General features: G+C 40.2%; 1 protein-coding gene across 1 annotated transcript; it reads right to left on the bottom strand.

The window, feature by feature from the left end:
• Positions 1 to 26,653: 26,653 nt before the first annotated feature.
• LRRC63 (leucine rich repeat containing 63) lies at positions 26,654 to 68,737 on the bottom strand. The gene is made up of 9 exons (XM_021697872.1): positions 68,653 to 68,737; positions 59,569 to 60,252; positions 59,027 to 59,095; positions 55,895 to 56,055; positions 40,749 to 40,847; positions 40,370 to 40,506; positions 37,533 to 37,616; positions 31,718 to 31,957; positions 26,654 to 26,897 (listed from the first exon to the last, which is right to left on the bottom strand). Exons 1-9 carry the CDS (start codon positions 68,735 to 68,737, stop codon positions 26,654 to 26,656), a joined length of 1,803 nt encoding a protein of 600 aa, XP_021553547.1.
• Positions 68,738 to 72,089: the final 3,352 nt, after the last annotated feature.

The raw sequence follows: 72,089 nt of genomic DNA, 5'->3' as shown, positions 1-72,089 counted from the left end.
GCTTGTGAAGAACTGCCGAAATGATGCCCTTTTACCTCCAAGCATTGAAGTGGGTAGTTTCAAAAAAAATAAAGACATTCTCTTACATAATCAGAGGTCAGTGATGAAAATCAGAAAATGAATATTGATATAATGGTGTTCTCTTCTCAAAAACCTATAAACCCTATTCAAAATTTGCCACTGGTATTCTACTCCAGAGTCATGAACTGCATTTATTTGTCACACCCCTTCATCTCCTTTAATCTGGGTCAGTTCCTCCGTTGACCTTGACAGTCTACTTATTCTGTAGAATGTTCTTCCATCTGGGTTTGTTTTCTCTCAACCCCCATGTTCTCTGTTTGCGGCGGGAATATCACAGAAGTGAGGGTGTGTCCTGCTCAGTCAGGGAGACACACACTCTCCTTTCTCAGCTGCAGGGAAAATGCAGCCTCGCACTTCCCAGCCGAGTGCCCAGTGCTCTGGGAAAAGCTGGGTTTCCTGGAAGAATTGGCCCTTGAAATAAGTTTTGAAGAATAAGAAAAAGCTTTGAGATAAAGACTGAGGGGAAGTAATTCTGGAGGGAGGAAACAGCTCACTTGCTTGGGGGTGAGAAAGTGTATTGCGTTGGGGAGCCATCTTGTGTGGCCTCTGCAGAAGCCTGCACACAGCACCATCTCTCACCTCTGGGCTCTACCCTCTCCCTGCAGTCCAGGCCACCACCCCTGCCACCACAGGGCCTCCCAGCCATCCGGCCGACGCCCAGGAGAGTCCCTGCCACCTCCAGAGGGAGGCTGGCCAATGCCACCGTTGCCAGGCTCGAGGAGCGGTGAGCTCCCTTGGCTGCTTCCTTCTGGGGCTCCCCCAACATTCTACCACCCCAAAGCTTTCCACTGGGCCTCTGCAAGGACCTAAGCCCATGAGGGCAGGGACGGTGTCAATCCCAGGACCTGGCAGATACGGCTGCTCAATAAATATTTTTTGAAAGATTAAAAAAAAGAAAAAGAAGAGACCTGCACACAGCATGGTCTCTCACCTCTGGGCTCTGCTCACCTGTGCTCTCCTCTGCCTGCTACCACTTCCCCACCTCTTCCCTGGAAAATTCCCACTCAGCCTTCAGAACCCAGTATGTCCCTTCTCTGGCTGCCAGAGAGTGGTAAAGAGCATAGGTTTGGAGTCCAGTGGGCCTGGGTTCAAATCCTGCCTCTATCATTTTAGCAAGTGAATAATCTTGGGCAAATATTTAACCTCTCTGAGACCCAGGTCCCTCCTTGGACAAACGAGAGGTTGTAGCCGTCACAGGTGTGGCTACTCCGGACACGCTTCTCACTTCCAGGATCGACAGCTGGGCAAGTCCTTCTGGTGATTTCTGAAAGTTGCTGGGCCTTGGTTCTCCTGCTTTTCCCTTCTTGTAAATTTCCACACCTGTGTGTGCTGCCATTTGGCCTTGTGTTAAATCCAGCCATACGGCTCACCTCCTTCACCATTTTCAATCAGGAATTCAACATACTCACCACTTTTGAGCTTAGTAAGGTCACTGCAGATTTGAGGGGCTGTGGGGAGATGCCATGTGGCCCAAGGACCGGCCTTCTGCCCTCTTGGGGCCAGTGAGCCAGCCCCCTTGAACTCTGCCCGCTCCCAAAGCCCAGGCATGCTGCCACTTTGGCTTAGTCGTCTAGCCAAACTTCCACCTTCCCACAGAAGATTAGGAGGAAAAGTTGGATCTCAAGGTGGCTGATTTGGAGATGGCAGGACAGGTGGCCCCATCGTGGCCCACATGGCTGCCAGGCAAGCAGCTTGTAAGATTCGTCCAGGCCCTGTGTCCCAGCAGATGACCCACCCTGCCCTTTACTTTCTCAACCCTCTTGACTACCCACTCTTAAAATCCTATGACACTGTCATCACTAGTAATAGTGTCACCTCCGAAATATTTTTTTAAAGATTTATTTATTTATTTGAGAGAGAGAGGGAGTGTGTGCATGTGTGGGGGGAGGAGGGGGCAGAGGGAGAGAGAATCCCAAGCAGACTCCAAACTGAGTGCAGAGCCCATTCCAGCACTCGATCTCACGACCCTGAAATCATGACCTGAGCCAAAACCAAGAGTTGAACGCCAAAATGACTGGGCCACCCAGGCTGTTCTCACCTCTGAGATCTTAACTTCAAGCCTCCTGTTGTCTGAGCACCATCTTTTGACCCCCAGACCACTTACTCCACTGTAATGCTTAATTTTATGTGACTAGATCAAGAGATGCCCAGCTATCTGGTTAAACATTATTTTGGAGGGTGTCTGTGAGGGTGTTTCCAGATAAGATTAGCATTTGAATTGGTTGACTCAGTATGTTATGGAACCTGGGCTGGATCGCCGACGGAAGAACCAAGCAGCACCCGGAGATCTTGGAGGACAGGAGGTTTATTTAATGCCGGTGGGCTCAAAGGAGCATGGTCTCCAAAAGCCTGAGCCCCGAGCACAAAGGGGGCAATTTATACACTTCTAGTTCCGCACACTCGGCACTTCTGGCGCGTGCGCGAAGCGGGGCAGGGAGAAGAACCCAGATTGGTGCGCGCAGGAAGCAGAGCAGGGAGAAGAACCCGGAAGAGCCCCGGGGCAAGGACTGGGACTCTCTCGCCGGCTCGGTTGGCCATCTTAGGATACAGATTTCCCTTATCATTCCTCCCCCCTTTGATGCCCCTCCAAATACCTACTTTCGAGGGCACCATCTTCATCTTCTAAGGGACGATATAGTGAGTAAGGAGTAACTGGGGTCTGATTTTAGCAATTTGAGCAGTGATAAACCTAGTAAGGGCATTAAGAATACAAGGACCAAATGCCACTATGAGGAGAAGCGATAGGAGGGGGCCGACGAGGGAGGCGAACCAAGGGAACCAGTGTGAGAGGGAATCCCACCAAGTTGTCCGCTGGAGTGTTTCCCACTGGCGATGTGCTCGTTCCTGTAATTGGGCCGGAGTTTCTTGGACCACCCCCGACTCATTAGCATGGAAACAACATTCCTCCTGTAAGGAGAGGCAGAAGCCCCCTTGCGTGGCCGTGAGCAAGTCGAGCCTGCGCCTGTTTTGGAGGACCACTGAGGCCAGTGAATCGAGTTGGTGCTGCAGGACCAGGGCCGGCTGAGTGAGGGCCGAAAAATCCGCCATGAGTTGTTGAGTTAGCCCCTGGTACTGAACCTGAGACATCCTGACGCCAGTGGTGCCGAGGGCAACACCTGATGTGGCCAGCAGCCTCACGATAGGAGGGACGGCCGCAGGGGAGCGTCGAAGGTAGCTAGGAGGCCCCCATATGAGTGGGGCATTGCTCCCAGAGGACTGAAAGATCAGGTAAGAGACTGACAAGCGTGCATGATTGATCGCGCGGGCTGAGGCAGATGTATACACCTTGATCACAAGCCAGAGAAGTGTTGTTTGGTGCACAGACCCAACTGTGGCCCGTGATGGGAGAGGAAGAGTTGCCATACAGTGGTACCGGAGCCAGAAAGGGATAATCTGAGGCCCCTGCTGCTGAGGTGGGAGGTGACATGGTAGATTGGTTGAGGATGACACCTAGGTATTGGACAGGACCGGGCTTTATGCAGATCCAGCAGTCAGACGCTAGGGGTGGATTCGAGGGGTTAAGCGCTTGGTGGGAGGCATTAATCCTACCTAACAGTTGTGCTATAGATGCTTGCTGCATGTGGATGGGGGACCCAGGGATGCACCAGGGTGAGTTATTTTCTGTCTGACTCTGGGGGTTGACTGTAAGGCTTGGAGTGAACATAGACTTAATCATAAATTTGGCCATGGGGTCGGTCCCCATAGGGTGATATTGGCCCAACAGGAGAATGATTCCTGTAGCCCATGATGTGGCATTGGGTTCTAAGACTGAGAGGGTGAGCGGTATACAGTGATTGTTAGGGCAAGAGGATGGGGTGGCATTGCGTGACAAGGAAATCCGGATGTCACTGTGCTGTTTGAGGTGCCACCAGGTGGACCATCGTTCCATTCCTGGCCAAGTCGCCACCCAAGACTCACATCCCCAGGCTTGCGAGCAGAACTGAGGGCAGGTTTTTGGCTGTTGAGGCATAGGGCCCCCACAGATGTAGATATCTACCAGCTGGTAACCTGAGTGAGGGCCATGGTAGGAACACTGTCTATGAGGTTCCCAGAAGGAATCAAGAAGCTGGCATCCATCAAAATGGAAGTTAACCTTCGGTGTGTGCCCATCCCAGGTGGAAGAAGTCAGTGGGGGCGCTGGTGCAGGATTGAGGGGGATAAGCTGGAAAGTCCATTTGCCAGTAATGGTGATACGAGAGTTTGCCCCCCTTCCCTGGCCAGGCAAGCTAGAGGCAGTATGGAGGAACAGCACACCAGGGAACAGAAGACTGGGACTGACTGGGGCCAGAAAAACAGAAAACCATGGTGAAATGTGCTCAGGAGTAGACAGCAGAGGGCCAGTACAAGTGGGGTCTATGACCTTAGTTAGAGGGAGTCATCATGGCTAACCTGACAGCAAATGAAACCTGTGGACAAGTAAGTGTAGTAATACACCCTAGGGTCACCCAATAAGCAATGACAATAATAAGCCTCTGGGGGAAAGTCCAGTCAGGAGGGGCAACAGTGTAGAGTCCGACTCCCAAGATGAGGGAAACCGCGCCGATGAGAGCCAGGGACCGCAGTGAGCAGGTATCCATCAGTTGGTGGGGTCTCGTCGAAGGTGAAGCTGGAGCAGGTTTGTGAGGTCTGGCTGGACTCTCCACTGGTGTGGCTCCTCATCCAAATGATGAGCTTTCTTCACTCTCGAGTGGTGGACCCACGGGGTGACACCTGAGACCTTGAGGACAGTAGGGGTGGTTAGAATAACAGTGTAGGGCCCTGTCCACTGCAGTTTGAGGGGGCCTTTCTTCCAATCTTTGACCCAAACTGAGTCCCCTGTCTGAAAGGAGTGTAAATGAGACCCTAAGGAGATTGAGACCCTCTCAGTGGTGTACTTTTGTAATTTATTTAAGGTGGCCCCCAGGGCCTGAAGCTGCTCCTTTATCCTTTGATCTCCAACCTGATGTAATTTTCCTGGAAGGCTCTCCAGGCACGGGGGAGGCTGTCCATATATTAATTCGAATGGGGAGAAACCTAATGTCTCAGGAATGCAGCGAGCATGCAGGAGAGCTAGGGGTAGCAGATCCGGCCATGGGAGGTTAGTCTCCAGGCAAAACTTTGCTAAGGTTCCCTTGAGGGTGTGAGTCATTCACTCTACTTTCCCTGAACTTTGGGGCCGGTAAGCGGTGTGGAATCTCCAGGTGATGTTGAGAGATTTGGTCAAGACCTGTACAATGTCTGCCACAAATGCGGGTCCACTGTCACTATGGATTGTTAATGGCAGGCTGAACCGGGGCATGATCTCCTGCAAGAGGACTTTAGCTACTTCCTGGCTTTGCTCTGTCCTGGTCAGGAAGGCTTCGACCCACCCAGAGTATGTGCATACTATTACTAGGAAACATCTGAACCCCCTGCTCGGCTGCACATCTGTGAAGTCTACCTCTAGATCTTCGAAGGGGGTTGCTCCCATCCTCTGGACACCTGGCGGGGGCCGTGGTGCAGACTGAGCATTATTTTTAGCACATGTTATGCATCGTTCACTCGTTGTTCGGCATAGTGCTGGCAGCTGACTGACATAGTAGTCCTTCTTGAGAAGGGCCTCTAATGCAGTTTTTCCCAGCTAAGTGAGTCGGTGGTATTCCTTGACTAGATGCCCTCCAGTTGCTGTTGGAACAAAGATGCGCCCATCTGGCATCATCCACCATCCCTTTTCAGTCTGGGTGGCCCCCTCAGCCATGGCCCATTCCTTTTCCTTTTTAGTGTAACTGGGCGGAGGGACTTCTTCTGGGGCTGTTAGGGCCATAATGAGGGAAGGGGCTCTGTCCATGTCCTCACTGGCTGCAGTCTTGGCTGCCTCATCTGCCAGATGACTTCCCCATGCTATGGGGCCATCTCCTTTCTGGTGTCCCTTACAGTGCAGGATTGCTACTTCCTTTGGAAGCCAGACAGCTTTGAGGAGTCTCAGCATCTCCTCTTTGTTCTTGATAGCTTTTCCTGCTGCGGTTAGGAGGCCCCTTTCCTTGTAGATGGCTCCATGTATATGTACAGTAGCGAAGGCATACCGAGAGTCAGTATAGATGTTGACTTGCTTACCTTCACCGAGGGTGAGGGCTTGGACTAAGGCATATAATTCAGCCCATTGAGCTGACCATCCAGCTGGTAATGCCTTAGCCTCCAGAACTTCAGTGGTTGTGGTTACTGCATAACCTGCTTTCCAGTCACCCTCCTGTAGGTAACTGCTGCCATCCCTGAACAGCGTGAGCTCTGGATTCTTTATGGCTTGATTCCACAGATCTGGATGGCTGGCATAGACTTCATCAGTCACCTCAGAGCAGTCATGGTCTGGTTCCCCCTCTTCCATGGGGAGCAAGTTTGCTGGATTTAATGTCCTTACTGTTTCGAGGGTGACCTGTGGGTTTTCGCAGAGGAGCCCTTGGTATTGTGCTAGCCAAGAGCTGGAAAGGAAGCAGTGTCCCTGTGTGTTCGCGAGGGACACAACTGTGTGAGCGACCTTGACGTTAAGTTCTTGCCCCAGGGAAAGTCTGTCTGCCTCCTTGATGAGTGGGACTGTGGCTGCCAGTGCCCTGAAGTATGGTGGCCATCCTGCTGCCACAGGGTCCAGCTTCTTTGACAGGTAAGCAACTGGCCGTTGCCAGGGTCCAACAGTCTGGGTGAGTACTCCGAGTGCTATTTTTTCCTTTTCATGCACAAAGAAATTGAACGGTTTTTCTACATCTGGTAGGCCCAGGGCTGGAGCCTGCCCCAGGGTGGTCTTTATCTCTCTGAAAGTGGCTTCTGCTTCCTCAGTCCAGGCAGGGGGCTCTCGATTTGGTCTCCCTAAGAGATCATAAAGTGGTCTTGCTATTGCCCAGAACCCAGGGATCCAGATGTGGCAGAATCCTGCAGCCCCCAGGAATTCTCATAGGCCCCTTTTTGTCTGGGGCTGTGTCAGAGAGATGATGACCCTTTTCCTCTACAGCCCTAGTTCTCTTTTCCCTGGGGTGAGGAGGAACCCAAGATATCAGACCTGTTGTTGCCAGATTTGTGCCTTCTTCCATGACGCTCAGTATCCTGAGTCTGACAGGAGCTGTAGGAGGGCCTTTGTGCCTTTTGTGCAGTCTTCTTGTGTGTCACTGGCGAGGAGGAGGTCATCCACATACTGGAGGAGGGTGCATCATGTGGCCTCTCTTGGGAAGCTGGCGAGGTCCACAGCCAGCACTTCCCCAAAGAGAGTTGGTGAGTTTTTAAACCCCTGCGGGAGGCGCGTCCAAATCAGTTGCATCTGGCGCCCTGTATCAGGTTCAGTCCATTCAAAGGCAAATAGTGGCAGGCTCTGGGGAGCTAAGCAGAGGCAGAAGAAGGCATCCTTCAAATCTAGGCACGTGAACCATCTGGCAGACCCTGGGATTTGGCCAAGGAGGGTGTATGGATTTGGGACCACTGGGTGCAGAGAGATGGTCACCTTGTTGATGGCACATAGGTCTTGAACTGGTCTGTATCTCCCTCCTGGCTTCTTGACTGGCAGGGGTGGGGTATTCCAGGCCAACTGGCACTTGACTAGAATACCTGCTTCTTTGAGTTTGGTCAGATGTTCTTGGATGCTGATCTTAGCTTCTTGTGGAAGGGGGTATTGCCTTTGCCTCTGAGATTGGGCTCCTGGGATCAGTTCACCAATGATAGGGGCCCGATTCCGGGCTAGTCCAAGTGTGTTGTTTCATGTGAACCACTTCTTCATGATAAATTCCTTTTATATCCTATTGTCTCTGTTTCTCTGGAGAATGTTGACTAATACATCTCTATCCTCACTCCAGCAATTCTTCAACATTATTGAGTCCCTCACTATCTTGGCCCTAATACTTTCTCATCATCAATCACCCCACATATTTTAGTCCTCTGACCTCATCTTTCTCTACCTTGTCCCCAAGGGCTGTGCTTCAGCCACACTTGTTTCTCATATCCTGGAAAACATCTAGCTTTTTCCACTCTCAAGCCTTTGTGCTTGTTGTTTCCTCTGTCTACAATATCTCCCGGCTTCTTGTGTTTAACTAAAAGCAATTTTTGATGGATACAATACATATCATGTTTAAAGAAAAACAACATACCTTATATTCATCATCAGTCATTTACTGTCAACTCTGTGAGATCCTCATTGATCCCAGGCCTTCTTCTCCTCACTCTGAGATAAACTCTAGCCTGAATTTTGTATGGAGCATGCTCTTGCTTTTCTTTATGGTTTGTTTGCTTGTATCTCTAAACAATACAGTGTTTCGATTGCATGTTAACGAAATCATACTACTTCTGCCATTTGTTTTTTTTCACTCTGCTCTATGTTCCTGAGGTTCATCATGATGTTGAATGAGGCTGTAATGCATTCCTTTTTGCTGCTATATAGCATTTTATTACATTAAAATATCAAGATGCAATTATCGATTTTTATATCCTACCATTGGTGGACATTTGAGCCTATCCCACTTTTTGCTATTACAACAAAACTACAAACTTCCTCAGACATATCTCCTAATACACATGTGAAGCTTTCTCTACAGTATATACTCAGGTGTGGACTAGTAGTTTCTAGGATATAAGTATGTCAACATTTTCTAGGTAACACAATGTTGTTTTCAAAGTGGTTGTACCAATTTGTACTGTCTTCAGCAATGAATAAGAATTCCTGTTGCTCTATATCCTTGCCAATATCTGGTATCACCTAACTTCTAAATTTTTGCCAATCTGACAGGTGTAAAGTGACATCTCATTATGCTTTTAATTTACCTTTTGCTGATTACTTGCCCTGATCTCTGCAGGCTGGTTCCCTCTTGTCGCTCAAATTTGAGCTTAAACAACCACCACCTCGAGCCATCTTTGTCACTCAGCTACATCTTATTTTAATTCTTACTATCTGATATTTTCTTTTCCCTCTTTTTAAAAAATATGTTTTTTGGTCCTTTTTACTTCTTTTGACCCAGGGCTTGTACATTGTAGCTGCTTAATAGATTTATTGAATATTTGTTAAATGAATGAATGGGCTAATTTCAGTTCTGTTCAGACCAATATTTGCTGGTTAATGGTGCTGGCTTTCTTTGCGTTGGGTTCATGTCTCTCTTTCATATTGCTTTCAATCTCCTCTCATACCTTCTCCACTGTCTTTCTCTCCATTACTGTCTACTTTTCTCTTTGTTCTCCCTCTTGCTAAATTCTTTCTTCTTGGCCAAGTCTCTCTCTTGCTTCCACACTTGTTGCAGGTTTTCAACCTTCAGGAGACCTTACTCACATCTTTCAAAATACATAAGTCTGATCTGTACCCAGCTCCCTCCCACCTTATTTGGCATCCACTTGGGCAATGGTCAGTCAGAAGCAGTTTGGATTCTAGAAGACAAAGAAGATAAGAGTCACTTCAAGTCATCTGCAAAGAACCCAGAGAAGGAGCTCTGTGGGTCCATGTCTTTTGTTAGACGTGATTAACTCCAGAGGCAAAAGTTACATGCTGTCTGGAACTCATTTTGACTTTAGCCTTCTCTCATATATTCTGTCAAATTTCACAACATTGGTATTGCAACAGCAGGAAATGAGGATTAATGTACCTGGAAGATAAAGCCATATATCACCCAACAAAGTTTTAAAGACAAGTGAGGTGAAAAAAATTACTCTGAGTAGTAGAGGTAATCTCAATTTTTTGTGTGTGATACTTTTCTGAAATATACAACCATGTTACTTCTATATTTAAAATTCACTAGGACACAAATTCAGCTTTCATCATGTATTTCAAATGTGGTTCTAAAAAACAATTACTGAATGCTGCATAAGCATGGCAGATTAACAACATACTCCTTTCCCCTTCCCTCCCAGAATCCTATTAAAATGACTGTAAAGGAAGTAAGAAAATACATAAGTCCAAGAGGACAAAGTGAATTGGATACGAAACAGCATGAGATGAAAGAGACTTCAACAAAATTTTGGGTGCTGGAGGATTTGTAACTAATGTTGGTGGCTACTGAGAGGGAACATGATGGGAAGTCAGGGGTTCCTTTTTAGACCCTCAGAAAGGCTCTGCACAGGTGTGAGGTGCCATGAGGCAAAGGGCTGAGAACAAGGAATTACCTGGAAATCTGTCGGGAGCAGTTAGACACCCTCCCCTACCCTCGTGAAGTTAGGCAACTGCCTTCTCACTGGATTGAGAGACTGGAAGCTTGTTCTCATTGACTGGAGGCTTATTGTCTAAAGAAATTGAACTTAAGAAACTTGGGAGAATCACAGTGAAGGGGGTGGGGAGAGATGGGATGCAAGCTGAAGACAAGGGCATTAAGTGAACATCTGTCCATGGAATAGTAGGCTCTCCACTCCCTCCCCACACTCTGCTTTCAGGAAGTTGGCAGCCAGGCTTCCAGTCCTCCCCATCCCTGGGGAGAAGATCAGAGGATTCTGCACTGGAGCTTCCTAATGAACCTAGAGGAAAGATCCCAGGCACTGACACTGGAGGATCCTCCAATGAAAAAGCAGACTTGCCAATGATCTCACTGTGGTGAGGCCCCCAGATACCCACAGCTGGGCTTCATGCTCAACTATGAATGAATAGGCAATATTGCCAGACATTTGTAAGTAGCTTCCAAAACGAAAGAGATGAGAGAGAGAGAGAGAACACTGAGGAAACATATTATGCTGAAAATAGGAAAAAATAACTTTAAAAAATCAATATTCTATGGTGAAAGAGGAAGGATAAGGCTAAAAAGGGGTAGCACAAGGGGGATCTTAGTGGCAATGTATTTTATGTGATAAAATGACAGAGAATTATATACACACCTTGCACCAATGTCATTTCCTTGGTTTTGGTATTATATTACAGGTATGTAAGATGTAACCATTGGGAGAACTAGGCAAAGGGGAAAGGGGTGCTTGGGACCTCCGTGTATTTTCTTTGCAACTTCCTGCCAATTCTAGAATTATTTCAAAACAAAAAGTTAAAAAACTATCCCCAATGAGTTAAGAGAAGATACTGCATCCAAAACAAGAACGAGATACTATAAAAGTAAGCAAAGGAAGAAACATTTCTTTGAGGTTAAAAATGGTACTTTTCCAAAAAATTAAAGAGCTGCAATATAATATTGAGGAAATCTCACATAAAATAAAAGTGAAGTTACAGCAGTGGAAAATATGGGAGAAACATAAGGGAAATAGATCTGTCTAGAATGTCCAATATGACTTTCATACAGGAGAATAGACAGAACAGGAGGAGGGAGTAGTGAAATGAGATAAAGCAACACAATGAGATAAGCTCTTGGAACTGAAGGACTGGGCTCCAGGTGACAGAGTTCACAGACTGCCCAGCACAACAACTGAAGAAAGACTCATACCAAAGCTCGTCATTATGTAGTTCCACAACGCAAGAGATAAAGATTCTAAAAGCTTCTGGAGAGAGAGAGAGGAAAAAAAAAAAAAAAGGCAACAACAACAATCTGCAAAGGCTCATGAGTCAGACCAGCATCAGACACTGAACAGCCACACCAGAGGTAGTAGACAAGGCAAGGAGCCATGTTGAGGGATGGTGCTCTTCTACCCTGAATTCTATAAACTACACACATTGAAGTTAGAACAAAGGCATTCTCAAAGCCCTCAAAAGAACTGTCTTCCTTTTATACTTTCCTAGGAAACTACCAGAGTCTGTGGTCCAGCAAAACAAAGGAATAAACCAAGAAAGAGGAGGATGTTGGTCCAGAAAAGAGAAGATCGAACACAGGAGAATGGCAAACAGAAAGTCCTGACATGGCAGTGGACAAAAATGGCGGGATAAGACATGTGCCCCAAGCATGAGCAGGAGACAGGCCAACTTGGAGCAGGAGAACAGGGCTCCAGGGAAAAACACTAAAATTAGCTGATAGGTTTGAGTGCCTGGAAAATGTTACTGATGAGCCCATGACAATAATAAGGGGCATTTGGAACACTTAGACATGCATTTAGTGGACCTGTTCTGCAGCATAGTGGTTTCACCTGTACCATTACTCAGTCTTGGAATTTTAGAGCTGGAAGGTGTCTTGGACATCATACAGTCCAAATCTTTCATTTAACAGTTGAGGATCCCAAGAACCTGCAAGTTTTAGCACATTGCCCAGTTCTGCAGTGGTTGCAATGCCATATGAAGTGGAGGCAAATTGTCCCGACTCTTTGTCATGGCTAGTATTCCTTGAAATGCCTGAATGAAGATGAATTTTCTCTGAGGTTCCTGCTGAGGAATCTTTAGGCTCCATGTGGTGTAGGGATTCGGTAGAGGGGCCAGGCTGCCTCCTGGGGAGGAACATAGCATGGAGGATGAGCATGGGCTTTCAGAACAGATCTGGGTCATGTTCCAGCTCTATCTCTTTCTAGCGGAATGCCTTTGGAAAAAGTACAAACTGCTTAAATTCTCAAAGTTTCTTGGTAAACATTCTACCTTGAAGGTTGCTATGAGGATTAGAGACATATGACTGAGCTCTCTGGTGTTCTCTCTTGTGGTAGGCAGAATAATGCCCCTGCCCCAAAGATGTCGCCATTCAAATTCCTGGAACCGGTGACTACGTGATGTTATCTGGCAATGGGGCAATTAAGGTTTCAGAGGGAATTAAGGTTGCTAATCAGCTGATCTTGAGGAGATTATCCTGCATTATCTGGGTGGCCCAGTGTAATCACAAGGGTCCTTAGAAGAAGGACATAGAAGAGGAAGAATCAGAGAGACGGCAGTGTGAGGATTACTGAGCCTGCCACTGCTGGCTTTGAAGACGGCAGATGGGGCCATGAGCCAAGGAATGTAGGCAGCCTCTAGAAGCTGGAAAAGGCAAGAAAATGGACTTATCCCTAGAGTCTCCAGAAGGAACATACCTTTGCTGACACCTTGACATCAACCCAGTAAAACCCATTTTAGACTTCAGAACCCCAGAACACTAAGATAATTACAAGTGTGTTGTTTTAAGCTACTGATCCGTGATAATGTTACAGCTGCTATAGGAAATGAATAGACCTTTCATCTGAACGTTGTTCCTGCTCCCCCTGAGTGGTCTCTACATCATCATTTTTAGGAAGATGCAGCTTTTTGGAGGACATGCCTCATAGTGGTATTCTTTGGCAGAATGTTCTCAACACAAGCCAACCAAAACAGAAAGGCTGCTCCTTTGGACGGTGTAGCCTCTCTCTTGCTGCTTCTCATTTCCTTTTAGCTAGTTGGGGTAGAGCTGAACCAAAAGCAATGATTTGCATTTGGGACCCATCACACTCAGGAATGCAAATGTCCTCAAACATAGCTGGCAATCTGGTATTTTTTTCTCGTGCCTGATCATACATTCTAGTTAGAGCTGCAGTCTTTCCAGAAAATGCTGCTCTCTTGCAATGCGTCAGATGTTATTTGCCAGGAAAGGGTTGAGAGAGAGGCAACAGTGAGCTTCCGTGGTGACTGGTGGTGGTGGCAGACGGTTTGTGGTCTCTGCCCCTTGCAACACCCATCATCCTGTTTGACACAACCCTTTGATGCAGCGTGAAAGCCACTGCAGCAGGAGTGAGCGCCTCCGTTTGACCCACTTCCCCTATACCCAAGTACAGCTATTGGGATTTGCAGGTTTGACGAGCACGTGTTCATTAAGATCCATACAATTCTCAGCATGCGGAGACACCATGACATGACCATTGCCAGTGAGGAGTTTATGTGAGGAGAAAAAGCGGAGTGAGGCTCCACCTCTTTCCGTAGGTCCCTCCGGGCCCACAGGCTTCCGGTCACGTGGGTCAGCGCGCTCAGCTTCTCCAGCGCTGCTGGTGCTGATGCGGGCGCTGACGTGGGGTCTCGAGAAGGGGGACAGAGCAAACTTCCTCCTGGTTCCTCAGAGTGAACAAGCTGTTCCTACTTCTGGAACGAGCTGTGGAAACGTGGGTTGCTTTTAGCTTCTCCTTTTTCTAAATTGTTCCTTTCCTTTAAAAAATAAAATGGCTAAGGCTGGTTAAGGCTGGCTCCTGGTAGAAGAGGGAAGCATTTCATCATTTTTGTTGAGGAGTTCTGTCATGTTGGCTCTCCACAGAATTCAGAAGGATTACAAAATTAAACTATTAGAAAATAGGGAATTTCAAATAAAGACCATTGAAATAACCACAATAGGGTACCGTTTTCCTCTGTCGACTGATTAACTACTTCAAAAGACAATCCTCACTGTGTTGGTGAGTGTGTGGTGTGTACATAGGTGGGAGGTACAGATTTTCCAGAAAGCAAATTGGCTTCCTGTATCTGGAGCCCTAAACATGTTTATGTTTATAAGCCTGAAATGATACTGTTCAGAATCCATCACTTTAAAACTCAGGCTTTCAGCTTCCTCACCTGTAAAATCAAGCTATTAATAGAAACTATGGAGTGATGTGAGAAACAAAATAATGGAGAACTGGCACACAATGTGTACATGACAATCATTAGGCATCATAAGTGATGAAAAATAAGACTGTTTCCAGATAAAAATTACTGCAACATCGCGGCATAGTAATTTCAGGCATTGATCGAGCTGTGTGCTTGAGCAAAGTTAAAGCTTTGGTTCACCCACTTCCCATTCAGCTCTTGAAACAGATCACTTAAGATGTCTCAAAGTTATGTAAATTAGAGATCTTGATTTAATTCAGACATACTGTCATAAAAAAGGGTAAGGACTTCTTTGACATAAGAAAACTGCCCATATTATTTTTATGGGATACTTCTGCACCAACTTAGTGTTCTCTTGAGGGAACATTCTGGTGAGCTCCCTGTTCCTGGAATTACGCGTTTAGCATGGGCTTACCAACCTTTCTCAGCAGACACTGCTATAGAGCTAGGATATGGGTCTATTTGAAGGTTTTCAAAGAGCTTTGAAGACGGAACTTTCTGGGCCCCTAAGGAAAGGGAATCCAGATTGGCTTTGGCTGGGATTTGTGGGCTGTGGTTTAGATACGGAAATCACGTTCTCTTATGAAGGAAAAGGAGAATACAGCTGTTTGGGAAGGCAGTAAAGATGGTGTGCCCCAGGAACTCACAGAGAATAGAGAAGAGAGAGCTCTAGTGGTTATGGGATGGAGACCCAGGGACTTGGGCCCTGAGCAAGAGAGAGTGGTCAGAATGGGGAGGAGAGACTGTCAGGGGGGTGAGAGGAAGGTCCGGAGGTGTAGACTGGTAGGCCTGTGCCAGGGCCCTCGCATGTACCCAGAAGCCGCCTTGAATGGTGTCTTCATCCCTGACCACCCAGCCTTCGCCCGTATGGAGACCACTATCCCCTCCATCTCCGAGCTGCATGCAGGAGAAAGCTGGCTGCCCCTGCCCCTGTGCCTTGCCAGCTGCCGGACTAACAGGGGCGACCCCTAGCAGTGACACAGGCTTGCTTCTGTCCCTATGCAGACACCTCCCCACAACTTCCCAGGATACCTGGAAACCCAAAAGGAGCATCAGGGGAGCTCTCTATCCTGTGCTTGGGCAGGTGTCCTGCCAGACTGAGCAAGATCTAGACCCTCAGGCTGAGATAGTGCTTAATGGCATCCCTGTTACCTTTATAAAATAATATTATTTTCCTACTTCTTTTAAGCTTGTTTGTCTTTACACAGGAAATACTATACACTCAGTGTCCACTGAGAACTACTAACAGCTGTAATTCTACTTGCTCAGTCAAAGGCCGGGGGGGTGGTTGGTCAGGCAAGGAGCTAGATCTAATAGTCATGATAATAAACACCCTCTATTATCCTAATGGAATGAGTGCAGTTGGAATCCAAATACAGGGACATTTGAGGGCTCCTTGAGCTTCACCAAAAGGAATACAGTAGATCATTTTGGCATATTGCCAAATAGAAGGGGAAATGAAATTGGAAAGTTCCAGTTAAGGCAATTCTTTCTATGATGTATGATGTTACAAAGAAATGCCCTTGTTTTAAGGACTGTCTATTATGCTTTCTGGGCCAAGAGAATCCTCGGTTAAGGTCAATTGGAAATCTGGTGTCTGAGCAGATATTTCCCAATTAGATAATGACTTCTTGTAAACTGTCGCTGTATCTGTCCTAGGCTTTATGGAGACTATTGATCTGGTTGTTGAGCCAAATTTTGCATTACTATAAATGACTTGGGTAATCCTTACTTTTTAGTGCCTCACTTTTCAAATTGAAAGTGTATGACAGAGGCAAGAGTGACTCAGGGATCAAAAAATGCAATTACTGTGCATCTCTTTTTAGTACAAAAATGTATACAACCCCTAAGCTATGTGAAACTGAGCTAGAGAAAAGTAAAGGAAGAACATCAAGCTGTTATTTCTACAGTTCTAAGTAAGCCCATTGTTCTCACCAAACTTTAAAAAATTATGATAAGTGCCTGGCTGAGTTCCTGAGGAATATGCCCATTTCTCCCATAAAAAATCAACTTAAGAGAAATCTAGTCATAATCCTATTTTGCATATATCCATGGCTTCTGCAGAATTTGAAACATACTGAAAATGTTAACTGGTTCAGATTTTCCCAGTGATGGAACATATCCAGCAAGTTGCTGTGGAAAAGTTGAGGAGGGTCAGACATTTCAAACTTGATGTGACACTTTGAGGACGCTGACCCCTCTTCTTCTCATGCTCCAGGTGTCAGGAAACATCCATTCCAATTTTCAGGAGCAGCTAGGATAGAAATTCCCTCCAAAGGGACAGGTAGTTCCAGTGCCCTGGACGCGAGCATTGCCTGTGGCCACGAGGGGCGGAGGGGCCGGATGGTGAAGCTGGTGTGGCTGCTTTTCTAAGCAAGGAGACCCGGTGGCAGCTGGGGGCAGCATGGAGTAACTTGGCCCTTTCTTTCCCGGGCCCTTTATAACCTCTTCCAAGGACTGGTTCTTTCCTGCCTCTGCATGAAATCTCTGGTAGATGCTGGAAGTCCTTCCTGCCCTTTTGGGTCAGAAGAGCTTTGCCGCAGCAAAGCATCCAGTCCAGTGTGACAATCACACAGGAAGCTCTTAAGCAAGTGAGAATAGCATTGGCTCAGGCCTGAAACCCACAGTGGGGGAAGGTTCCGGTCAACTGGGCAGGTCACCCCCTGGCTGCCCTCCTCCAGCGTGCTCCCCCATCGCTTAGTGGCAATTTCTGACCCTTTCCAAAAGGGATCGGGAGAAGAGGACACACTCTTTGTCACTGGCACTGTCGTGATCAGGCATTGTGCCTTCTGGCCTTGGTGGATACTCAAAGCTGACTCTGTCTGGGGCAGTTTTGTGGCTTTCTCGGAGAGTCCCCCACCCAGTAGGGATCTGCCACTGCAGCTGGAACTAGCTGTCACAAATCTGGTTTTGATTTGTTTTTAAAGATTTTGCTTATTTATTTGACACAGAGAGAGAGAGAGCACAAGCAGCAGGGAGGGGCAGAGGGAGCGGGAAAAGCAGAGAAGCAGACTCCCCGCTCAACAGGGAGCCTGATGTAGGTTATGATCCCAGGACCCCGAGATCACCACCTGAGCCCAAGGCAGATGCTCAACCACTGAGCCACGCAGGCGCCCCAAAACTAGTTTTGTCCACCTTCTTTCCTAGCTCTTTGATTTGGAATGTTCTGTATGATACCTCAATTTGGAAACTTTTCATTTTATTTTGAGCATTTAAAAATGGAAACAGCAAGAGTCCCATATTAGCATCCTATTACAGTTACTAACCAGCACCAAACAAGAGCTTAGCAACCTAAGAAGAGGTGATATCAAACACATGCATAAGGTGCTAACATGTCAACAAAGAGAAGCTGTCTGGCAAATTATTTTAACAAGGATTCAGAGGCAGAAAAGGGTGAGAACATAAGGGTTTTGCTTAGTAAAGTCTGCAGTGAGCAGGGACTATGATGAGGTGGGGCTAGGCATTTTTATTCTAGTAGATGTTGGGCACTCAGAACAGAGCAGACCTTACATGCTTACATGCTGTTCCTAGGTTTTCTTGGTTTGTTGGTTTAGAAGACTTTTTTTCCCCCCTTTTCAGAGGTATACAGAGTACAAAAAGGAAAATAATTTGACCAGAAGTAGTTGATTTCTTCCTTGCCCATAGGGCATATAGACCAGTGTCTGACGAGGTTGAGCGTCTAATTCTTGGTTCTGATCGTGATCTTGGGGTCCTGAGATGAAGCCCACATCGGGCTCCTCACTCCATCAGGAGTCTGCTTAAGACTCTCCCTCCTTCTCCCTCTGCCCCTCCCCCCTCTAAAATAAAGAAATAAATCTTTAAAAAAAAAAGTAGCTAAGAGCAACTTGAAAGGAAAAAGAAATGAGCTAAAAACACATTACTCTAGTAGAGGGACTATATGACTCTTTCCTGAAGCAGTTGATTGGAGTGTATTACAAGCTGTATTTGTTAGATTAAGTTTGGCTGGAGATAGGAGAAAAGCCCAAAATATTGGTGGTTGGTGGCTAAAACAAGATAGAAATTGGGTTCTTTTCACGTACAAGGTATGCATACAGGTCTGATATTGAGGCTTATGATGTCATGAAGGACCTAGGCTCCTACTTTCTATTTTCAAGGTCACCTCATGGCCCAAAATGGCTTCTGGAACTCCAACTATCCTGTCTGCATTCTAGGCTGGAGGAACGGGGAGAGATCAAAGGGCAAAAAGGGTCTTCTCTCAAATCAACCTGTTCCCTTTAACCAGCCTTCCTGGTATCCTACCATTGCTTTCACTGACACTGCATTGCCCTAAGTTAGTGACTGGATCTAGCTTCAAGGGAGCCTGGGAAACATAGTATTTTTATACTGGGAGGCAGCTGTGTCTAGTTAAAAAAGCAGGATTCTATTCCAAAAGAGGAAAAGGAAAAAGGAAATGTGGCGGGTAATCCATCTTCCATGACACACAGGTAATAACTAAAAACACGATGGCTTTAAAAATCCCTTCTTTCCTTTGGTATATGAAAGTGCTTGGCAAATTATAAAATATTTAGACAATGTAATCTGCTTTACAATGAATAGTATGTAAGAGTCTGAAGTGATGCCAAGACATTTCACTATTTGATGAGAGATTAAGTGAGCAAATTCGGAGTATTCAAATCTTAGTGTCTTTTTTTGTCCTGATAAATAACTTAAAGACTGTGAGCAAATATCTGAATTGTTTTTTAAATGAGAATATATAGTCTGGCATCTCATCTGAGTCTGACAATAGATCAGAATATTTAAAATTGTGAAGTCATTTATGCAAGATATTATGAGAGTCGCTTTCTGTTTTGTGGAGAATTTTTTCAATTGAATAAATATATAGAAAGCCCCTGCCATGTGCCAGGCACTGTGCCAGAAAGTACCTTAAAAACCGCAAAAGGGAAAATAACATACCCTATTTTTTAAAAAGAAAAAAAGGGACAATTTATTAGAATGCAAATTCCATGAGGACAGGAAGTTTTGTCTGTTTCATTCACTGCTACCGTTGGAGTGTCTAGGACAGTATCTGGCATACAATAAGAACTCAAAAAATATTTGTGAACTGAATGAATGAATAAATAAATCAACAAATAAATGAATAAATTCATCTGAGAAAATATTGACCTGCCACTTACTCTAAAACAAACAAACAAACAAAAAACTATCTTGGAAAAAAACCCCACAAATCAACTCAAAAGTATGTATATGTCTGTTTTTATAAAAGAGGTATATTTCTGAGGAGCAGAATATTAAATTATACTTAGAGCTGACTGTTTATTTATTTATTTATTTATTTTTAAAGATTTTATTTATTTGAGAGAGAGAAGGAGAGCACAAGTGGAGGCATGGGGTGCCATGGGGTGGGGTCGGGGGGGGAGGCAGAGGGAGAAGCAGGCTTCCCGCTGAGCAGGGAGCCCAACTCTGGGCTCCATCCCCAGGACCCTGAGATCATGACCTGAGCCGAAGGCAGACGCTTAACCAACTGAGCCACCCAGGAGCCCCTAGAGCTGATGATTTAAAGGTGTCATATAAAGATTTATTTTACGAAACAAAGAATCCTTTTACAAAGAGAATAATCACCCTTGTTTTGTTGGACAGAAGTGACATTTGCCTAAATTAGCCTCAATTCCACTTTACTGTCCAGAAGAGAACAGAATATGAATTAAAACCAATATGCAGTTTTGAAATATCATATCGGTTCTATAAAACTGGTTTTTCTTTTTGTTTTTTGGGGTTTTTTGTATGACACAGTTATAGGCTTGGTGAACTGAGTGAAGTTAAGATTTTTTTCAAACTTCTTCCTCCCATGAAACAGAAATCAAGGGAATCATTCCAGGGGCTCTCCTTCTCCTTCATTCCCAACATCCTTTCTGCCAACTTTACATTCTAAATATTTCTGGAAAATTTTTCCTCCCTACTAGTACTGTCATGCCTGGTGGAAAACCCCAGCACCTCCTCTGAATTTTCCAGGCTATTTAAAATACACATTTGATCATGTTATTCTTCTGTTAAAATCTTCAATGACTCCTTAGCAGCTAATGACACTTCTTAGCATGTCGTGTGAGAGCCTCATGACCCACCCTGTTCATTTCTCTAGCCTTAAGCCTCGTCTCCCAAAATTCTCTGCTGTAAACTTTACAACATTAACCCTGTTCACTTGGCTTGACAGATATCCCCTTAGGAAATCTTCCTTGAATCTCTATAACTGACTCTGTGATACTTCACTGTGCTCCCACCATGCTGGGTACACCTCTATCAAAGAACATTCCACAGGATACCTTATCCAAAGAGCCTATATTTCATGGCTCCTGGCATCTAGTAGGTGCTCAATAAATCACTGGTGAATAGAACTCAGTTGGAAAAAAAAAAAAAAAGATCTCCAGGGAACATTAGCTTGAAAGTTTTATTCAAATAATGCTAATGTGATTATTATTTTTCTTTCTTCCACTACAAAACAAAGCATCTTCAGGTCTCCCCAGAGGTATGCAGCAGAAGGGCCCTTTGGCCTCCCACACATATGTCCTCCAACTACCATTTTCTGATCAAACATATATCATTTCTTATTGGTGAAAAACAGGAATTCCTGATGTGTTAGAAAAGAGTGGCTAGATTGTCAAATGGGTTGGCATTCTTCATTTGTGCAGTTATGGATTTCTGAGATTAATTCTTTGGAACTGTTGCGTTGTTTGCTAGCCAAAGGAATGCTATTTAAAGATTAGAAGTGCTTAACTAAGCACAACTTGGGGAAAATAGAAAAAAAGAATCAATTTTTGCCATTAATCTCTACATCCTCCCCCTCCCTTAAATGCAATGCAAACAACAAATAAAAAAAAATTCAGAGATCTTCAATTGACATTCAATCCATTGGAAATGTCCTTCTGCTGATAATTTAAAAATAGAAGAAATTGGAGAAATCTGTGTTTAAAATCTATATAAAAAGACAAACCATAACACCCTTGAAGGCAGCCATCATGGTATAGGAGAAGGGAGAATTGGGTTGAGTCTGGGAAAATACACATTCTGACATTAAAGATATGAGATACCCTTTTCAGAGCACCTGCTCTGGGCCAAGGCCTGCACTAGGTACCTCATTAGTCAGTCCTGTAATGCACCGAGGAGCCTCAGCCACATCACTCCATCTCTGCTTTCCTTGACCTTATTGGAAGTAAGGGCCCTGAGTTTGGGAGTTTGGTAGGGATGGAGCATTACCAAAGAGTGGTTGGCCTATAAAGGCCCAGTCACCACTTTGAAACAGGACACTCAGGCTTCCTGAGCAATCAACTCTGGGGCCTCAGGCCCTTGACCCCAGAGCCTGCAGGAGGTGCAGGCCCCAAGTGGTACCACCTGGAAGGCTCACTGCAGCTGCACCGGCCTGGGCTGGAGAATGCTCTGGGCTGCCTTGGTTGAGGACCGGTGCTCCCCCATTTCCACCTCTGGTATCTCTGGCAGACAGTGACACTGTGGAATCTTTCAAATTGTCACGGTGTGTTGTTGGAAGGGCAGTTTATGAGAGACAGACTTGCTAAGCTTAACAATATAAGACAAAAACATAAGGGAATAGATTGATTTTGACCAACATCTGCCCATTTTCCCTAAACCCCAGCCCCCAGTAACCACTATTCTACTCCCTACTTCTGTGACTTCGACTTTTTTAGACCCTGCATATATGAGAGATCAGACAGTATTTTTCATTCGGTGTCTGGCTTATTTCACTTAGCATAACATCCTCCAGGCTCATCCATGATTTTACAACCTAAAATTTAAAATCTTCATGTCAAAAAACTCCCCACTTTGAATAAAAATTAAAGGCCGGTAGTAAATGGAGAAAAAAAAACTTTCACCATACATGACAGAAGGTTAATATTCTCAACATATATAAAGCATTACAAACCAACAAGATGAACATATCAATAGAAACGTCAGAAAAAGATGTAAAGAAAAAAATCACAAAAGATGATAGACTCATGACTATTTAGCGTGGAACTCAAATCAACGTTATTAGTAATAGAAGAAAGTAGATTAATCGTGTATGTTTTCTGTCTATCTAATTGGCAATGAATATAGTTAATTAGTTAACTAAAATCAATGACGTTGTGGGTTCGGGGAAAAGGGCATCTCACACACTGCTGGGGAAAAGCTAAACTGATATGAGGGTAACAATTTCATCCTAAGAATAAAAAGCTTAAACCTCTGCACAAAGTCTGTCTAGCAATCTTAGTGTCAGAAATTTTTATTAAAATCAAACCAAAAACAAATCTAGATTTTGGCAAAGATTTAGCTTTAGTTTTTATTATATTTGTTAAATCCTGTTGTTGTTTACAATAGATAAACACTGAAGATAGTTTATTGAACAAGAGAAGTTTAGATAATCAAGTTAAGGCACTCCCATGACGACTTAACAATATTGGATATAAATAACCTCAAAAAATGTTTTCAATATATGATCGAGGGAAGAAAGAAAGAAAATGTCACCATTACATGATCCCATTAAAAATGAAAATATTTTTATGTTTGTTAGAATAATGCATAATTAAACTGCAATTCAAACAAACTGAAGTGGAAACAATCACAGAGTAGAAAGTACAAGATCTTATTCCCAGCCCCCAGATTCCAATTCCCAGAGGTAACCACAAACCCATTGTTTATCATCTGTACCGCTTCTCCAGCCCTCTTCTATGTATGCATGGATACATGCTCACACACGCACTTGCTGTTATAGGATGACTTAGGATTATCTTGAGTATTTACAGGCAAACTACTTCAGTGATCCCTGGTCCTCCTTCATGTGTCAATTGAATTAAGCACTCTCTACATCAGGAATGAAAACAGGGAAAAACAGAGGCCCAGAGAAAACAATGAAAGGAGGGAGGGAAGGGGAGTGGAAGAAGAAATGGAAGGCAAGGCAAGTGAAGGAAAGCAGAGGGACCAGGACCTGCTTATTGAGGTGTTTTGGACAAGGATAATGAACACCTAGAGAGAGAAGCATTCACCTGTCTCTGTTCTCCTGCCTCTGGTGCTCATGGAGTTCTGGATGTCCAGTGGCTTACACTGATTAATTTTTTAATGTTAAGCTCATCCTGGGATAACATTCCTGGATTATTTTTATAGGATGAGATCTCAAGGATGACAGTTTATGGCTGAGACTAAATGAGAAGACAATAAAGTGCATTACACCAAAACCCACATCCTTTCTTTCTCCGACATCTTGGTGTGAGTCTTCTGACCTCTGGAGACCAGAGAATCTGAATGTTAGTGCGCGGCAGAATCATCTGGAGAGAGTGATTGTGAAGATTCCTGGATACCATCCCCAGAGATTCTGATCTAGTACGTTTGGGGTGGATCTGAGATTCTGCATTTCCAAGAAGCTTACAAATGAAGTTAATATTGCTGCTATAGAAAATGACGCAAAACATTTCTTTTAAAAACATACTAGAGTAAGGAAGTTTCTTCTATATACAGGTCTGTGCTTCTATGTGCTTAGAATTTCCCTGGAGGCAAACACAAGAAGCTGGTAGCAATGTTTGCCTCTGAGAAGAACTGGCATCTGGAGGAAATTAATATGAAATAGACTTACTTTTCACTCTGACCGAAATCTTATTTGAACTGGGTATGATATGTTAGTATTACCTAATCAAAACTGAATACAGTAAATATATATTCCCCCCAACCCCCACTTAAATATAAATGCACATGCCTTTTGATCAGCAACTTCACCTTTAAGGATTTATCCCACAAATATATTTAAACATGTGCAAATGACAAGGTTATTCATCGCAACATTTTTTTTTCATAGCAAGAGGTTATGAAAAGCTGAAAGTTCATTTGTACTGAACTGGTAAAATAAAGTATATATGTTTCTTGATGGAATAATATGCAATCATAAAAAATATAGGGTAATAATGGACTGATGTGGAACTACCTCTGTGACATCATATTAAATGGAAAGGTCTAGAAAGGAGTATATCTATTTGTTAATATTGTATAAATAGTAGGAAAGAAATATATTTACTTATTAGCTTACAGATATATAAAATATCCTGGAAGAATACAAAAGACTTGATATCACTGATTGCCTTTGAGATGGGAAATAGATGGCAGAGCATTGGGGTTAAAGAATTTTTAAGGTCTACTCTTCTGTACCTTTTGAATTTTGAATTATGTGATTATATTATCTAATAAATATTTTGCTAAAAATACTTGGAAATATTTTTCCACATCAGGGAAAACAGAACTATCTAATTTTTTAAATGGCTGAATGATATTACTTGTTGGATTTACCATATTTAACCAACTCTCTACTAATGGAAACGTAGAATGTTTCCAATTTTTCACTATTATAAATATCCTTGGGTATATTTTTATACACAAATGCAATTATTCTTCAGCAATAAATTCTTATAATAATTATGATGTAAATATATATATATTTAATTTTGTTACAACTATTTAAAGATTTAGTTCATCTTTTTGCTATTTTTTTTTAAGATTTTATTTATATATCAGAGAGAGAGAGCATGCTTGTGCACGAGGTAGGGTGAGAAGCAGAGGCAGAGGGAGAAGCAGGCTCCCCCGCTGAGCAAGAAGCGTGATGCGGGACTCCATCCCAAGACCCTGGGATCATGACCTGAGCCAAAGGCAGACATGTAACCGAATGTCAAGATGGTTATCTCTGGTTTTCACTGAGTGGCATTACAAGGGGAACTTTGTTTTCTTCTTAGGTTTAGTTCTATTTTCTGTGTAATAAGTATGTCTTAGATCACTTAGATTCAAGGTTTACACTAACCATGAGGAAATAATGAGATTGGGCTCTAAATGTATTTTGCATTTGTTCAAATGTCTAGGTGTATTCATTTTTCTGCAGCATCTCTAAGATATTGTAATTTCCTTTGAAACCCGTTCTTTCTTCCCTCTCTCAATTTATTTTATTCCCTATCTCAATATGACATCACCTTGTTACTCAAAGCAAAAATCAACATTTTTTAAATTAAAAAACAAATGTACCTCTTCCTCCAAGAATCATTTCAGGGACAAAAGGTGAGTATTAATAGGCTATATGCCACTTGGATTTAATCTTATTTTTTATCTTGTTTTATAGTATTACATTTTAATACATGTATTTGTTATTATGCTATAAATATCCCCTTCTGGATTACATGTGTGATATGGTAATTACTTCTGTATAAATAATTTCATTCTTTTGCTGGTGAATATGGTGTATACATCTCAAGCAATGTTTTCTTATTTCTGCTTAAAATCAAACTGAGTCTCAAAGAGAAGAATACAAGTATTCTAATTTATTGAAACCAGTAGTCAGAAAAAATATTTGCCTGGTTTATTTTATCTTTGATTTAAATATTACTAAATGAAACACACACACACCTGACATAATGTGTATTTTGTGATACTCTCTAAAGATAAGATACCTGTATAAATTTCAATCATTTGTTTTTATCAAGTTTTGTCATTCACAATGACGTTTTGGATTTAAGTGCACATAAAAAATATGCCAAATATGAAACAATTCTATGCCACTCTAAAATTTCATTGTTTGTATATCAAAATGCTTTTACCTTTCTCTTACCAAACACGAATTCTTAAAGCCTCAAGTCCTACTGTATTTGTATGTTGCTTTGCAATGTAATTTTGTAAGTTTTACCTTATTTTCTTGCCAGGCTCTCACTGAAGGCTCGTTGAATGCTGGCACCAGTCTATGGAATCAGACTTTGTAAGATGAAGGTCAGGATAACTGAGAGATTGTACCAGTTTTCTAAGAGCCTGGGTAGTGAATTCAAACAACTAAATATAGGACTGTAATGAATCTTTTATTCCCTAAAACAATCCACAATTGAGACGATTGGCACTGGATGGATTTCCATAGAAATTCGCAAAGAGAACTTGACTTTGAACCCATCTGAGCCCATCTGAGACACAAAGCCCACTGATGACTTTGAAATGCTATCACATCACTTGGAATGGATGCACCAAAATGCAAGTTTTAAGATAAATCCTTTTTTGCAAAATTTTCCATCATTTCTCATTTTACAGCAAACATGCTCTAAAAGAAATTTTCTAGATTTTCGCTGAAATCCAAAGACCTTTACTAATCCTTCTGAAGTAATCATTCTGCAACAATTCCCTAACAGTCACAAACTTTCATAAGGAGCTGGGACTACAAAGAGGAGTCACAGAAGAAAGAAGCTGTACTCTCGAAGAAATGAATTACTATAGACATAAACTCTAATGGCTTTTAAAGTGGGACTCCAAAATCATTGCATGACTTATCAAGTCAGAATTTAGAGTTACTCTTCTACTAGGAATACTCTCTGAAATAAAACTGCTTTCCTTTACTTTTCTATAGCAGGAAGAAGAACAGACAAGAAACAAAACAGGAAGGTGTGTTGCTCCAAAAATGTCACAGGACTGGATGACTCGAAAACCTTCACCAAACTTGGGACCTTGACACCATTCACATCTAGATATGCTGCAATGGAAGACACATCAAGTCAATATTTAGGAAATCTCTACCGAAGAAAAGACATTGTGCTTGATGCTATGTGAGACTCACAGTAGTATAAAATACGGCCTTTGTCATTATTGATCTTACCATCTAATTGAGCTAAAACATACACAAGTAAAAATTAAATGCTAAAAAATAAAGTAGATAAATGTATATACAGCAATTCTAGTTTTCAAAAACAAAAAAGTATAAATGCATAGCAAGAAACACTCTAAGGATAGATTCCAAGTAGAAAATAGTAATTATTCTTGGTCAATGTGATCACAAGAAATTTTATATACCTTTATAATCTTTTTCTGTATTTTCCAAATTTTCTATAATAAATATGCATTATTTTTATAATTCAAAATAAATATATTATTTTTAAAAATAAAGGGACTATATTGTAGCCTCATAGAGGATTAGTGTCTGTATATATTTTTAAATGCTCCCAAATCAGTTAAAAAAAAAAAAAAAGACATCAACCCCTTAGTCCATTGACATTAGCACATGAACAGACTATTTACAGAAGAAGAAACTTGAATGTCTAGAAAACATTGAGAAGTGGAGCTTCTCAATCTTATTAGTAATCAGAGAAGCCAGATACCATTTCATAATCATCAATGGGCAAAATGGAAAAGTCTGACAGTAAGAAGTTTGGTGAGGATGAGAACCACCAGGGAAACTCATACTTTCTTGGTGGTGTAGAAATTGGTATAATTTACCAGTTTTAGATTTAAAAAATAAAAATGTAATGTAAAAAATGTATACATGTTAAATTCTATGTATAAAATCTCAAAAGAGAGATTTAGCAAAATGTCTTGGACACCTTTCTACTGCAATACATTTTGTTTCGCTTCATATTAATAGCATCATAATATTCCACAATATGGATACACCATAATATATTTTACCACTTTTTAATTGATGCACATTGAGGCTGCAGTTATCATCCCTATACCTAACTTTGTGTTCACTTGTAACTATTTCCATGAGACAGATTCTGAAGATTTACATTTCTATTTGAAGGGGTAAATAGGATACTGTCCAATTGCCTTCCACAAAGCTTTCACCAATTTATAGCAACTACTACTATTATCATATACTATATGATAATCCAGTTTTGGGGTATCCAATGACAGCATTTAATGTCAATCTTTTTAATCTTAATAAAGCAGGTAAACAAAAAATCTGTTGCTATTTGATATCACAGTTCCTTGATTATTAGTCAGATTTAACACACTTCATGTTTATCAGCGATCTCTGTGTCCTCATCTGTGAATTGCATATTCCTAACATACACTTTTTATTGGTTATATCTTTTCTTTGATTTGAAGGAGACATACATATATATGTCAACAGCTATACCCATTGCAATATCTTCTTAATGGCTTGTCTCTTAATTTCATTGAGAGTGTCATATTACATGGAATGATTCTACTTTTGTCAAATTTATGAAACTTGGCTCTACTGTTTATATATATATTTTAAAGATTTTATTTATTTATTTATTTATTTATTTATTTATTTATTTATTTGACAGAGAGAGAGAGAGAGCACAAGCAGGGGGAGCAGCAGAGGGAGAGGGAGAAGCAGGCTCCCCGCTGAGCAGGGATCCCGATTCAGGGCTCGAACCCAGGTCCCTGGAATCATGACCTGAGCTGAAGGCAGACGCTTAACCGACTGAGCCACCCAGGAGCCCCTACTGTTTATATTTTTTGTTTTGCTTAAAGTATCTTTTCCTGTCATGAAGTCATACAGATTAGTCTCCTATACTTGCTTGTAAAGGCTTTAAAGTTTTGCTTTTCATATTTAAATCATTAATCCAACTGGAAATGATTTTATATGTGATAGTGACAAACAGCAGGAATCTAATTGTACATTTTTCCCCTATAGGTGACCAAAGATCTCAGTGTCATTTATTGAAAAGTCTCTCCTTTCCGTACTGATCCACAGTGCTATTTTGTTCGGATACCAAGTTTTCACATATGCATGAGAATGTAACTAGACTATGAGTTCTCTTCCACTGGTTAATTTGTCTTTCCTTGCATTTAATACCACCTGTATTACTTTCTCTAACTTGATAATAAGTCTTTATATCTGGTCAGCAAGTCCCTTAATGTTAGGCTTCTTTCTCAGGCTTATCTTGGCCATTTTGGAGTCTCTGCTTTTCCATACATTTTATAACCAGCTTACCAAGTTTTTCAGAAGACTCTGTTGAGGTTTTGACCAGAACTACATTGAATATACAGCTCTTTTTGGGGAGAACTGATATATTTTGGCATTGAATCTTATTATACCTGAATATGTATCTTTCTCATTTAATTCAAACTTCTTTACCTTTTTGTCAAGCTTTAAGTTTTCTCTCCATAAATACAGAGTATATTTCTTTCTGCTATTATAAAAAGTATCATTTAAATATCACATCTCTCTTTTTTTTTTTTAGAGAGAGAGAGTGTGTGCACATATACAAACATGCGGGGGAGAGGCAGAGGGAGAGGAAGAGAGAGAATCTTTTTTTTTTTTAAAGATATTTTTTATTTATTTATTTGATGGAGAGACAGAGAGCACAGGTAGGCAGAGAGGCAGGCAGAGGGAAAGGGAGAAGCAGGCTCTCTGCTGAGCAGGGAGCCCAATGCGGGGCTCTATCCCAGGACTCTGGGATCATGACCTGAGCCAAAGGCAGTCGCTTAACCGACTGAGCCACCCAGGCGCCCCAAGAGAGAGAATCTTAAGCAGACTCCCTGCTGAGCACGGAGTCCAATGTGGGGCTGCGTCTCACAACCCTGAGATCATGACCTGAGCCAAAACCAGGAGTCAGACACTTAACCAACTGAGCCACGCAGGCGCCCCATATCTCTAATTTTTTGATGTCTGGTTTTAGTTAGACCTTCTTTTTAACACCACACCATAGGCATTGTTGTTACTACTATTTCATAGATCATAGAGATCATGTTTGTTTATCCACATATTTCTAATATATTTTCCTTCCATTCCTTCTTACATCCCAGGACCTGCTCCTGGAGTCCTGATGCACCACCTTTACAAGTTCCTTTAGTGAAAATCTAGGGCGAGTGAATTATCTGCTTTCTTTTTTCTGAAACGACATTCTTTCTCCCTTGTTCTTGCAGGTTAGTTGTGCTGGGCAAAATCACATGTCTTCAGTTACCGTCCCACTGTTGCTGGCAGCGGACTTGTTATTCTTTGTAAGTGGCTTTTTTGTCCCTACATGATTTTAAGTCTTTGTCCTTGTCTGTGGTGTACTTCAGTTTTACCACAAGGTGGTAAATAACTTAGCTTGTGTAGAGCTTTCAGCATCTGAATTTGCCTCTTTCATTACTTCTGAGAATTTACAGAATTCTCAGGGATTATACGTCTATGTTAGAGTATGTATCTGTTTACCTCCTGTCTGCATAGATGCAAGACTGTCTTCAGTTCCCTCTGCATGTGTGTATAGTTGTCTGTTTAATCCATGCACCAAGTTAATTTCAACTGTTAACACTTACTTTCTTGAATTGAATTTCATTTAAAATTTCTTGTTCATATTTGCCGGGTCATATTTGATAGTCTTTTATTTCTTAACCACTTTTAAAATTAAAATTATATTTTATTACTTTAAACACATAAAGTAGGTATTTCATGTTCTGTAAAATTCTAATATCTTAGATCCTTGGGGATGTGTACCTGTTGATTGGTTTTGCTGACTTTTACTCTTGGTGGCTTATTTCCTCATGTATTTGGAAATTTCTTTAAATTGAACTTGAACTTAATTTCCTGGAATCTCCAAAGTCTAAATTGAGGATGTTTCTTTTGAAAACATTTGTTTAACTGGGAAAAAGGCACTGCTTGAGGACACTTAGCCCATTCTTGGGTACAGATTTGAGGACTGTCAGGTTCAGCTTTCCCTACTTTGTGTGAATTCAAATCTTTTTGTCCCATATCTGTTTACCACTCACTAGTTAGGTTTTACTTCTTTATAAAACTTTTTGGCCTTCAAGATTTTTCTTAGTTTTTCATGTACATTCAAATCTCATGCGCACTAACATCTCAATGCATTAAAATTGAAAACTTCGGGTCCTGGTCCCTTCTTTGTTGTTGGTAGATTATTAATCACCTTTTTCAATTTCTTTGATGATTACTAGTCTGTTTAGGCTTCCTGCCTTTTATGGAGTCCATATTGGTAATTTATATACTCCTGGGAAATTTACTTAGGCATACAACAAATATTTGTCAAATTAGTAATATAAGCACTGATGAGTGTAAAAATAGTTTTATACCATCTGAAGAAAATATGAGATAAGCTGAGTGGACTCCTAATGCATGGGGCTTAAAAACCCTGGTCCTGAGATTAGGCAATGATTCTCATGCTGGCCATTAATCCCTGAGGAGGAGAAATTGCTCTAAATAAGGCTGTTCTCTTCCTGGTCTCTAGGAAGTTAGAATATAAAGCGTTTCCCTGCATAGTGTGCCTGGGACTAAAGAACCCTTTTTTGGAAGAAACCACTTCTATGTCCTTAGTAATTCATAGAAAAGATGAATATCACAATGCTATAGATGTTGCCAGGTACACCTCAGCAATTTGTAACTCACACTGGAATTAAGTAGTAACTTGAGAATATTGGTAAATGGGCTGCATTTAGACGATATTATTATGTTTGAAGAGCCAGAAGGAGAAATTTAAAGAATTCTATGTATGTTCGAGGCTGTGGTGTGGGTGTGTTAAAACTGTCACCTGCCCTCTAATGAATAACATTTTAAACGCTTAAAAGTGTATTTTCATTAAAAGGGCTTTGGAATTTGCTCACCATTTTAGTAGCTTTTGAATTTCCACTGGGATCACACCATAATATTCATGTAGATTATTTTTTAAAAAGAAAAAAGAAGTAATTTGAGTGAGAGACGGTGGGCTATTCAAAGAATTCTCTTTCCAAAAAGCAGGATGCGTGAAAGTATTCTCAAACAGGATTTTTTTCAGGTTAAGCTTCAAAATTGCAGATGGAAAAGTCGTCAGTTCATTCCCATCAACATTCAGTTTTTCAAGTGATCTGCAAATAAAGGAAACCAAATTTAAAAGGTATTTATGCAATTTATAATACTGAAGTAAAATTTTTTCCCAGTGTTTCTGCAAATTGGCATCAAACGTAGTAGCAATAAAATACAAGTGTTTAAGTATTTGCTTAGAATCAGAGAATTATAAAGCAAATGAAACAGTTTGTTATTATACAGATGAGTGCATTTGTGTGACTAGTAGAGTTACAGCATGTACTCTGGGTCTTTGCAACATGTCATTAGGAAAAAAGAAAAAATATAGTATAGTATAATGATACAAAGAAAGAATCTATTTTCATAGACAAATTGAACACCAGTACATATTTTTTTCCTTCAAGCCTAATCAAAACAGTGAAATTAACACTATCAAAATGTATCATGTGCTATGTTGCAACTTTGATTTTTCATCACCTGAATCCCCTTAGTTTTTACTGTGTCAGTTGCTTCTGATAATAGGATTCCTTTGTTCAAAGAGAACCAACATTACTGATTTTCTCATTTTATACTACTTGTCTCAATGGTGTTTGTTTGTTTGTTTGTTTGTTTGTTTTACAGTCACTCATCTCCTTTCTACTTCGTGCTGAGGACAGGCAGAAAAGTATCTGTTTATGAGGGACACATAAATACAAATCAAAGGCTAGTCCAACTTGTCAAAGGTGCTAGGAGTGAAGTGGATGACATGAGGACTGTAGGTCATAAGTTGCTGGGAACTCTAGATTCTCATGTGCAGTGTAGTTTCTTCCTCACACAATTTAAATTCTTTGGTTCTGACTCCTGCTGACAATATTAAAACATGGTCAAGGAGGGATTTGAAACAATGAGGCTAGGAAGATGGCACCTCAGCTGTCTTCATCCCTCAGCCACAGTCTGACTACTGCACTTGTCACAGATTGGAAAAGGTGAGCAAGATCCCAGGCTTTACTTTGGTCCCAAAGGAGAGAGATGGCATTGTCACTTTGCTCCCTCAACACCAAACACAAGCCTAAGGGCCAGCAGCAGAGAGCCCAATGGAAAACCAGAATAAGTGTCATGGACTCTAGGGAAATGCCAGTGAGGGTCCTCAAATGCCCTGGGGGAGGCTGCCCCCGCCAGAGTTGCTTTATCTTAGAGGTTTCAGCAGTCTGGGCTCATCTTTCCTCTCGATGAGTTCTGCGGAGTTTGATAGGCTAAACAATCTTTAAAGCTGGAAGAGCTCCACGTTGAGACAGCCTTAGCAGCTGAGCATCCTAGGGAGCAGAGAAACTTTCTCCTGTCACACCACTGACACTCTCTGAATGGTGATCGAAGACTGCCTTTGGTCCTGAGCAGAAGACAGAGCAGCCAGAAGAGAAAAACTGACAAACACACAGAACAGTGCTCCTGGGGCAATTACACTCTGTGGAGGCAGAGACGTTGGGGTGGGGAGCAGGAGAAACACTTAATAAAATTCACTTAATAACACACACACACACACACAGACTTTCTTGAACCCAAATACATGATTTGTAAAACTAAAGAATTAAGTGGATGAGCTGAAGAAGAACATGGTCTTCATACAGATTAGAGGCAAAGACAAAGTAGAAGAAATAAACAGAGCAAAAAGATAAAGAAAAAGCACAAGAAAAAACTATATAGATGCCATGGAAGACAGGTCCAAGAGCCCTAACATATAAATAATAGGTGTTTCCGGAAGAGAAAATGAAAGAGATGGAGAAGTGGTGATGGTTAAACATATTTCCTTGACTAAAAACAAAAAAGTTTAAGCTGGTGATTAAAAGAGTTCCTTGAATTCCCTGAAAGACAGATGTGATTTTGTGACTTACAAGAAATATATATTTCGTCTTTGCCCACAGTTCCCGGATCACAGCTCCCAAAACCCTTGAAATTTCCTGAGCAGTAAGAGCAAGGGGAACATCTTTTGTTATATTTTGTCTCTTGTTCTCACTTCTTGAATTCACTTCAGAGCCATAAAGGTGAAATGGCTGTCTTATTTTTCATTAACAAGCTCCTTTCCACCACAACTGGGTTTCTGTTAATGAGGTGACTTGGGGAAAGCACCTAAAGATGGGGCTGGTTTTTAGGGAACCATTCCAACCATAAACGGCCATGACTTCCAGGGAGGGCAGAGGGTCCAGAGGTTCAATTGCCAATGGCCACTGGTTTAATTAATCATGCCTATGTAATGAAACCTCCACAAAAAAAAAAAAAAGAGAGAGAGACAGGTCAGAGACTTTCCAGGTTGGTGAATCAGAACACTTCAATATGCCAGTGGGCCAGGTCCTAAACTTCATGAGGACAGAAGCTCCTTTATTTGGGATTTTGCCTGATATATCTCTTCATCTGGCTGTTGATTTGTATCCTCTAATATATATCCTTTATAATAAACAGGTAACCCAGAGAGTCAACAGATTTCCTGACTTCTGTGAGCCAGTCTAGCAAATTAATGGAACCCGAAGAGGGAGTCATGGGAACCTCCAACCTGTAGCTGGTTGGTAAGAAGCACAGGTCTCCACCTGTAGCTGAAGGGGGGGGCGGGGGATGGGCTGCCTTATAGAACTGAGCCCTCAACCAGTAAAATCTGATGCCATCTCCAGGTGGATAGTGTCAGAATTGAGTTGAATTGTAGGACACCCAGCACATGTCCTAGAATCGCTTATTGGTGTGGGGAACATCAGTTTCCCCTAGCCATGGTAGAATTAGGTACAGAACAGTTTTAACAGGTTAAAAAAAAAAAAGACACACTCTTAAGCATAATCTGATAAAATTCCTGAAGACCCAGGATTATCAGAAAATCATAGTCTTTCCAGATAAAAGTAAGAACCACTTAAAAGGAAGAAGAAATCAAACCAGCATCAGGCACTGGAATCTGGGGGAGGCTGGGTTGCTGAGGACCTCTTATGGAAGGGGCTGCAATGCACGACCACCCACCTACTGGAGCCACCAATTATCTGTTAGGATTAAAGATTCAGAGGAAAAAATGGCCCACAAACTCCAACTGAGGAAAGTAAATAAGAGAAAACTCTAGACAATGAATCAAAGGAGGTATCTCCAGGTTCCGGATGAGACGAAAGAAGGGCAGTAAGCTATGGGTCTTGAAATACATAGAGTCAAATATAAATGGAGAATGACTGCAAATGCTTATGAGACCTCAGCACTAAATAAATATTCTTTAAATAAAAAGAGATGTAATGAAGAGAAAAATACCATGAGAATATGAAACTGAAGTTTCTAAACCATCTCAGCAACACCTAGAATCAAATAAGTGGTAAGTGAATTTGGAGGAAAAGCAGGAAGATAGAAGAATTCTCAAGGTCTCAACTGTTGGTGGAAGGCAGCAGAGGGGGATGGACCACCATAGAGAGGGAAGTAGCTTTTATCTTGATTTTATAAAATATTAAAGAAAAATGTGTTTGTGTGTTTTGGGGGAAAAAAAGATAGCCATTTTTTTTTTCAGATTTTATTTATTTATTTGAGAGAGAGAGACTGAGAGAGAGAGAGCATGAGAGGGGGGAGGGTCGGGAGGGTCAGAGGGAGAAGCAGACTCCCCGCCGAGCAGAGAGCCCGATGCGGGACTCGATCCCGGGACTCCAGGATCATGACCTGAGCCGAAGGCAGTCGCTCAACCAACTGAGCCACCCAGGCACCCCTCTTAAATGTTTCTAATGGTTATTTTCCTCTTTCTTTTTTTTTTTTTAAAGATTTTATTTATTTATTTGAGAGAGAGAGAATGAGAGACAGAGAGCATGAGAGGGGGGAGGGTCAGAGGCAGAAGCAGACTCCCCGCCGAGCAGGGAGCCCGATGCGGGACTCGATCCCGGGACTCCAGGATCATGACCTGAGCTGAAGGCAGTCGCTTAACCGACTGAGCCACCCAGGCGCCCAAAAGATAGCCATTAATAGCCTGGGAAAGTACAGTAGAGTTCCAAAATTAATGTGGGAGGAAAAAAGAGAACAAATAGCATCCTGAAAAAAATCACACACACACACACACACAGAAGGCAAATAGGAAAAGAAAAATGTAAATAAACAATAAATACACAGTAAAATGGAAGGAAAAAAATGGAATATATCAGCTACCAGCCATAACAAACGTGAGCAGGTTGAATTCTCCTATTAAAATATAAAGATTTTCACACGGATAATTAAATAACTGGTACAAATATTAGAAAAGCAGAGAGAAAAATATCTTGCTTTACTGAAGATAAGACTATGCTCCTAGAAAACCAAAGAAAATCTAGTAAAAGTGAACCAGAATGAAGATAATTTTGGTTATATAGCTTGATTTTAAATTCACGTAAGGAAGGACGTAGCTTTTCTCTATTCTGTACTGGCAATAGCTAGAAATAAAAATTAGAGAAAATGTTACATTCATGGTAGCAACACAATTATAGAATACTTAGAGAAGGTTAGTAATAAAGATAAAGGACTTATGTGAAATGAGTCATAAATTTTAAAAAAGATTTTATTTGTTTATTTTAGAGAGAGAGAGCATGGGGAGGAGAGAGGAAGGGAGAGGGAGAGGGAAAGAATCTCAAGCAGGCTCTGTGCAGAGCCTGATGCGGGTCTGGAGGTGGGGCTCGATCTCACAACCCTGAAATCATGACCTGAGCCGAAACCAAGAGTTGGCCCCTCAGCCAGTGGAGCCACCCAGGTACCCCCAATTTATAAATTCTTATGAAGGACATAAAAAAAGAGCTGAACAAATGAAAAAAATATGCTATGTTTTAGGATGAAAAGATTTATTAACATCAGAAATGTAAATTCTTCAAAATTTATATATAAACTCAGGACAATTCCAATCAAAACCTCAGTTTTGTGTTTATATTTTTTTGGGGTGGAGGAGCTTCAAATTATATTAAATGATCTTAAAGCTCATGATCTAAAGAGAATAGTTAAAAGACTATTATTGAAAAATAATCTTCCTACTAATTATTAAAAATTATTCTAAAGTCATAATCAAAATAGTATGGTACTGACCTAGGAGGACATAGATGAACTTCAGAGACTTTTTAAAAATCAATGTGAGAGGGCGCCTGGGTGGCTCAGTTGGTTAAGCGACTGCCTTCGGCTCAGGTCATGATCCTGGAGTCCCAGGATCGAGTCCCGCATCGGGCTCCCTGCTCGGCAGGGAGTCTGCTTCTCCCTCTGACCCTCCTCCCTCTCATGCTCTCTGTCTCTCATTCTCTCTCTCTCAAATAAATAAATAAAATTTAAAAATAAATAAATAAATAATAAAAATCAATGTGAGAAAGAATCAGAGCTTGGTATTAGGCTTACACTGTATATATGTATTTCCTTACCCCAAATAAATAAAACTGATAAGAACTAGAGGTGTACACATAGAAAAACAGACAAAATGATGTGTGTCATTCTATTAAGGAGCCATTGGTACAGCTTTTAAATAATTACTGAAAATATTGCGTCTTAAAAATACCAATCATTCAAATTATGTTTTTGTAAATGTGATGTTTTCATATATTATGTTTTGTGGCTATTAAATATATGAAAGAACTCAATATTCTCCAACACAGTCATCACCAAATATACCCTTACAGGGCATACAACTTTGTGTACTTACGACTTCCAAAATACCTGAGTTTCTGGATTTCATTTGGAATGGTAACAATACTATTGTAAGAAATATCAAGTTCCTCAAGATGGGACAAAAAAAATAACCTTAGATAGAAAGAGAAAATGAAATTAAAAATGATTACATGTTTGTCATTATGAGGTATGAATAAAGAATTAAATACTTGAGCAAATAGAAGTATAGAGAAACTACATTTTTCTACGATCTTGAAATTTATGGACTTCTTTTCATTATAGGTAGTTTAATGACAACCAAAGTTCCTAAAAGGATTCATTTATCCTTTAAGACTGCTTTGAAATGTTTGGAGTGGATAAAGCCCCATACAGAAAAAGCCACCTGAGAAATTTCTAACACATTTAGAGATAATCTTTTCTTGGTTGCTGTATTAGTTTCCTAGGGCTGACCTAACAAATGACCACAAAGCCAGGTGGCTCAGAGCAACGGACACATTCTCTCACAGTTCCGGAGGCCGGAAGTCCGAAGTCAAGGTGTCAGTGGAGTGGGTTCTTTCTGGAGGCTGTGAGGGCCCTCCAGTTAGGCTTTGGGATGGAAAAAGACAAGAAACAAAAGAAAGGGGAAAACAAAACAAGGATAGGAGAGAGACACATTCTGGTGATGTCATTACCCCTTAAATGAACAAAATATCCCACATATTTCATGAACAAATGCTATCTCAAAGCTTTGGGAAAAAGAAGAAACCTTTTGGATTTTTGAAAGGATCTATTGTCTTTATTTTACAAGAAAACTAAATAGGCAAATCACAGACCTTTTCGTGGTTACAAAACTTCATTTAATCTGAGAGAGTGGATTATACATTTCCATAGTATAATCAAGGGCATAACTGTAACTATAGAGGGCCTACGTGTAAGGGGCATAGCTAGGATGAGAACCCAGTTCTTTGTGCCCAAGGAATCCGGGCTTTCCTATCTGCATTTGCTTTATAGTCTATGCCCCAAGCAGGTCAAAGCAAAAATAGTAGCAACAAAAATTTAGGCCTCGGTGAATCTGTGCTGTCTGTCTCCCCTTGATATGCATACATAACCTATGTTATTTAATAAAAAAATATACTGCTTTAGGGGTGCCTGGGTGGCTCAGATGGTTGAGCATCTGCCTTCAGCTCAGATCATGATCCTGGGGTCCTGGGATTGAGCCCCACATTGGGGTCCCTGCTCGACGGGGAGCCTGCTTCTCCCTCTCCCTCTGCCGCTCCCCCTGTCTGTGCTCTCTCTCTCTCTGTCAAGTAAATAAATAAAATCTTATATATATATATACTGCTTTATTTTAGAAACACTAATATTTTTGAGAAATAGCTCCTTAAAACTTTTTGAATATAACCAATAGTTAACCAATAGTTCAAACTAATTTGCTTAATCTCTAAATAGTGAACAATGTTGACCCTGTAGTTATGAACAAGTTGTAGTTGCTTTAGGAATTTTTACATTTTGTTTAAATGACAGTTATGGTTATTAAAGTTTATAATTACAATTTTATAGATTATTAAATATAAATTTTATTTATATGCACATAGACATATATATAAGTGTCTCTATATGCACATATATATAGTTGTGTGTGCATATAGGTGTATATATACATGCAGGGTTATGTGTGTGTATATATATACACAAATATATATATATATATATATACACACACAGAAATAATTATAGACGTGTGTACACACAGATTAGTATACATACATATATTACTTAGCTCTGTTCCCAGGGAGTGTCTAGAAGCAATGTCGTCCCAATAGCATTGGAACATCTAGTACCCAGATCTCAGTTTTAAATACCATCTTCCAATAAACAGGAAGCAGGGTTTGCTTAGAGAAATAGCTGTTTCTAGTATCAAGGCAGGGAAAATACAATTTACATTACTGTTGAAAAATATAGATGATTTAAACAGAAATAAAATACACACAATGCAATATTCTTACTTTTAGTGTTGATTTCTTATATATATTATATGTGATGTGAAATGCATATATATATATATTTATTTATACAGACATGGTATAACTTTTACATGCTTTTTTGTTCTTTTAAATGATTGAATAGTTTTACAGTTTATGAATGTAGAATTTGTTGGATTGATAAATATAAACAATGCTGGGTGAACAACTTTATAAATGAATTTTGATGCGTTTCCTTAATTACTATGAGAATCTTCTTTACAAAATGTTGTTCAACTATTTAAGAGTCCCTGTCCCTTTGCCCTTAACCCACATTCAATTTGTTAAACTCTAACCTGAAAGAGTATCTTGTTTTGCATTTGGCTAAGGTTTTGGTTTAGGAATTAAATAATTACCAGTCCATATGTCTGGAAAAATTCCATCCCTTTTATACCCAAATATCAACATTCCTATTAAAGGATGTTACGTATCATACTGGCTAATTTCTTGATTTATAGATTAGGAAATTGAGAGCAAGAAGGTTAAGTGACTCTCCAGATAAAACAGATCATTATCAATTTTGAAGTTAAAAGTCTAGATTTCCTAATTCCATATGCAGTGTCCTTTCCATATGCACAAAGGCTGTCAAGAGATCAGTGCAAGTTTCTCACCTGAGCCTCCTTCTATGATTTGTGTTCATTTAATCTATACTCAAATAATGAATCTCTAGATGAGCATTCACTAGCCCCGCATTAGTTGCCATCTATGTAGCTGCTAGGATTACCTTTAACACAATGATAAGAAGCAAATCAGCTAATTGGAAGAGAATGGGAATCGTTCAATGGCTAAAAAAGTTGCTAGCCATTTTCAAAAGGGAGATTGATCTCTTTCTAAATTATAAGCTCTTTATTTTCTGTGCTCATAATCTCAGGCTATCAACCTTACCCAGGTGGAAGAGTAGTAATCAAATTAAAGGCAATGCTGAAAATTCTAAGGAGCTTAAGTTGTTGAATTTCAGAAGAGATTTCTTTGATAGGATTATTTCTCAGTAATAGTATTTGTAAATTTTTAAGACAAAGTATCTGAGGAACAGAAGAGAGAAACAAACATGAGTAGAATGATAAAGTATCACAGATCTCTATTTGGTACATTTTATATAAACCCTTTGAACTAATGTAGTAGAATCAGCAAAGGAACATTGATTGGCTGTATCATCTATCTCTTTTTTTACTCTTTTCCAGGGTATCATAAATGTCTATTTTTTATTATAATTATTATTAATAAGAAATTAGTGTGATATTCACAATGATAAAAATGGACTCACTTCTGTGGGAAAGTAACCGATATCATTAAAGGATAAGTTAAGATATATCAACTGGGAAGCCAAAATCGTTAAGTCTGGACATTTCGTGATAAAAAAGCCCTAAAAGAAAGTGACAAGAGATAAGAGGTTAATTAACAATGCACAAAATATTTTATACAAAAGTAAAAAAACAAAATGAGCACATAACTGAGTGACAGTGCTTGACACAATACACTAGCAAACCTACATTCACCTTCCATTCGTTAGTCTGCCATAATAATAATTCCTTAAATATGGAAAGGATAGAAACAAAATAGAAACACTGCTAAGTATTCATGTATATAATAAGTTTAGTGTTAGATGTGTGACAGGAATTCTTTTGATTAACCACAAGGAAACATTTATGGAGTGTCCGTTGCATGCTGAAATGTAAGTAAATATATTTTATATTTAATTATCTCTTTTATCTTATTTTTTTCATGTTTCTCCTTCTATTTCTGTTATCTTTATATTAATCTAATGTCTATCTAAAACTTCTTGCTTAAGTATGCCAATTCTGATTGAGGAGAACTATGCCCTGATATGAACTAAATGTTTGCACTGCCCGCAAACCGTTATGTTAAGGCCCCACACCCCAACGTGATGGCATCTAGAGGTGAGGCCTTTGTGAGGTGATTAGGGTTAGATGAAGTCTTAAGGGTGGAGCCCTTATAATGGGATTAGTGCCCTTATAAGAAGAGGAGGGGACCAGAGCTCCCTCTTTCCACCAGGTGAGGATACAGGAAGAAAGTAGGTGTGAGCAAGAGACCTCTAACCAGGAAACAAATCAGCTGACGCCCATCTCAGTGTTGGACTCCCGGGCTGCCAGAACTGTGAGAAATTAATGGTATTTTGTCATAGCAGTCAGAACTGATTAAGACCTGTCTGGTGCCCCCAGTATCTTTAATATTCCAGGAAAATTGAAACATTTGTTTCTTAAGGGTCATGGGATCAGTAGTGGTCAAGTGAATGGATCAAGGCCCTCCACTGTTGGAGGATCAGACAGACCTCAGCTTGGGGAGAAGGGGGACACAGTTGCAGGTGCATTAGGCTATGCCGCCTACCATATAAGAATGAAAGGCTCGTGGCTAAAGAACCTTGACGTTGATAGTACTGGTTTCAAGACTGACCTTTTATTAAAGTATTACTATTTCTAAATGTGTAAATAGATAAAAGTAGGTATTCTTTTTTCCTATCATAAACACTTGTCTGCAGAACTAGTGCTGCACTTACATAGCAGAAATGTGTCTATTCTTTCCACTTAGTGCGCTCAGACAGCTAGCACCTTTACATTTCCTTCTGCCTGGAAAGTTCTTTCCTCATCTTGTCCCATGAACTATATAGTCTCACCTCATCAGTGGCCTGCACAGAGTCAGCTGTCTGCTCATACATCATCTGACCAGAGAGGCCTTTCCTAACCAACGTATGACAAATAGCAACCTCTCAAACCAGCGCTCCAGTGATGATTGCCTGTCCCTGTCACTTGCTTTATTTTTCTTCATAGTTCTTATAATCACAGGACAGACTATGTACAAATATATGTATGGTCTCACCCCACTAAGGTATAATAAGCTCCATGAAATAGGTATTCTCTTCCATTTTGCACACTGATATATAGTAAGATACATAGTTTACCATTGGCACATGGTGGGTTCTTAAATATTGGCTGAATGAGTGAATATCCAGAACCTTGATGTTGCCTCTTGTAATCCCAGGGACCTTCACTAGGAGGCTGGCCCACCACACGTACCCTGGATCTCTCTTTTACCATCCCATCATAAAACCTGTTTGCTGTAGTTATCATGTAAAGGCTGTGTAAAACTAAGCACTAAGAGGAGTGTGGTCCAAGATGGTGGAGGAGTAGAAGACCTGGATCTCGTCTGGTCCCAGGAATTCAGCTGGATAGGGATCAAACCACTCTGAACACCTATGAACTCAACAGGAGATCGAAGAAAAGAAGAGCAGCAACTCTCTGAACAGAAAAGTGACCACTTTCTGGAAGGTAGGACGTGCGGAGAAGTGAATCCGAGGCGATATTCGGGAGGATAGACGGCGGGGGAGGGGGCCTCCGTCGGCCGCTTCTGGCAAGTGATAGAGCCGCGGAGCACAAAATCGGAACTTTTAGAAGTTGGCTCCGCTGAGGGACATCGCTCCAGTGGCTAAGCGGGGGTGGAACCCTCGTGGGACAGTGTGGTCTCAGGACCCTCAGGGTCACAGAAAGACCTGGGGTGCCTGAGTGAGGCAGAGCTCCCAGGTATCGGAGCAGGGAAGCCGGCTGCAGAGACGGAGCCGAGGCGTGGGCTCTCAGCTCGGGGTTGCCATAAACCGTGATCCGTGGCACAGTCGGGCCACTGCTCCTCCAGCAGGGACCCAACAAGCGGCAGATCCGGGGAGACTCCCCTTCCTCCCCGGGGAGGAGCAGCACGAGAGCGCACCGCAGGGATCTGCTGGGTTTGGAGACTCCGCATGGGGTCGGGTGCCAGAGATAGAAACGCTGGGTCACAGGCCAGGTGAGCACGGAGTGCGGCCGGAGACAGGGGAGACAGGAGTGATTGACTGCTTTTCTCTGGGGCTCACTGAGGAGTGGGGCCCTGAGTTCTCAGCTCCTCTGGGGTGGAGACTGGGAGGCCGCCATTTCCACTCTCGGCCTCCAAAGCTGTACGGAAAGCTCACAGGGAACAAAAGCTCCAGAGAGCAAACCCGAGCAGATTACTTAGCCCGGACCAGGCAAGGGTGGGGCAATTCCGCCTCCGGCAAAGACATTTGGGAACCACGGCAACAGGCCCCACCCCCAGGAGATCCGCGAGAACAGCCAGCCAAGACCAAGTTTACCGATCAATGAGAACGGCAGAACTCCAGCGCTAGGGGAATACTGCACATAGAATTCATGGCTTTTTCCCCCCATGATTCTTTTTTTTTTAATTATTTTTTTTAAAAGACTTTTATTTATTTGAGAGAAGGGGTTGGGGGAGGGAGAGAGAGGGGAAGAAGCAGACTCTCCACTGAGCAGGGAGCCTGATGTGGGGCTGAATCCCAGGACCCTGAGATCAGGACCTGAGCCAAAGGCAGAAAGACGCTTCACGGATTGAGCCACCTAGGCGCCCCAGCTTTCTTGTTTCTTTATTCTTTCAACTTTAATTTTTAAAATTTTCTTTATTTTTTTTTCTTTTTGAATTTTTCTTCTTTACTTTTTCAACCAACTGCTTATCTTATCAATTCCTTTTTCAAAATCTTTTTTAATTTTCATTTTTAGTCATATTCTATCCCTTCATTGTATTTAATGTTATTTTGTGTGTGTGTGTATATATGTACATATATATATACTGTAAGTTTTTCTTTCTTTAAAATTTTGGGATGCAGTTTCTTCTAACAGACCAAAATACACCCCAAATCTAGTGTATGGCTCTGCTTTATTCACCAGCCTGATCATATATATTTTTTTCTTTTCCCCCTGGTTTTGGGTCTCTTCTGATTATTTAGTGTATATTTCTCTGGGGTCGTTGTTACCATTTTAGCATTTTGTTCTCGTTCATCTGTTCTTCTCTGGACAAAATGACAAAATGGAAAAACTCACCTCAAAAAAAAAAAAGAATAAGAGGCAGTATCAACTTCCAGTGACCTAGTCAATATGGAGATTAGTAAGATGTCTGAACTAGAGTTCAGAATAATGATTAAAAAATACTAGCTAGGCTTGAACAAACCATAGAAGATACTAGAGAATTCCTTTCTGGAGAAATAAAATCTAACCAAGTCAAAATCGAAAAGACTATTAATGAGGTGCAATCAAAAATGGAGACTCTAGGGGCGCCTGGGTGGCTCAGATGGTTAAGCGTCTGCCTTCGGCTCAGGTCATGATCTCCCAGTCCTGGGATCGAGCCCCACATCAGGCTCCCTGCTCAGTGGAAGCCTGCTTCTCTCTGTCCTTCTGCTTGCTCCTTCCCCTGCTTGTACATTCCCTCTCCCGCTGTGTCTCTCTGTGTTAAATGAATAAAATCTTAAAAATAAATAAATAAAATAAATAAATAAATAAATAAATAAATAAAATCAAAAAAAAAAAAGGAGGCTCTAACTACTAGGATAAATGAGGCAAAAGAGAGAATTAGTGCTAGAGAAGACCAAATGATAGAGAATAAAGAAGCTGAAAAAGAGATAAACAACTACTGGATCATGAGGGGAAAATTCAAGAGATAAGTGATACCATAAAGCAAAACAATATTAGAATTATTGGGATCCCAGAAGAAGAAGAGAGAGAGGGGCAGAAGGTATATTTGAGCAAATCGTAGCAGAGAAATTCCCTAATTTGGGGAAGGAAACAGGCATCAAAATCCAGAAGGCACAGAGAGCCCCCCTCAAAATCAATAAAAATAGGTCAACACCCCGACATCTACTAGTAAAACTCACAAATCTCAGAGACAGAGAAAATCCTGAAAGCAGCTAAGGACAAGACGTCTGTAACCTACAATGGTAGAAACATTAGATTGGCAGCAGACCTACCCACAGAGACCTGGCAGGCCAGAAAGGACTGGCATAATATATTCAGGTACTAAATGAAAAAAATATGCAGCCAAGAATACTTTATCCAGCTAGGCTCTCATTGAAAACAGATAAAAAGCTTCCAGGACAAACAGAAACTAAAAGAATTTGCAATCACCAAACCAGCCCTACAAGAAATATTGAAAGGGGTCCTCTAAGCAAAGAGAGAGCCCAAAAGCAACAGAACAGAAAGGAACAGAGACAATATACGGTAACAGTCACCTTACAGGCAATACAATGGCACTAAATTCATATCTTTCAATAGTTACCCTGAATGTAAATGGGCTAAATGCCCCAATCAAAAGACACAGGGTATCAGATTGGATAAAAAAGCAGGACGCATCTATATGCTGTCTGCAAGAGACTCATTTTAGACCCAAAGACACCTCCAGATTGAAAGTGAGGGGGTGGAAAACCATTTACCATGCTAATGGACATCAAAAGAAAGCTGGGGTGGCAATCCTTATATCAGACAAATTAGATTTTAAACCAAAGACTATAATAAGAGATCAGGAAGGACACTGTATCATACTTAAAGGGTCTATCCAACAAGAAGATCTAACAATTTTAAATATTTATGCCCCTAACATGGGAGCAGCCAATTATATAAGTCAATTAATAACAAAATCAAACACGTTGACAATAATACAGTAACAGTAGGGGACTTTAACACGCCCCTCACTGAAATTGACAGATCATTTAAGCAAAAGATCAACAAGGAAATAAGGGCTTTAAATGATACACTGGACCAGATGGACTTCACAGATATATTCAGAACATTCCATCCCAAAGCTACAGAATACACATCCTTCTCTAGTGCACATGGAACATTCTCCAGGATAGATCACATCCTGGGTCACAAATCAGGTCTCAACCACAATATTGGGATCATTCCCTGCATATTTTCAGACCACAGTGCTTTGAAACTCAAACTCAATCACAAGAGGAAAGTTGGAAAGAACTCAAATACATGGAAGCTAAAGAGCATCCTACTAAAGAATGAATGGGTCAACCAGGAAATTAAAGAAGAATTAAAAAAAAATTCATGGAAACCAATGAAAATGAAAACACAACTGTTCAAAATCTTTGGGTTGAAGCAAAGGCAGTCCTAAAAGGGAAGTATACAGCAATAGAAGGCTTTCTCAAGAAACAAGGTCTCAAATACACAACCTAACCCTACACCTAAAGGAGCTGGAGAAAGAACAGCAAATAAAGCCTAAACCCAGCAGGAGAAGAGAAATAATAAAGATCAGAGCAGAAATCAATGAACTAGAAACAAAAAAAAAAACCCAGAACAGATCAATGAAACTAGGAGCTGGTTCTTTGAAAGAATTAATAAGACTGATAAGCCCCTGGCCAGACTTATCAAAAAGAAAAGAGAAAGGACCCAAATAAATAAAATGATGAATGAAAGAGGAGAGATCACAACCAACACCAAATAAATACAAACAATTATAAGAACATATTATGAGCAACTATATGCCAACAAATTAGACAATGTGGAAGAAATTGATGCATTCCTAGAGACATATAAACTACCAAAACTGAACCAGGAAGAAACAGAAAACCTGAACAACCCATAACCAGCAAGGAAATTGAAGCAATAATCAAAAATCTCCCAACAAACCAGAGCCCAGGCCAGATGGCTTCCCAGGGGAATTCTACCAGACATTTAAAGAAGAATTAATACCTATTCTTCTGAAACTGTTCCAAAAAATAGAAATGGAAGGAAAACTTCCAAGCTCATTTTATGAGGCCAGCATTACCTTGATCCCAAAACCAGACAAAGACCCCACCAAAAAGGAGAATTACAGACCAATATCCCTGATGAAATATTCTCACCAAAATACTAGCCAATAGGATCCAACAGTACATTAAAAGGATTATTCACCACGACCAAGTGGGATTTATTCCTGGGCTGCAAGTTCAGTTCAACATCCACAAATCAACCAATGTGATACACTACATTAATAAAAGAAAGGATAAGAATCATATGATCCTCTCAGTAGATGCAGAAAAAGCATTTGACAAAATACAACATCCTTTCTTGATTAAAACTCTTCACAGAGGAGGGATAGAGGATACATACCTAGATATCATAAAAGCCATCTATGAAAAACCCACAGCGAATATCATTCTTAATGGGGAAAAACTGAGAGCTTTTCCCTTAAGGTCAGGAACACGGCAGGGATGTCCACTATCACCACTGCTATTCAACATAGTATTAGAAGTCCTAGCCACAGCAATCAGACAACAAAAAGAAATAAAAGGCATCCGAATCGGCAAAGAAGAAGTCAAACCCTCACTCTTTGCAGATGATATGATACTTTATGTAGAAAACCCAAAAGACTCCACCCCAAAACTGCTAGAACTCATACAGGAATTCAGTAAAGTGGCAGGATATAAAATCAGTGCAAAGAAATCAGTGGCATTCCTATACACCAACAACAAGACAGAAGAGAGAAATTAAGGAGTCGATCCCATTTACAATGGCACCCAAAACCATAAGATACTTAGGAATAAATCTAAGCAAAGAGGCAAAGAATCTGTACTCAGAAAACTATAGAATACTCATGAAAGAAATTGAGGAAGACATAAAGAAATGGAAAAACGTTCCATGCCCATGGATTGGAAGAACAAATATTGTTAAAATGTCTATGCTACCTAGAGCAATCTACACATTTAATGCAATCCCTATCAACATACCATCAACTTTTTTAACAGAAACGGAACAAATAATCCTAAAATTTATATGGAACCAGAAAAGACCCCGAATAGCCAGAAGAATGTTGAAAAAGAAAAGCAAAGCTGGTGGCATCACAATTCCGGACTTCAAGCTTTATTACAAAGCTGTAATCATCAAGACAGTATGGTATTGGCACAGAAATAGACATATAGATCAATGGAATAGAATAGAGAACTTAGAAATTGACCCTCAACTCTATGGTCAACTAATTTTTGACAAAGCAGGAAAGAATATCCAATGGAAAAAAGACAGTCTCTTCAACAAACAGTGTTGGGAAAATTGGACAGTCACATGCAGAAGAATGAAACTGGACCATTTTCTTACACCATACACAAAAATAGACTCAAAATGGATGAAAGACCTAAATGTGAGACAGGAATCCATCAAAATCCTTGAGGAGAACACAGGCAGCAACCTCTTCAACCTCAGCTTCAGCAACTTCTTCCTAGACACATCGCCAAAGGGAGGGAAGCAAGGGCAAAAATGAACTATTGGGACTTCATCAAGATAGAAAGCTTTTGCACAGCAAAGGACATAGTCAACAAAACCAAAAGACAACCGACAGAATGGGAGATGATATTTGCAAATGACATATCAGATAAAGGGCTAGGATCCAAAATCTATAAAAAACTTATCAAACTCAACACCCAAGGAACAAATAATCCAATCAAGAAATGGGCAAAAGACATGAACAGACATTTCTGCAAAGAAGAGGTCCAAATGGCCAACAGACACATGAAAAAATGCTCCACATCACTCAGCATCAGGGAAATACAAATCAAAACCACAATGAGATATCACCCCACAACAGTCAGAATGGCTAAAATTAACAAGTCAGGGAATGACAGATGTTGGCGAGGATGCGGAGAAAGGGGAACCCTCCTACACTGTTGGTGGGAATGCAAGCTGGTGCAGCCACTCTGGAAAACTGTATGGAGGTTCCTCAAAAAGTTGAAAATAGAGCTACCATATGGCCCAACAATTGCACTACCAGTTATTTACCCCAAAGATACAAACGTAGTGATTTGAAGGGGCACCTGCACCCCAATGTTTATAGCAGCAATGTCCACAATAGCCAAACTATGGAAAGAGCCCAGATGTCCATCAACAGATGAATGGATAAAGAAGATGTGGTGTATATATATACAATGGGATATTATGCAGCCATCAAAAAAAAATGAAATCTTGCCATTTGCAACGACATGGATGGAACTAGAGGGTATTATGTTAAGCAAAATAAGTCAATCAGAGAAACAATTATCAGATGATCTCACTGATATGTGGAATTTGAGAAATAAGGCAGAGGATCATAGGGGAACAGATGAAAAAATGAAACAAGACAAAACCAGAGAGGGAGACAAACCATAAGAGACTCTTAATCTCAGAAAACAAACTGAGGGTTGCTGGAGCGGAGCGAGGTGGGAGGGATGGGGTGGCTGGGTGATAGACATTGGGGAAGGTATGTGCTATGGTGAGCACTGTGAATTGTGTAAGACTGATGAATCATAGACCCGTACCCCTGAAACAAATAATACATTATATGTTAATAATAAAAAATAAAGTAACATAAAATTAAATTAAATTTAAAAAGAAAAGAAAAAAAAGAACTAATTGCTAAGAATATGGAGTCCTTCCCAATCTCTTTTATTTTTTTTTAAAGATTTTATTTATTCGTTCAAGACACAGAGATAGAGAGAGAGAGCACGAGCAGGGGGAGAGGCAGAGGGAGAAGCAGGCTCCCTGCTGAACCAGGAGCCAGACGTGGGGCTCGATCCCAGGACCCTGGGATCATGACCCGAGCCGAAGGCAGACGCTTAACCATCTGAGCCACCCAGGCGCCCTCTTCCCAATCTCTTGAACTGCTCTAGCACCCTTAAGTACTTATATCTTGGGTCTGTATTAGATTAATTGGTATACTTGTTTTGTGTAAGTTTTTGTTCATATAAAGTCTGCTTCTTTTAATAAGGCCCTGAACTAGATCAGGAATTATGACATTTAATTCTTTTATATCACGCCCCACAAAGCTCAGGATTCTACTCTGGAGTCAAATATTTTTAAAAATATTATTAATGGCTGTGGAAATAAAGTTTGTCTTCACTAGCTCCACCCAACTCTTTATAAGCTACATTCTTTCTCCATTTAAAGCAAGAATTAGCAAACTACACTCTGCCACCTGTTTTTCTAAATAAAGTTTTAATGGAACATAGCCATGCTCATAAGTTTTAAGTATTATATATAGCTGCTTTTGCACTACAGAACAGAGTTGAGTAGTGACAGAGACCATGCAACCCTCAAAGACTAAGGTTTTACTATCCAGCCCTCTACAGAAAAACTCACCAACCTCTGATTTAAAGTAATTCATTCCTGGTGCATCTGGATGGCTCAATTGGTTAAGCATCCTACTCTTGATCTCAGCTCAGGTCTTGATCTCAGCATTGTGAGTTCAAGTCCCATGTAATGAACGAACGAACGAACGAATGAATGAATGAATAAAGTAATTCACTTCAAAGGGCACCTGGCTGGCTCAGTCAATAGAGTATGTGACTCTTGGTCTCGGAGTTGTAAGTTTGAGACCCACGCTGTGTGTAGAGATTACTTAAAAATAAAATCGTTTTTTAAAAAAATAAAGTATTTCACTTCAAAACCAGATAATCTGATTATTCCCTTCTCCTAATGGTTAACAACCGTATTTCAAACCAACCTTCTCACTAAAACCAGAAAGGTAAACAAACACAGCACCATAAATGCTTGGTGAATTACCAAGGTAGCTAGGACGTACTAAGCCAAACTTCTAGAAAGAAGAGACTCTCAGGGTGGTAGACAGAACACTAATTTTCTCCCTAAGTCATCTGCCTAATCAAAAGCTGTGGACAAGAAGTTGAGAAGAACGATAGCCAGTCTAATAGGGCTACAGAGATAAAAACTGGAACTCATGGCTTACCAAGGACAAGAGGCCTCAGACTTGGTATGAAAGGGCTGAAAGGCCACAGCCCTAGGAGAAAAAGTTAACCGGAGAGCTCTATAAAGATTGAAGCTTGGGTTAAAATAAGCACTTTTGAGGCTTCTGGTCCAAGACGGTGACATAGAAAGATCCTGAACTCACCTTCTGCATTCACTCACCCCATCTACACCTATTTATAGAGCAATTCCTCCTGAAGAAAAACTGAGGGCTGACTGAATGGCTTCTGCACAACAGAAGACAGAGAGCCCGTGCAGAGAACATCAAAAGAGATGGAAACCCGGTAAGGCAGGGAACCCCACCCCCCACGCTGCCTCTGGAACTGCAGTGGGGAGGGATAGTACTGAGGGACCCGGAGCAGATTAATCTACCCTGAGCACAGAGAAAAAGCCATGGTTTAAAAGAGCAACTAGAATATAAAAGACAGCCCTAGAACTCGGCCAGATGTGGGAGAACTGCTGGAACTCTTTCTGCGTCAGAGGGGCTGGTGAACACCACGTTTAATACTTACTCTCCACCTTGATAGAGCAGACAGGAGCAGGGTCTGGGCACCATAGTGAGTCTGCTTGTCTCAGGGAGCCCTGAGCCCCTAGCCCACACCAGCCCTAACCACCCCACTAAGGTAGCCCCAAGATGGTACACACCGGGACACTCCTAGTCAGTGCTCACTACAGCTCCAACCATCAAGGCAAGGTGACACAGGTGCAGAACACCTCAGAACACTCCAGGCCTGCACCACTTTAGCTCCAGATGGCTTGTCAGGGCACCCCTAGTGAAGAGTGCTCTGGGACTTCCTGGCTCATGCCTGCTATGGCCCCAGCAGCCCCACCAGGGTATTCCCTGTGCAAAACATCCCAAGGAACGCCCAGATGCCCCCTTCCTCAGCTCCAGCCACCCCACTAGCACCCCCTGCACAGAGCACCCCAGTACACCCTGGTCTGTGCCCCATCTCAATTCCAGCCACCCTACCAGAGTGACCCTGTGCTGAGCATGATAGGACCACTTGGCTTGCACCCACTTCAGTTTCAGCTGTCCTGTCAGAGGACCCTCTGCACAAAGAATCCTAAGACCACCTCAGCCCATGCCCACTTCAGCTCCAGCCATCCCACCAGGGTAGCCCCAGCTCAGAGCGCTCTGGGATCCCCAGCCCACACCAGCCATAGCACATGACAGGAAATGTCGAAAGGGCACAGAAACCAACTTGAATGGGCTTTTTTTTTTAAATTTATTTATTAGAGAGAGAGAGAGTGAGAGAGAGAGCGCAAGAGGGGGTAGGGTTAGAGGGAGAAGCAGACTCCCCGCCGAGCAGGGAGCCCGATGCGGGACTCGATCCCGGGACTCCGGGATCATGACCCGAGCCGAAGGCAGTCGCCTAACCAACTGAGCCACCCAGGCGCCCTTGAATGGGCTTTTACTAATGAAATCTGGGACAACTTCAGAATAAAAATAAATAACGGTATAACAGGTTATACTCACCACATGAAACAATGATGTAAATTAATAAATAATTGAACATTTGATGAGAAATAAGATTATTTGCATAGTTTTTACATATTAAGTACAAAGGGAAAAGAGTAACAGTGGAGAAGTTCTGAGGATACCACTTTAAACAAGTAATCTAAGTAAACCCTGTTAGTAATGGGATAAATTGAAATCATGCACCATGTGATACGATAGAACTAAAAAAAGCTTTTGAGATATTAATGCCAAAGGTGAATGACCTATATCTAATAATGGGAAAATCTAAGACAAACCCACAATAATGCACATTTTTCAAAATAACTTGCCTGTGATTTTTAAGCTTCAAAGTCATGAAAGTCAAAGAAAGCTGGAAACACACCAGCTTGAAAGAAACTGAAACAACTGTATTCAACATGTGACCCTGGATTAGATCCCTCTGTAATAAAGAACATTATGGCGTAAATCTAGCAACCATGCTAAATTTACTTAATTAGTAGGATTTTTTTGAGATTCCTTAAGATTTTCTACATAAGCGGGGCGCCTGGGTGGCTCAGTCATTAAGCGTCTGCCTTCGGCTCAGGTCATGATCCCAGGATCCTGGGATCGAGCCCCGCATCGGGCTCCCTGCTCAGCGGGAAGCCTGCTTCTCCCTCTCCCACTCCCCTCTGCTTGTGTTCCCTCTCTCGCTATCAATCTCTCTGTCAAATAAATAAATAAAATCTTTAAAAAAATAAATAAATAAAATTTTCTACATAAGCAAACATGTTGTATGCCAATGAAGATAGTTTTACTTCTTCCTTTTCAGTATACCTTATCTAATGTAAGTGGCTAGAATCATCATTACAATGTAGAATAAAAGTGAAGTAAAAAATTTTCTTGCCTTGCCCTTAATCTTAGGGAGAAAGTATTCAATCCTTAACTGATTATGTATGATGCTGGTTGCAGAGTTTTCATAGATACCCTTTATTTAATTATGAAAGGTTTCCTTTAACCCTAGTTTACTTAGAGGTGTATTTCTTTTCTTTCATCTTTTTAAAAAAGATTTTATTTATTTATTTGAGAGAGAGAGAGAAAAAGCACAAGCTGGGGTGAGGGGCAAAGGGAGAAGGAGAAGCAGGCTCCTCGCTGAGCTGGGAGCCCTGACAGGAAGCTCCATCCCAGGACCCCAGGATCATGACCTGAGTCGAAGGCAGATGCTTAAGGGACTGAGCCACCCAGGCGCCGCTTTCTTTCATCATAAATGGGTGTTGAATGTTGTCAAGTTTTTTTAATCTATTGAGATGATATTGTTGAGAATAACACCGGTTTCCAAATGTTAAAACAACTTTTAATTTCTTGCGAAAGCCTCATTTAGTCATGATACATTATCCTTCATTTTTAATTTTTGATATTGCTGAATTTGATTTGCTAATATTTTGTTGAGAATTTTTGCACTTAATTTATGAAAAATTGTGGTCTATAATTTTCCTTTCGTATAATATCCTTGTCTGGCTTTTGTGTGGGAGTTTAATAGGCATCATAAAATGAGTTCATGTAAACTGGTGTTATTTTCCTTAAATGTTTGATAGACTCACCAGGAAATTCCTATGTGCCTAGAACTTTCTTTGTGTGAAGGGGCTCTTAATTAAAAATTTTAATTAGATTTTGTTACAGGCACAAAACTGTACTGGTGTTCTATTTCTTGTTGTGCCTGTTTCAGCAAGTTGTGTTTTCCAAGGAATTTTTCCATTTCATCACAGCCGTGGCACTTACTGGGAGAAGGTTATTCTAAGTGTTTTCTTATCTTCTATTTTAATGTCTGTGAGACATGTGGTGATTTCCCCTTTTTTTATTTTGAATTTGGTATTCAGAGTTTTCTTCCTTTTTTCCTTTACCAATCATATTATGGATTTAGAAATTTTATTAATCCTTTTAAAGAACTAAGTCTTGGTCAAATTCCTCTTCTACATCAATTAAGATGATTATGTTTTCTACCTTTATGCATTAATGTATATTGATTGATTTTCTTATGTTGAATCATCCTTTTATTTCAAGAATAAATGTCACTTTGTTATTATATATAATCCTTCTAATTTTTTTGATTCAGTTTGCTAGTATTTTGCTAAGGATTTTTATCTATTTTCATAAGGGGTGTTGGTCTGTGGTTTTCTCTGGTGTCTTTTGTTCCTTTGGCATCTAGGTTATACTGACAGCATACAATGTGTTAGAGATTGTGATGTTCTAATTCAAAAGAATCTGTATTTGGTCACTCAGATGACCAAAATATATCTCTCATATATATTTGGTCTTCATTCGAAGTTCCTGGCTCACAGTTCCCCAAATTCTTGAAATTTCTGGAGACATAAGAGCAAGGGGATCATCTTTTGTTATATTTGATCCCTTGTCCTCAGTTCCTGAAATCACTTCAGAGCCATAAAGGTGAAATGCATAACAAGTCCCTTTCTACTACAACTGTGTTTATGTTAATGAGGTGACTTTTGGAAAGCACTGAAGGCTGGAAGCTGGTTTCCAGGAAACCAACTATGTGATTAGAGGGTTGGCACTTTCTGCCTCACCAACTCCCCCCTCCTCCAGGGAGGGGAGAGGGGTTGGATATTGAGTTCAATCACCAAAGTCCAAGGGCTTAACCAATTATGCCTATGTAATAAAGCCTTCATAAAAACCAAGAGGACAGGGTCTGAAAAGTGTCCAGGTTGGTAAATACATGGAGATTTGGGGAGAGTTGTGCCTGAAGAGGGCATGGAAGCTCCATATCCTTTTTCCATACCTTGTCCTATGTATCTCTATATCTAACTGTTGACTCATATCCTTTAATTCTTTTAATATCTTTTGTAATAAACCAGTTGTCTAGTAATTAAATAGGATTCCTGAGTTCTCAGAGCTACCCTAGCCAGTTAATTGAACCCAGGGAGAGGGTCATGGGAACCTCTAATTTATAAGCAGTGGTCAGAAGTGCAAGTAACAACCTGGGCTTGTGATTGGCATTCTGAGCTGGAAGGCATTCTTGAGGGACTGAGCATTTTACCTATGGAATCTGGTGTTAGCTCTAGGTAGTGGCAGAATTGAGTTGAATTGTAGGACACCCAACTGGTGTCTGAGAATTGCTTGGTGGTGTGGGGAAATTACTCCCCCACCATGGTGGAACTGGGTTCAGAATACTATTAGAGGTATTTTCTTATCATGCTAAATAATGAAAAAACACTGTAATGAAAAACATCCAATTGCTTTGGATCTTAACATTTTAAGAAACTAGAATGCAGGCAAACTAGGACATAGGTTTAGAGATAAATCTTAATGTTCTCCTGGAAAATCTCTATTGCAACAGGAAAGATCCCTTCAATAACATGGAAACTAACCTAAATTAAGAAACCTAAAGCTAAAATAACTGATAATACAAAAAGAAGTTGCCATTAAAAAGATCTAGCATACCTTAAGATTAAGTGCATTTCTTCCATATATTTGACAGTTTACTATGGCGAGGTTGGTCATGGCTATTATTGTTTCATATCGTGTTGCATTAATAGTCTTAAGACCTCCACCACGAATGAGACATGCCTGTGATTCCTCTGGTTTTCTAGATTTAATGATACCTAAGTAAACAAAAGAAAACATGAGACTTAACTGTGTCAGCACTTAGAATGCAAGTTAAAAAGTATTTATGTTATGATAACAGTGAATCATAATAAATAGGTTAGCTGTGTAAATCCTCTGGAAGAGATTCCTCATAACCTTCACCCACCCAATCTCAGCTGGTTGCTAAACAGGGTGTTGTGTGTGTTTTTTCAAATATTAGTACAATTGTCTTTCAAAAAGAAAACCACATGCTTATAGATTTCTATCTAGATAAGTTAAATTCCATCAATCTCAGTCTTTTTGTGTTATACGTAAAAATATTTTTAAAAATTTTATTAATTTACATAAGCAACTTCTTGCTTCATAAAACTAATAAAGGACATCATATAATCATAAGGCAGATAGAGATCACCTCCCAAGGAGCAACCTTGCTTTTTCTCCTAATACCATCTTAATGCATATTTCAAGTGCCTTATGTAATTCAGCTTCCTTCCCTCAGTTTGAAGACCCCACACAAGAAGAGAAAAAAATCCAAACAACTCAGAAGTTAACCAGAGATCATCTAAATTTACTTTTCATGACCCTTGTGGGTTTCACCTTCCATCAAAAATGTCCTATCCAAGTATGTACCCAAGTGCAGCAGGAAAATATATTGAAATTTTGTAACATAAATTTTATATTCACAGCCATTCTTGCTGCATTATTTGCAGCATCATATTTTACAATCTCAGTAATTCTTATGCCATTGCTTCAACGAAAGGATATAATGCATCCTAGACCAGAGAAAACAATGTTCAGTTTCTAGTTTCTAAAATAGGCCCTGTGTGCCCATTTCAGATCAATAGATGTAAAAGTTAACTGCAGCAGAAAGATGTGTGATATGATAGAGAGAGTCCTTGTCTTGGGAGAGTGGAGCAAGAAGGAAAGGAGAGTGAGTTAAGACCTAAGTCTGTGGCCTGCTCCCAGCTCACCTATCTTCATGGACTAAGCCCAAGCAGTTGGTTTTTGAGTGGAAATGAAGGAGATGGAGGTGGAGAGGTAAGTACAAATTCCCTGATGGATCTCTGAAGGATCTGAAGACCCTTAAACTCACCTGAAGTTTTTCAAAGAGGGAACCACCAGAGTGGGACAAACTGAATAAATCAGAAGTAGCAGCATGACTTGTTTCAGCTTATGATGCGGAAGAGACTGAGAAGTTAATTTATGTCATAGATAATGGTACAGAACTACTGGGAAGGATAGCGGGCTCAGAGAGTCCAATGGTTGCTATAGTTAACAATACTGTCCTATATATTTGAAATCTTAAAAATTCTCATAACAAGAAAAATGTGGAGTGATAGATATTAATTTATTGTGGTAATCATTTCACAATAAGTAAACTAGAAAAAAGAGAAAGTTCTATAGTTGGAGTGTTCTATGTTTAATCATTAATTGAATCATTAATTTGTTATATAATCTTTTCTATTCTAGAATTTTATTTAACTCTTGTTTTTAAAAACAAAAATTCTAGTTCTCTAGTAAAATTCTCCAATTTATTCTTTATTTTCTTAAACATAGTAGTCACAATTATTTTAAAACCCTCATTTGAAAACTTCAGCATCTGATTCTATGGCTCTGTTTCTTTCTACTGATTTTCAGACATTTTATCCTGTTTTTAGGATGCCTTGTGATTTTTTAAATTTAATGCTGGACATTGTGGATGAGAATTTTAAAGGATCAGGATAACGCTATGTCTCTCCAGCAAGTGTTAAATTTTCTTTGATTGGGCAAAGAGTATCACTTTGATTCATTAAAGATTGGTTTTGAGTTTGTTAGGTATAATCTATTTTAGTTTTGTGCATTTTTCTAAAACATCATCCTTATTTCTAATGCATGGGTCCTCTGGATCTTCAACTAAAAGCCCAGTGTATTTACAAGGCCCCTACATTTTGGCAGAACTTTAATTCCAATAACTGTCTTCCATGCCACTATGAAAATATATGTTCATTCTTTAGCATCTCAGCTGATATTTTCTGCTGTGTTTCTGAGCAGAAAATATCAGCTGATATACACCAGTTTTATCCTGCATATGCACAGATTAGAAATCAGCAGATATGTGTGCAGATATTTGGACTCACTTTTCTTCTCTCTGAGATTTTGCATCTCAAGCCCCAGCTATATTGACAGCTCTGAAGTCTGATGGCTATCTCCTCAACTCAGTACTACCCCTTCCTACTTGTGCTCTGTTCTTTAACACCACAAATGACCTCAGGCAAAAGCCAAGGTAAATGTAGAGCTGATTTACAAGCTTCCCTTATTTCAAAGATTGTAGCCACTCATGTCAGGCCTATAATGGTTACTCTCCAATACCTTCAGTAGCTATTTTATATATTTTGGGCAGCTTTAATAGTTGATTTTGGTGGGAGGGTTTGTCCAATACAAGCTACTCAATTGTAGACAGACCAAAAGTCTTCAAGTTATTTAAAAATCTGTATCTGATAATTCTAACACCTGGATCTCCTGTGGGCATGTTTTTACTGCTTACTTTTTTGATAGTTCTCATTCATTTTGTCTCTTTCTTTGTGTGCCTCACAATTATGAATTGTTTACTACTCACTGTGTGAAATTATTTGTAGAAATAATGCGAGTCTAGGATGATGTAATTTTCTTTAAAGATAACTTTTCATTTGTTTCTGCTTGGTAGCTAAAGTCAAAGCACTTAGAATAGTGCCTGGCGCTTGGAAAGTAGTTACTTTTTATTATTTCATGTTTATCTGCCCCACCCAGATTAAGGATACTTGAGCTTTTATGTTCCCAACATCAGTACAAAGTTTGGTTTATAGTCAATATTTAAAAAAAGTAGTTACTGACTAAATGGCCTAAAGAGCTGAAAATGAGGTGAGACATGCATGTGAATCACACACACATACACCAACACACAAAATCATGAATGCTTTTATAGAGAGATAAACTTATATACAGTTTTTTAAAGAATGATATAGCATTTACCTTCAGGCAGGTTTGGCATGCTGTGCCTTGGAGTACTTTCTACATTTTCAGATTCTGTTATATGAGTTTCTAGAAAAAAGAAAAAAAGTGAACCAACTTTTGGATTCTTGTGAAAATTCATGTTAAGGGTGTTATGATTTCATTATAATTATTCATCTTTTAATGAATTTGTATTATTCATGGAAATGTGTCCATGAAGGCATCCATCAGCATTGGCATTCTGCTTCTAAAGTTCATCTAGATTACCTTCTGAATGATTGTTCATTCTCACTGCTCTTTTATATTGACTTTTCTGATCCTTTGAACTCCCTCATCTGGTTCCCACTACCACCATTTGGGTAGAGCACCCAGTTTCACCTTGGAAGACCTTCAAGGTCAGTACCTCTGTTATTGCATTCTGGCTCATATATTGAATGTATAGGCAAAAAGTGATCCCATCATCCAAAGCTGCAAACCCAAGGGATAGCTACCCTTTGCATGCCTTCTCTCCCCTTTGATCTACTTGATCCCATTATTACAAACCATATTCAGAATGGATTTACCTAACAAAGACTGTCTTCGAGGTTTTCTTGGCAAAATTGGTGTTGGTATGGACAAGAGGCCTGGAAAATGAGTAATACTTAGTACCATGGCAGTATTTTGTTTTAAATGTTTAGCCCATGGTCTTTCTGCTTTAGCACGCCTAAATCCTGGAACAGGGCTTGGCACTGTTGCACGTGGCCCTATCAGAGATTGCCTAAAAGTACAGGTAGATAAAGGTAGATACTCAGAGTGAACTTCCTTGGGTTTGGGAGGAATAGCTGGGGAAGTGGTATTTGGAAGCCTGGAGAACTTTGAGGAGAGAAACAGAATGTCTTTGAACAGGTCACCAAAATAAAAATTTATTATTTTTGATGCTTTTTCTTTTGATTTTCTTGACCTTTTCATTTGTCTTGTTTCTTTCCCAAAAACTCGACTTGAGGCTGAATGACAGGTTGGGAAAAATATGGAACCAGTAGCAGTCTCTGGAATGTGCCAATAGACATTCTTAAAAGTTTTTCTGGGTATTGAAATAGTAGTCACTCTTTCTTGTATATAATGATCAAGAAAAAGATTTTGGATTTTGACAAGTGTTTGTGGTTGATTTCTTGAAACAACATCAGGAAAACTAGTTTTCTTTCTTTCAGTTGAAGTGGTTTCATCTTGAATGAACTTCACATGTTTTGGCTCAGTTTTACCAGTCTTGGCTAAACCAGAAAAAAAAAAAAAAAAGCACAATTAGTTTATATTTATCAAGGTATCAGGGACAAAACTATTAATGTGTTAGCATTCATAGCTTTTCTTTATTTACTCACCCCTCTTTCACCTTCTAAATATTTCTGTATATGCTTGCTCAGCTCTCAGGACTTTTGTTTAGCTGACTGGGGTAAAGTTTGATCGATTGGAGAAAGGGAAAGACTAAATTGTATTTGGTTTAGAAAGGGTAGGAAGCAACTCTTGGAAGAACAGAATTGATAGAAGAGTAGGACATAAAGGGAGGTTTTTTTTTGAGCAGTTACTACTAAAACTGGAAATATGGATGGGCAAAATGATTTTGATGAAGTTTTGTTATTTATCACTTATCATTATCTCTTCTTCATTTGAAACTTCTTCGAGCAAAGACATTTCTTTTCAATGCCAAATGGCAGACCAATGTCTGAACACAATAACATCCTGATATTGGCTACAAGGTACTGTTCAGTTATGTTATAATGGTAAATGTTCTTTTCTCTCAGGTCCAGAAAATGCACTAGGCCTGCATTCTTCAATACCTCACTACACCAAATATACTTTCTCTTTCCTATGTGACTGAATGTTAAATGACTTTTCTTCCATTGTCTCAGTTGAGTACAATAAATGATGAGGACCTCTACCTTCTAAGGAAGAGATAACAGACTCATTAAGGCAAGGCTCGCAAAGAGATGGCCAAAACAAATCCAACTCTCACCCATCTGTTATCTATATATAAGAGATGGCTAGAGACTGACCTGAGTTCAGAGAGAGGAATTGTTCTGAATAGAGCTATTGGGGTGGTATGTGTTTTCCCTACCTTCCCCTCCCCGTGGTGGGTGGAAGAGGATGATTTTCCTCCCACCTCAAACCATGTAAGGGGAATTCTCAGAGAACCATTTATAGAGAAGAGGAGTGTATGCCACAAGGAGAATATAACATCTCACCACTCCCCTCCTCACATCCCCCACTAATACAGAGTAGCAAAAAAGTATTAGCCCATCCAGTGCTGTGTTCCAGTTGGAGCAAGGCAAGAGGATCCTTGAAACTACTTGATCTGTATCTCCTGACATTTTAGGGGGTACAGAGACTGATGCCTGATTCTTACCTTCATTCCTTAACTCTTCCCCACCCCTAGCCCCACCTATGGAGGAGCAGAAACTATAAGTTGTGGAAAAGAAGTAAAGAACAAGGTGGAAGGACTTATCATGCCCCTGTTTCCTTTGACTTAAGACCTAGTCTGAGCTGGGAGAAAGAGCAAGGTTTGATTTCATGCTAGTTAAAAGTAATGATTTAGATTGAAATATTCGTTTAATATCTGAAAATGAAACAAGGCTCATAGCTGAAAGTGATGAGAAAAGCCTGGTAAGAGAGATGTGTGCCATGTGAGTTTGAAGGGCCGTAGGAGGAGAAGAATGTTTGCTTCCTCTTTATATGGAACTAATAAAAAGTAACTCATTCAATGAAATGGTTACACCACTATCTTCACCTTTTTTTTTCTCTCTCCCATATTAAAACAAACATAGTAACACAAGCAAAATCCTCAACAAACTCCAGAACTCCTTCCAACCACCACCATCTCACCATATTTATCCTTCCCTTCAATGGCAAACTGAAGTAATTTACACTCAGTTTGATGTCTTTTCTTCTCCTCTCTGTTCTGTTTGTTGTTTCACTTTATTTAATCTAACTTTCAATTAAATTAATGGACTTTGTTTTTAGAACAGTTTTAGATACAAAAACAAAACAAAACTTGAGCAAGAAGACATACATTCCCCTCCCCTGCACACAGTTTTATCTGTTAGTAACATCTTGCATTAGTGTAGGACATTTATTACAACTGATGAACCAATGTTGACATACAATTAGAGTCCATAGTTTACATTACGGTTCATTCTCTGTGTTGTACAGTTCCATAGATTTTGACAAATGTGCAATGTCATGCATCCACTATTAAAATATCATAAAAAATTTCACCACCTTAAAATTCCCCTGTGCTTCACCTATTCAACACTTCTCCTCTCCCTGAACAAACTTCTGGCAACCACTGATTTTTTTTTATTGTGCTATTGTTTTGCCTTTTGGATACTTCTGAAAATTCATGTTGAGGGTGGTATGATTTCATTGTAGTTATTCATCTTTTAATGAATTTGTATCATTCATGGAAATGTGCCCGTGAAGGCATTCATCAGCATTGGCATTCTGCTTCTAGAGTTCATCTAGATTACCTTCTGAATGATTGACTAGGATACCTATTCTTCTCCTTTTCTAGTTTCCTAAGGTAAAAACTTAGAGTATTTGTTTTAGATTAATCTTCTTTTCCTAATATATGCATTCAAGGCTATACATACCCTCTAAGCCCTACTTTTGCTGTCTACCACACATTTTGATAGGTTGTATTTTTATTTTCATTTAGTTCAAAACATTTTAAAATATCTCTGTGACTACTTTGACCCATGTCCTATTCTGAGTGTGTTGTTTAATCTCCAGATATTTTGGGATTCCCACATATCCTTCTGTTATTGATTTTTAGTTTAACTCCACTGTGTTCTGAGAGCAAACACTGTATAATATCTGTTCTTTTAAAAGTGTGTTTTGTGGCCCAGAATGTGGTCTAGCTTGATGAGAGTCTTATAGGAGTTTGGGAAGAATGTTTTCTGCTGTTGTTAGGTGAGGACAATTGGATCCTGTTGATGGTACTATTTGGTTCCTTACTAATTTTCCACCTGTGGATCTATTAATTACTGATAAGGGGTGTGGAACTCTTAAACTATAATAATGGAGTTATCCATTTCTCCTAACAATTCTAGCAGTTTTTGCCTCAGATATTTTGATTCCCTCTTTGGGGTACATGTCAAAGATTATTATGTCTTCTTAAAGAATTGACCCCTTTATAATTAAGTATCGCCCCTATTTATCCCTAATAATTTTTCTTGTTCTGAATCTGCTCTGTCTGAAATTAATATAGCTACTTCAGCTTTTTTTTTTGTTTAGTGTTAGTATGGTATGTCTTTCTCTGCACCTTTACTTTTAACCTGTGTTTTTATATTTAAGTTTCTTGTAGACAACATAGAGTTGGGTCTTGTTTTTTTATCTGCTGTAACAGTTTGTCTTTTAATTGGTATACTTAGACCATTCACTTTTAATGAATTATGGGTGTTATTGGCTTAATATCTGCCACATTTATAAAGTTTTCTATTCATTGCTATTGTTTTGCTGCTTCGTCTTCTTCTTTTTTAAATCTTCCCTTCCTTTTCTTCTTTTTCTGGTTTCAATTGAGCATTTTATGATTCAGTTTCTCTCCTTCAGTTTCTCAGTTTCTCTCTTAGCATATCAATTATACTTCTTTTAAAAAAATTTTAAGTGGTTTCCCTGAAGTTTGCGATATACATTTATAATTCATCTAAGTCTACTTTCTTTTATTTTGAATTGGTATATACTTTACTGATTGGTATTAATACTTTAAATTCCAGCTATCTTGATAATCAAAAAAAAACAAGACAGCTTACGTTTGATGTGCTGCATTTAGAAAGGATATTTAATTTATAATAAAAATTTCTTTCATTGTCCTTTCAAAGTCTCCTCCCATTTACTTTTCAAACCATTATGACCTAGAACTTTCCACCTCTACTACCAAAGCTGTTATCACAAAGTTATTGATATCTCATTGCTAAACCTAATGGAGACACATTATAACTAACTTTATTTGACCTCTTTTTAGCATTTGATACTTTAATCCACTCTCTTCATGAAATTCATTCTCTCCTTGGCTCTCATGAGAACACCATCATTTCTCCATTAATGCCACCTGGCCATTCATCTTTCTCTAGACAAATCTTTCTTTCTCAATTTACCATTTAGTATTCCCAAAGGTTCTATCATTATCCCTCCTCTCACTTTTAACTAATTTTCCATATACAATAATTCTAAGTCTGGGTCTGGAAACCCTAAGCACCTCAAACTTATCATGTCTACACCAAACTCATCAGCAGTTTCTGTTCTCCTTTATCTCATAGAGATACATCTGTTATCTTGTCATACATATGTGCGCGCACACACACACACACACACATACACATACTGGAATCCTGGATTTCTCTTGTATTAGCTTCCTCTAGCTGCTGTAACAAATTACCACATACTTGGTGGCTTAAAGCAACAGAAATTTATTCTCTCACACTTCTGGAGGCCAGAAGCCAAAATTATATCACTGAGCCAAAAATCAAGGTGTCAGCTGGGCCATGTTCTCTCTGGACTCTCTTGTAGAGAATCCATTCCTTGCCTCTTCCAGCTTCTGGTGGCTGCCAGCACTCCATGGCTTGTGGCCACATCACTCTTATCTTCAAGGCCAGCATCTTCAAATCTCTCTTTGCTCCATCTTCATATCATCTTCTCCTCTGTGTGTGTAATCTCCCTCTGCCTCTCTCTTATAAAGATACATGTGATTGTATTTTGGGCCCACCTGGATAATCCAAAATAATCTTTCATCACAAGATCCTTAACTTGATTCTATCTGTAACCCCATATAACATTTTTTTTTCCATATAAGATAACATTCATAGGTTCTAGAGATTAGGATGTTGATATCTTTTTATGGGGTTATTTTTCAGTCTACCATACTTCCAATTCCTCAGTCCTCACATTTAACATATCCAATTAATCACCTCCAGGCTATACTCAAATTATATATGTCAGCTCCAAAGCTTCTAATTCCCTACTTCTTTTCCTTCCCCACTCCACTCCCCTTTCCTTTTCTACCATGAGAATCAATGAAGTGAGCTATTGTTCTGATGGATTCATGTCCCATCTTCATTTGGTTTATAGTGGAGAAAAGGATTGAAAATCAGTGACCTAATTAAGTTCTGCTGTTTCAGAATAGAAAGATAAGACCCACCGACTGACTGACTTCCTAAAGCCATGCATCATATCAGTGTTGGAGCTAAGACCAGCATTCAGATCCCTGGACTCCCACTCTAGGGCCTTTTGCACTTTCCAGGTTGCTGCAAGTCAGTAAACAATTGCAGGCCAAGCAAGAAGTATTACAAGGAGCGTAACATCTCAAAACTACGCAATGATCTTATAGTTTATGAAGTGCCTTCACACAGGCTCTTGCATTTCAAACTTTTTCTATTGCAGTTAAGTGATATTTAAAAAAAAAAAAACCAGATTTTCCCTTCTAATTGTCACTGCCATCATCCTAGTTGACATTGATCTAACTTCACCCTTGATTTTCTGACACAGTCTGATAACATTTCCATCACATTATCTGAATCTTATCAGTGATAACTCAGATTCCTTAGTTTGGTGAGTAAAAATCTATGTGAATTGGATCCACTTCACCTAAACTTGCTGGGTAATGACTCATTAATTTCCAATGGAAACCTTCAGATACTCTAATTATTACTGATGAACACAAAGCCCATACTGCTTATGTGTGATTTCATTTCTTAGGTTGATCACACTGCGTGGAATACCTTCTCTTACGAAAAAACGGAGATCATTTTCTTCTTTCCAAAGTCTACCTTAAACCTTATTCAATCCATCTTTCTTTATTAATATAGCCCACACTTACTGTTCTCATTAATTCCATAAACGTTTGACACATACCATGTACCAGATGTACACAGTGCGGCGGGTACAATCACACTGCACACACCTTACTAACAGCCAAGAGTTCACAATTTAGTATAGAAACTAGGCAGGTAAACAGTCACACCAGAGGGGGGCGCCTGGGTGGCTCAGTGGGTTAAGCGTCTGCCTTTGGCTCAGGTCATGATCCCAGAGTCCTGGGATGGAGTCCCACATGGGGCTCCCAGCCTGCTTTTCCCTCTCCCTCTGCCGCTCCCCCTGCTTGTGTGTGCTCTCTCTCAAATAAAATCTAAAAAAACCAACAAAACAAAATAAAACAAAACAAAAACAGTTACACCAGAGAATGATAAGTGCTTGGTAGGGGTAAACGTGGTATACTAAGGGAGCATAAAGGAAGGTACTCTGGGTGGAGGGCGAAGAGGTGCTTAGGGAAATCCTCTCAGTGAAGATGCTATCATCTTTTCAAGTCTATACTTCCCTAGTTTTTGATACATTTCTCCATGATTTCTTTTCTTTTTATTTTTTTTTCCAATATATTAAATTTCTACTTTTCCAAAAGACTCTCCTCTGTCATTAGAAACGACACAGGTCTCCTCTATAAAACAGATTTCATTCCACTTTTACCAATTCCTCAAGTCCTAGTTCAAGCCCCATTCCAGCCCCAGTGCTCTCTCATATCTATGAACTACCGTCTGTACCATTAATTGGACATAAATTCTATGCTGCCTTATATTTTATGCATTATTTAAGGTTCTGATTTTATGTGTAACTCATCTGTAGAACGTTATTTATATTATGCGTTATTTAAGGTTCTGATTTTATGTGTAACTCATCTTTAGAACTTGATTAAAGGTCTTAAAATGTCCTGAAAGGCAAGCACCAGCTCATTCAGGTTATTAATTCCCTACAGTATCTAGAATCGTAGGCAAATTATAGGTATTTATTTCAGGGTTTTATTTCAGTGTTTGAATATTCAGTTTTATAAACTGTACTTGAGTCATTTTAAGTATTAATGAATTCATTCAACAAATATTTTGAACACCTACTAAATGCAAAGTACTTTACAAGAGCCTTTGGAAACATGGGATTGATAACAGTCAAGGTCATAGAACTTCTGAGGTGCCAAAAAGCAGGAGAGCCCCCCCCCACCTCCCTGACAAAAAAAGAATTAATCAGTCCTGTACTCGCGGATAAACTTCAACTAAAAGATGAATGAAAAAATTACAACAAAAGAACTGGTAGTGAGCAGTAAATCCACATAACTCTGTCAGCATTATTGTTATAGAACAGATTGTAAATGTAGAAATATAGAACACAAAAGAAATGTAGAAAGGATATAACAAAAGTTGAAAGGGAAAGTAGGATAGGAAATTGGAGGTTGTATGGCATGTTGATTTATATATCTTTAATAGCCATGAATCAAAGGTAATAATTTAACATTGTAAATCAAGTTTACAGACTACACATATTTTCATAGTATAAATGTTGACACTAAAATAAGGGAATACATTATAAAATAATATATCAACTAAAATTACAATGAAAACAATCAACTCAACCATTTGATTTTAGATTTTTCCCCTGAAAAGGGGAAAGAAATGGAAATATGCTAATTTTATCATTGCTACAAGTGAGGAGTCAATAGATACCACATACGGAAATAGAGGATTAAGGGTATTATATAAAGTGATAGTTATTCAAGAGGCTCATCTTCACTTCATAGCACTTATCACAGGATAATTTTACATTTACTTATATGATTATTTTATCCAACCAGAGGGTAACCAGTGAAGAGGATGGACAAGGTCTCTTTTGCTCACTATTGCACCCCCAATTCCTAGCACTGTGCTCAGAAGTATGGTTGATTCTTGTTATTCCTGACAGTTCTGTTCTATAAAAATCTCAGTGAACACTGAATTATCCAACACTGAGTCGTTGCTTCTAGGAAAAATACAGGGTTAGGTTCCTCTAGGCCTCTGGTCTCAACATTATCAGCAAACAATCAATACACAATCTTGTATTATACATGTTTCTATTTAGAGACACTTTAATATATATTGTTGATTCATTAATATTGAACAAACAGCCAACAACACTGCAACTCATACTTGAAGGAAGCTTAGCCAATACATAGGTTTTTCTCTGTGAGGCACATCACAGCCTTTTCGTGCTTAGGAACACAAGGCAGCACTGGAACACTATGCCTGGGGGCTATTTTAGACAGCAAAATCACCAACAAAAGGCACAAAAAAATTAAAAACATGGCACTGAGAAAAGACTGAAAACAAACTGAGCAAGGGGCCATTGTTTACAGTATGAGAGCTGAAACAAGAAGGCAGAGCATATCCCTTGCTGGACGTCAGCTGGGAACGCGTGTTTTCACTGCCCTGCTCATACTCATCCACTAATGACCAAGAGTCACCGTATATGCCACTCTCCTGCCTACAGTGTCACCTATTACAACAGGAGAAAGAGTTCTCTCTGTGGCTCTGAAGGGTTCTTCATGATATATCATTGAGTTAAAAAGACAAAGTACAGCACAGGGTACTGCCTTGGGGGTTAGAAATAATTTTAGCAGTTAGGTAAATTTGCACTATAGAATCCACAAACAATGAGGATCAACTGTAATTGTAGAATTGAATTGGATGTTATCATCTCACAACAAACATTTGTAAGTTACTGATTATTAGTGAGTGTCTTTTTCACTATTGTGATTCTGAACTATGCAGGTTGAGAAATTTCTATGAAAAATAAATAAACTTAATAACATATCTGATTAACACACATACCTGTATGGACTTTCTTCTTACTTAAAGGCAGCTTAGGGAATTTTGGAGGTAAAGGTCTTCGAAGTAGTTGTGGGTGGTTTTCCATTTTAATTAACAATAAGCACGTTTTTCATAGCTATGGGTTAAGTGAGAATTGAAAACGTTTTGAATATGTTTGAATTGTTGCTGCAAAATCATTCGTTAGAATCTAGATTACCTCTTAGTGAAAATCATTCTGTGCTAATATTGTACTTATTGTACTGAGTCCAAGCAGAATTCCTATAAAAGAGAGGATAAGAAAGAAAATTCTTTAAAACTTCTAGAAAGAATCTAGATAAAATCTAGGTTTATAATTAACACAGAATTTTAAAATACATATACTATTACCAGTCAGGATCATTCTAAAATTTCCCATGTTAGCAAAAATGTTAGATCATCTAGTAAATACTGATTTTCCAGAACAGTAGAAATAACACTCATTTTTTTTTCTCTACCTTCAAAATGTTATCACTGCCAATGTTAGATCATCTAGTAAATACTGATTTTCCAGAACAGTAGAAATAACACTCATTTTTTTTTTCTCTACCTTCAAAATGTTATCACTTTACATATTTGGAAAAAGATTTGGTCAAAAAGATAAGGAAATCCCTCCATGAGAGCCTCTTAAGACCCACCATATCTAAGTATTCACAAGTAAGTTGTTTTCTTTCTGTAACAGTGACTTGTTATAAATTGCAACCACTACTAGTTGGGTTATACTATTTAATAAAAAAATAAGATTGTCCTCAATCTAATTAGATTTTCCAGGATCTCTATTCCAATTAGTACTATTTAGAAATGATGCCAGAAGATGGACCCCCTAAACATGCGCTTAGTTCTCAGGGCAACATCAAAGTGCCTGACACATCACTATTCCGTTGACAGCCCAGAAGGGGATGCTTTGGAGCTGCATAAATGGGCCGTTTTGTCCCCCAAAGATAACTTTGCACACAAGCGCTCAAGGTATGATCCCTGTTAGTACGTCCACTTGATGCTGGTAATTTTCCTTCCATATTATCAGAGAAGATCGGTTGGACTCCTATACTACCCTCAAAGGCAATCAGCTGCTTCTCAAAATAACTGGCTTTTCCCCTTAGCCTCGGAATTTAGGCAGCGAGGTAATGGTCAAGGGAGGTGGTGGGTCTAGAAGCACCTCGGTTACCCTGATCCCCTGGCAAGGCGCGGCCAGAGGCCACGGAGACTGGCCCTAGCAACCGGAAGCCGATAATGCCGCCCAGCCCCCTGGCCTCGCAGGCGCTAGAGGGGAGGGCGGGGCCGGGCGGGGCGCGTGCCCGAGGAACCCCGCGGAGCCGGCCCCGCCCCACGGCTCGGCGCGCGCGGAGCCCACGGGCCTTTCTCCGCCGCGGTATCCTGCTGCGGGGAGGCTGCGCGCGGTGGGGGCTGGAGGAGAAGTCCGCTCCATGTGCTGCTGCTGTACGGAACCCCGTGGTGACAATCGTTATTACTATTTTCATTCTTAATGACAATGACCACTATTATTTATTTACTCTTCTTGATTACACGACGTATCTGAGGGTCTGGGCTGGCAGTCTTTAATGCTGCACTTGGGCGCAGCCAGGTCCCGTTGCTGATTTTGTAGTACCCCGGAAAAGCGATCATGCTGTTTTCTTTCTCTTCCTTTAATGCAAACTGTTTTGTCTTTCTGTTCCTTTCAAGTTCCTGGATGAAGAGAAACTGAGTAGGAATAGGGACATGAAGAGTCCAAGCTGGCTTTAAAAGAAACCCATTTCTCACTGTTAACAGTGATTTGTTTTGATTATTGTAGTATGGCTTGTCTCCTCTGTCATGGTGTTGAACCTGTACGTACAGTGGTCAGTACATCGTCTGTGTTTGCATGTATGTGCATGTTTTCTCTGAAGATTTGAGGGGGAAAGAGTGCGAGAGAGAACTCATCAGTAGGTGTGTAAATCCCAACTCAGAAAGTAAAGCAGATGGAGCTTCCTCCCAGTCTCATTTTTTTTTTCCTTAAGTACAAGTGTAGGAACTTTAGTTAACAGGTGTTGGAAGATGAAAGACTTCTGTAGAAACCTGCCTAGCTTTGGGGATCTTTTAAGATTTACTCCCTACCCAAGTCTTCCTTTTTTCTCCTTAGGAGCAAGCATATATTTTATTTTACTTTTTAAAGATTTTATTTATTTGACAGAAAGAGACACAGCGAGAGAAGGAACACAAGCAGGGGGAGTGGGAGAGGGAGAAGCAGGCTTCCCCCCCGGGGAGCAGGGAGCCTGATGCGGGGCTCGATCCCATGACCTGAGCCGAAGGCAGACGCTTAGGGACTGAGCCACCCAGGCGCCCCCAAACATATATTTTAAAACAGTCAATGAAAAAAGTAGAAAAGTAAAAGAAGTAATTCATCAGACTCTGAGAAATATGCAGCTTGTTTTTCTTTAGAGTATTATTAGCACGTGGCTTCTTTTTCCTTGTAGGATTCCTGGGTCCCAATGAGACTGTGGCGGCTGCCATGGATTTATTCCTCTTTTGCCTATGTCTACTCCATAGATTGATTAGCCTCTCAGAAAGACAAGAAAGTTGACAGCAATAGGCAGATCTGATTGCTAGGTTTTGTCTCAAATAATATTTGTTGTGCATCTTTTGTAAGTGTGAAAAATGTTTGTTTTTAGGCATAAAAATGTGTATTTCACATACTTAATCTGTGTTCCAGTATTTAAATTGAGTCAGGTTCCTATGTTCTTAAAAGTTGTTGGAACCATGAGAACTACTGAGATACAGTTTTACTGACCAGTGCTTGGCTTTAAAATTTGTGCTTAGTGTCGCATGGTCACAATCCAGGCAATGTGCTTATCAGTAATTTTTTTAAAAATGCTTTGTCACATGTGGAATCAGGCACCAGGCTTCATTCCCTACAGATTTCTTCTAGCAGGTACCAGGCAGAACCTCGGGCTGTTTAATATGGAAATGATGTACAAATGCAGGCTGGATTTGGAAAGCACAAATCACATTCAATTTGGATTATTCTACTATTTTATATTACTTATTTAAATTTTTTTTTACTATTTTTGAAAATGTTACTACCTCATTTTGTTTCCTTTAAAAAAAAAAGCGTGTCTCCTTAAGGACTGTAGCTCTGTCTTTGATTTTAAGGGTCTGTTTTACCTGTTGTACAGTATGGTCAGCCTATTAATTTGTCCCATTAGCTTTGCAGTTTGGCAGAACCATGTGATGAAGCTTGTGAAATTGAACCACAACACTTTGGCTCTTTTAGCAGATTGTATTAAGGAAGGCAGAGTGATGGTGAGCCAAGGTTATATACGTCCTGTGTTTTTGTGCTTTTTTAAAAAACTGTTGCTAAAATGAGATAAAAGCTTATTCAAAAGCAACCTTAGGCACCCAAAGGTAATGCTATTGATTTTCCTAATGCCTGGGGAATATTTGGGGAA

This window comes from Neomonachus schauinslandi, chromosome 3 (genome assembly GCF_002201575.2).
Source record: "Neomonachus schauinslandi chromosome 3, ASM220157v2, whole genome shotgun sequence".
In the NCBI taxonomy this organism is placed as follows: domain Eukaryota; kingdom Metazoa; phylum Chordata; class Mammalia; order Carnivora; family Phocidae; genus Neomonachus; species Neomonachus schauinslandi.
The sequence above is the reverse complement of the archived record's forward strand: the minus strand, read 5'-3'. Positions and strand labels throughout refer to the sequence as shown.

Coding starts and splice junctions, on each gene's coding strand:
- LRRC63 (XM_021697872.1), bottom strand. CDS start 68,737: ATGGAAAACCACCCACAACTACTTCGAAGACCTTTACCTCCAAAATTC. Junction 59,096..59,568: donor TCGAAGACAGTCTTTGTTAG/GTAAATCCATTC, acceptor TCTTTTTTCTAG/AAACTCATATAACAGAATCT. Junction 40,507..40,748: donor TCGGTTACTTTCCCACAGAA/GTGAGTCCATTT, acceptor TCTGTTCCTCAG/ATACTTTGTCTTAAAAATTT.